General features: G+C 33.0%; 3 protein-coding genes and 1 long non-coding RNA gene across 7 annotated transcripts; 2 read left to right on the forward strand and 2 right to left on the reverse strand.

Moving 5' to 3' along the window:
* Positions 1 to 2,844: 2,844 nt before the first annotated feature.
* On the reverse strand, positions 2,845 to 6,542 carry LOC129316534 (receptor-like protein EIX2). Its single transcript, XM_054960953.1, has 2 exons — positions 6,158 to 6,542; positions 2,845 to 3,692 (listed from the first exon to the last, which is right to left on the reverse strand). The coding sequence occupies exons 1-2, from the start codon at positions 6,540 to 6,542 to the stop codon at positions 2,845 to 2,847; spliced, it is 1,233 nt and encodes a 410-aa protein (XP_054816928.1).
* Positions 6,543 to 9,503: 2,961 nt separating this feature from the next.
* LOC129315694 (uncharacterized) lies at positions 9,504 to 31,857 on the forward strand. 4 transcript variants are annotated; one of them, XR_008594562.1, is made up of 4 exons: positions 9,504 to 10,079; positions 10,971 to 11,031; positions 25,802 to 26,002; positions 28,899 to 31,768. XR_008594562.1 is itself a non-coding variant. In XM_054959627.1 (3 exons), exons 1-3 carry the CDS (start codon positions 25,566 to 25,568, stop codon positions 31,503 to 31,505), a joined length of 396 nt encoding a protein of 131 aa, XP_054815602.1. In that variant the 5' UTR covers positions 25,548 to 25,565; the 3' UTR covers positions 31,506 to 31,857. The 4 variants fall into 4 exon arrangements, 1 of the variants encoding a protein (XP_054815602.1); XR_008594561.1 differs by lacking the exon at positions 10,971 to 11,031 and having other exon boundaries at positions 28,899 to 31,767; XR_008594560.1 differs by lacking the exons at positions 9,504 to 10,079; positions 10,971 to 11,031 and adding an exon at positions 18,871 to 23,106 and having other exon boundaries at positions 28,899 to 31,767.
* A 7,792-nt stretch (positions 31,858 to 39,649) lies between these two features.
* On the reverse strand, positions 39,650 to 42,237 carry LOC129315046 (uncharacterized). The gene is made up of 2 exons (XR_008594366.1): positions 41,983 to 42,237; positions 39,650 to 39,994 (listed from the first exon to the last, which is right to left on the reverse strand). It is a non-coding gene; the product is annotated as an uncharacterized LOC129315046 (long non-coding RNA).
* A 14,208-nt stretch (positions 42,238 to 56,445) lies between these two features.
* On the forward strand, positions 56,446 to 57,906 carry LOC129316535 (probable pectinesterase 15). The gene is given in 6 exon segments (XM_054960954.1): positions 56,446 to 56,563; positions 56,566 to 56,650; positions 56,757 to 56,928; positions 57,018 to 57,224; positions 57,337 to 57,569; positions 57,653 to 57,906. Coding segments are annotated over 6 exon segments (972 nt in total). The 3' UTR covers positions 57,810 to 57,906.
* Positions 57,907 to 72,089: the final 14,183 nt, after the last annotated feature.

A 72,089-nucleotide genomic window follows, 5' to 3' on the forward strand; every position in this document is an offset into this window, starting at 1 on the left:
AATGGAATGATACTGCCCATTCTACACGAGGGACTTCTAAAAGTTACTCTGTTGGAGTATTTGCTTCTAAATTTCTTGCTTACAACATTAGTTTTAGAGTAAGTAATAACTAAATAAGTTAATTTTTTGGTTTAATTTTTATTTCACAACATCAATCTTTTTAAAGTCTTCACCTCATATAAGTCTTCTTTTCTATTTGTGATTATCATGTGACCATATACCAACATCAATTTTGTTTAGAAAATCATTTTATTTTTCTTCAGTTTTGTTAAAATTACAAAAACCAATAGGTTAAAGCATTTTTAATCCTTTAATTTTACACAATATTTTATATTAGTTACTTAATTTTATGAAATGTCTTTTCAATCATTTGATCCTAATATCATTTGCTTCATCAACAACAACAAAAATTCTGTTAAACTTTTTAATATTGACAAAATATTCTCAAGTGTTGAAATATTAAGTTTAATTTTCTTTAAATAACAATGATTGGCGCACAAAAATAATCATTTAGAACTAATAGTGTTAAAGTTAGAATAAAATTAGAGGACTGAAAATATATTTTATAAAATTAAAAGACTAAACGGAAACCTTGTATAACTTAGAGGACCAAAAGTACAATTTAACCTAGAAAAATTTAATGAAAATATTTTGGAATAAGGAGAAGATTTAAATGAATATAATAAAATCAATATTTTTGCATAACCATTTTTTTTAATGATAGACTCATTGTTATTTCATAGGAAAACAATTGAGTGAATTATCACGATGTTTTCTGTGGTCCTTCAATCTTCCCCAACGTCTTTGTTGGATTCAATGGGTTTCTCTCTGGCATGTTGGAATTTATCAGATTTTCTTCAAGACAAATTATTAAAATTCTCATAAATATATAGCACTAGCTAGGACTCTCAAGAATTGACAAGTCATATCATACGTAATAGATTGCTAGATTCCACCTTTAGCTAGACTATCAGCAACACTGTTTTGCTCGCGAGAGACATGCATGTTGACTTTGCAATTCCATTGACGCTTTTGGCTTGAAGAAGCACCAGGCTTCAGCTCTGCACATTCCTATCCTTGTTCAAGTTTTCAACTAACATTTTTTTAATTGTTTACATATGCCCTTCTATTTGAAGTAATCCTGTTTAAATATAGTTAAATACTAAATATAGATACTTCTTCTATTAAGAATTTGAACATTTGTTCGCTACATTGTAAGAGACAAGCCATTTCTGTTAGATTCAACGGCCACGTTGGTCTACTAACATCTTAAAATTGGATTCCAAAAAATATGATCTTACTGAAGCCCATGTTCCATGCAATTCTTTAGCCCTTCAAGGCAGCCCATTTTTCTGCTTCATATTCACTATCAAATCACCCTTTAGAAATGTTTTATTTGATGAAAAGTATTTTCCATTTCTGAGAAGCCCATTGACTCTCAGCCTAACTTTTATGATGCAGGCCGTTTTACCTCTTCTTTTGCTATATGGACCTCCGTCCCTTACTTCTGTTGGGGCCAATTGAATAACTCTTATCGCCACTTCTCCCTCCTTTGACGAAAAAAGATTAAACGAAAAATAAAACATTACACATATTGTTATAAATAATAGAGTTTGAGAAAAGAAGAGAAGAGAGAAACCTAGAAGGAGAGAAAAAGAGAACGATAGAATAAAGAGCTTTCTTTTGTTGTTGTTGAGATGCAGCAAAGTTATATATACAACTCAAATCCTAAAAAGAATATATAAATTGATGATAATAGGAGATATAATGAAATAATAGAGACATCCATACAATATTTTAATATTTATAACACATGAAAAATTAAGATCTGGATGTGATGGCATAGATTATTTTGATAAAATATAAGTTGAGAAATTATTTGAAAGTTTTCAATAAAATTAAAAGATAAAAAAAAGGAAAAGTTTTTAAAGTAATCAGAAAAGCAACTATAAAAATGAAATATATATATATATATATATAAACCCATAAAAAAATTTAAATTAATTAATTAATTTGAATTTTTAAGTAAAATTTGTTGATCCAAATGAGATAACGAAAAAAGACTCCACAATAATGAAAAAAGTCAACTCCATGAAAACAGGGGGAAAAAAATTAAATATACTCCTGTGATGTGCCAGGATTTATGGTTGGCACACCTCATTTCATTTGGGGTTCAACCCACCTGAGGAATGTTGAGTTATAAAATGGGGCGTTAGTTCGAAAGGTCATATATTTGGGGGTTTTTGTTTTTTTAAATCATATATACTTCGTTACTTTGGTATTGTGGGATTGACTGATTATGTTTTTGTTTTAAATGAAAGGTGAAATTCAGTTTCTCTTACATTTTCTTGCATAAGTCCTTCTTTTTTCCCTGTTTTGTTCAAAATACAAAAAGAATAAGGTGAAAGTTAATGGATTGACCATCTATGTCCAACGTTAAATTTCTGGGACATCAAATATCAGCATAAAGAAGGCTATAAGTGATGAGAAAATTATTAGGAACTATACTAATCAACATTCCTTATTTCGGTTTCTTTTATTTATTTATTTATTTTTCTTCTGGGCAAACGTTATGATTCTCAATTCTGCCAAGTAGCTACAAATTGGAGACATTTCATTCAGTATTCCAATACATTGGCAAAGATAGTCCATGTACTGCCCAAAAGCTCAGGAATGATTCAACAGTAAACACAAGCAACGACATACAAAATGCTTATAAAGCATATTAACTACAAACATAAAAAGTAATATTTTTCTTAACACCAACAATATCGAAGTTTGTACCACATGCATTCTAGGAACTGAAAATAAGTATACCTCCATGATCTACTATAGAGCAAAGGATCAATTATTGCCCAAAATCCTGAAACAAATTCCAATGACATGCTCACAAAAAAACCAATTGATCTCATTTCTTTTAGCTTCTTTGTCATTTTTGTCATGGTTCAGGGGACTGTACAAATCAGTGCAATTGTTTGGTAGTGGAGGCCCACAGAGATCATTGCCCACAAAACAAGACGCTTCAAAGCTCTGCAATTGAGTTCCCATTGGAATTTTCCCCCTCAAATTGTTGAAAGACAAGTTCAACTTGCTTAAGAAATTCAAATTGGACATGCTTAACGGGATTTCACCATAAAGTTGATTTTTGGATAAGTCCATTGACTCCAAGGATCCCATGTTGCCAATACTTTGAGGAATTTCACCACTCAAAAGATTGTTGGACAAGTTTAAAAAATGCAACCCCTTAAGAGTTGTAATCTCTCTCGGTATCTCGCCAAATAATTTGTTATTAGAAAGGTCTATGCTTGTGATGAGGCCCAGCGTCCAATATACATCATCTCTTCCTTTCAACTCAAGAAGCGCATTGGTTATGGGAACAATGGCTCCATTTCCTTCGCCATACATGTTAGATTCTAAAGTGGTATTCTTTACTACCATAAAACTCAAGTGATTGATGCATTTTGGTAATGGTCCTGTCAAGTTGTTTTGTGCAAGATCCAAGATATGGAGAGAACTCAAAGAATACATTTGACATGGAATCTTACCACTGAATTTGTTTGATGTAAGGAGAAACACCTTCAAATTTAAAAGAGTGTCTCCAACCCACGGTGGAATGATTCTTGAAAATTGATTCTCTCTAAAATCCAAGAATACCAATTTATTACTATTCTTCAAGCAAAGAGGAAAATCTCCTGAAAATGTGTTATTGCGAAGTTGTAATGAAATCAACCAATGTAAGGATCCCATGGATGTGGGCAAATTTCCCCTGAAATGATTGTTATCAAACTTGATAACCATTAGATTTGAATACATCTTCCAAAAATCTGGTATTTCACCAGATAAATTATTTGATGCTAAATTTAGATATATTAATTGCATTGGCTCTTCTATTTTTTGGAATAACAAGGAGCCTATGGATCCAGAAAACAAATTATTTGAGAGGTCTATGTGATTCACATAAGGTGATATGCATGGTAAAGCACCACTTAAGTGATTTGAGCTTAGATCAATCTCAAAGACATTGATGGGATACTTAATTGTATCAGAAAGCTCTCCATGGATATCATTGTGAGAGAAATCAAAAGACAAAGCATTGGGAAATGCATACCGAACCCATGTGGGGATGTAATCAGAGATGTTGTTGTTAGATATGGACAAACTAGCAAGATACTTCAATGATTGTATCCATGATGGAAAGTGGGGGCCTAAATGTTAGAGCTGGGAATACGGGCGGGCCCGGCCCTTAAGGGCCTTAGCCCTAAAGCCCGGTTTCCCATTTTGACCCTCATTTTTCAAGCCCAGCCCTTATACTCAGGGCTCAAGGTCAGGCCCGTAAGCCTTTTTTAAAAAATAAAAAAATTAAAATAAAATTAAACATTATAAATAAATTAAAATATTTTAAAATTAAAAAAAATTAAAATCATCATAATTTTTTAGAAATTAAATAATATATATTAGAAGTCTAGTAATAAAATTTAAATCTTCATTTAAAAAATAGTTCATTTTTTTTATAAATATACAAACATAATAATTATAGAAAAATAAAAAATATCATAAATTTTATACTATACACTGATATTTATTAAATTATATTAAATTAATTTTAAAATAAATTAAAATTAATAATAATATAATATATGTAGGATCAGGTGAGTAGGTCATTGATTTCAAATACGTGTTTTACTAATAAAAATAATATAACAGGGCTTGAAGGGCAGCCCGGGCCCGAGCCTTATTTTACAGGGCTTATCAGGGCTAAGTCCTCAAGCCCGATTACTTTAAAAAAAATTATTTTTAAAACCCGAACCCTTATTTAAACAGGGCTTTCAGGCCCGGCCCTCCAGGCCCGGCTCTTATTCCCGGCTCTACTAAATGCCATGACCTCATGGACAAGCTTTCCAACTGTTAGAAAGAAGGCTTCCAATTGGAACCCACTTTTAAGATGAGGTTTTTTTCTGATGCATCTAATGACATTAGTTTAGTGAAATTAGCAAGGTGATATTCATTTACAACTCCATGAAAAAGATTATCACTTACATCAACTCTTGTTAATTCAGAAAGCAATTGCATAGCATCAAAAGGATTACCATCAAATTGATTTCTAGAAAGACCAAGACAATTCAAAGAGGTAAGATTTTGTAAAGATATAGGAATTGAACCATGAATAGAATTGTGAGAAAGATCAAGTTCAACAAGATTTTTGAAAATCCCAATTTGGGGTGTCAAATGACCGCAAATTTGTGAACTAGTCAAAGACAAGGTCTCTAGTGTGTTTGAAGCACATCTCAAAAATATTTCCAATATTTCAAAAACTTGTTGATTGCAATTTTTGTTAGAGAAAGAAACACTTCTTAGGTTACAAAGATTGCTTATAGAGCTTGGAATTGCCCTTCCAACTGATTATTTGACAAATCAAGAGTAACCATAGAAGTCAAGTTTCCAATCCCCAGAGAAATTGATCCATGCAAATTATTCCAAGAGAGACTAAGAGTCTTGAGATTGTTCAAACTATATAACCAATCAGGGATAGAAGAATTAAATAAATTATAAGATAAATCAAGATCTTTAATGAGAGTGAGGTTTTGAATACCATCTGGTATGGAGCCTTGAAAATAATTACCATTTAATTGAAGAGAAACCAAGTTTTTTAGTTGAAAAATCCACTTTGGAATGGAAGGAGCTATGGACTCAAAAGAATAGGAAAGATCAAGTATTGCAAGAGATGAAAAGTTAATGGTAATGGTTTGATGAAAATGATGAGAAAGAGTACAACTTGGCAAGTGTAACTCTGTCAATGAGGGAAGGGATCGCAAAATAAGCAACCAATCAAATGCATTTGACATATTAACTGATCTCAACTGGAGATATTGTAGTGAAGAAAGAGGTGACATCCATTTAAGATTTTTTGCATATAATGATATCCCATCCATCTCAAATTGATAATCACCAGAAGAGAGACCAAGATAGACTAATTTTGATAGATTCCCAATTTGATGGGGAATGTTTCCAGTAAAAAAATTACCTCCAAGGTCAAGAGAGAGTAAATTGGAGAGATTTCCTATTTGGTAAGGAATTTTTCCATTGAATCCCACATTAGAGAGGTTGAGATATGTCAAGCTCTTCATTGAGAAAAGAAAACATGGAATTTTATACATACCTTCAAAATAGTTGCCACTCAAATCCAAGTAACTTAGACTTTTCAAATCAAGTATTGAAAGATGTATTTCACCACCCAACCTTGATCTGTCATAAGAATCATATTCTGAGTTCCAATTTGAGGAGGGGATTGAAGTTTTGAGATCAAGCCTGAGAATATGACCTGTTACATGATCGCAAACAATTGATGTCCAATTGCAACAATTTGTGTTACTAGACCAGGAGGCAAGCCTGTTTGAAGGATCAAGAAGATGTTGCTTGAAAGTAAGAAGGGCTTGTCGCTCATTAGGAATGCAAAGAACTTGATCAAATGCTTTGCAAGGATTTAGCAGTAAGGTGAGTAAGAAAATCAAAATGAACACTGCAGCATTGTCGCAAAAAGCCATGATAAGTTTCTTCAATTTAGTAGGCTAATGTTGGGAATATATGCTTCCCTTCACAAAATAATTGGTATTTATAATGTTAGAAGGGCTTTAAGTAAAATTTTCACATAACAGTATATAAAATCATCCCCACTCAAGTTTTGGCTGGACCCACCAAAGTACTTGGTCTCTAGGCGTGTTGACTAACAGACAACAACAGTCATGTGAAAACTTAATAATTAACTATATAAAAGGGACACATAATTATATATTATTTTTCATCTCTATTTCAAATCTTACCTCGTCCTTCATCTACGTTTAAAATTTTTTATACTATTTAAACAAAGAATTTTAAATACACATATTTTAAATGTGAAAATTTAAATCTAAAATAAGAATTAAAATATATCAATCTAAACTCTACCAAAGATTTTTGTTGAATATCCATAGATTTCTCCATACGTGTGTTGGACTTTATAGGATTTTCGATAGACAAATTATTGAAATTCTCATAAATAAATTTACTTAATAAGTACAATACATTTTGGAGAGGAGAGTATCTATTTAAGTTTAATTATTATTTTATGAGAAAGTTTTGCAACAATCATTAATTTTTTAACGAAACCAAGTAAATATTTATTCAACTTTCAATACAAGCAACCTTTACCTTTAAGAGAAATTCCTCATTACTCTTCCAAGACAATGAAAGAATATTCAAGAGCAATCATTTTATTGTAAGACTTGCTAATTGATGATTTATATGACATACTATAAATATAATCATTTATTGTCTAATGACATGTAAGCTCCCATGTAAGTATGAGGCTACAGACTCAACCCTGCTTGTAACCTCAAGTCATTAGTACCTGCCTCTTTAATGTAATCAGACCTAGCCAATATCATTAATAGCTGCAAGACGGTTAAAAATTAACAAATTGATTCCAATTTGACTTTGGTTGGCTTAGAAGATTGGTTGAATTTAAAAGGAAAAATGACATTCAAGACCATCTCAAGGGAATTTATTACAATAAAGGTACATCAATTTTACATTGAATATTGTCTTGTAAAAGCACGAGTATGTTGCTATTAAAAGATGAACCTTAACTTGTTAAATTTATAAGGAACCCCTAAAAAAAAATACAAGTTAAGGTTAAACTTATAACAACTTATATGTGTTTTCACAAGACAATATCAAATACAAAATTGATGGGCTTTTATTGTGATAAATTCTCTTGGTACAGCCTTAAATTTCATTTTCCCAATTTATAGTGATCCAAATAAATTTATCAAAGAAAGGTGCCGAATAACTGATACGGTTTTGATTTTTTTCACATAAAAAAATTGAACATTTAACGTGGATTTTCTAAAGAATACTTATGTAAATTCTCATAAATAAATTTCCTTGAAAATATTTATAAACATCTAACATTATCAAATATAAATACTTATTAAGTAAATTAATTTGAGAATTTCAATTGTAAATTCCTACACATGTATGGAGAAATCTTTGTTTTTTTTTTTTGGCCAAAGGAAAGAACTATTCCATAAATCAGAAACCAGCAACAATACAAAAGTCAAAAACCAAAGAAGCAAAACAGCAGCAACCAGAGGTAACCAAAAAAAAAAAAAAAAAGAACAAAATGCAACAAACGCAAGTCAAAAAAGAAAACAGAAAGCAGTAGAAGAAACAAAAAACACACAGCAACAGCAACTGAGAAAGAGCTAGCCAACTCCATTTCGATCATGGTCAGCTACACCTTGGGCAGAATCCAGAACAGAAGTCTTGACATCCTCAGCTAGTGAGAGAGACAAAGGAGGTGGTGGTGTTTTCACCCATCCAATCGGACCCACTTCCTTAACAGCAACAGCAGCCAAGAAATCAGCCGCACTATTACCCTTGCGTGATACAAAGGAGAGAGAGAACCCAGCTATTGGTGCCATGAGCGTTATAATGTCATCCACAATGCTAATGCACTGCCAATCTCCAAAATCTGTTTGGCCTTTAGTAATGCAATTAGCAAGCGTGAGGCAATCACTTTCAAATATTACCTTATCATAGCTCAAGTCCCTAGCCAATAAAAGTGCCCTTTTTAATGCTAATGCCTCAGTCATAAAAGCAGAGATGGACTTGACTTTATCAGAAAAAGCCCAAACAAAGGAACCAGAATCATTTTGACATATCAAAGCAATAGTGGCAGTATTCTTAGTTCGATTGTAGGCACCGTCACAGTTAATTTTCAAAAAACTGTCGGGAGGAATATACCAATGATGCACACGTAAACTGTTTGTGGCTACTGGTTTGTTATGCTGTGAACAAGTAGTCATCTCCCAAAATTCTAAAATAGCACGTGTAGCATCAGCAATAACATTACATGTGTTTGGGTCATTAAAGTTAAAGACTTTATCATTACAGGATTTCCATAGCAACCACAACATCCAGCAAAGTTTTACTAAGATCAAATTCAGATAGGCCACTAGTCGGAGAGGAAATAGAAGACCACCACTGACTGAAAATAATATTGTTGAAAGTGTCACTAGCAAAAGGCAGATTACTACCAAACCAGACAAAACGAGTCCATGGGCATTGGAAAAAAAGATGCTTGAGAGTTTCAATCTCACCTTCGTAGACTAGGCACATATTAGAAAGATGTAATGACTATAAATTTTAAATTAAATAAATTTCTCTTCTAATTGATATTTTATTTAATTGTTCTAATTTAACAAGTAGATGGTGGTTATTTATTGGAACTTAAGCTGGCAACTTACTGGAAGATTCAAAGTTCAAATTCTCTTAAGTAATAGGCTAATTTTATTTTATCATGGTTATGAAAAAATTTCCAAAAAAAAAAAGGCCTTGCCTCTTATGTTATAATATTAAAAAAAATTAGGTTCATTTTTGTAATTTTCTCAATCCTCCCTTTTTAAGTCAAATTTTTCTTCATCCTTTGTCATTTTAACGATAGAACCTATGAGAGAGAGGGAGAGAATTCTAGAAACTTTCATCTCTGTCCTTCTCCATTCCAGCAAGTCCACCGACTTGGGTATGCGATCACCATGATCGATTGATGCTAAGGGTCCATGCATCGTCTTCTCTGTCTTGTTTCACAGCATTCACTATTGGTAATCTTTGCCTAACTCGTTCGTCCGTTCTTCATCCGTATCGTCGACTGTTCTTTTTCTTCCTTGCTCTTCTCTGTTTATGCGACGGCTTCCCTTCTTCTTGCTTCAAGTTGTTGCTACATTCGTGGGTGTGGCTATGGCTGTGGGGGCATCGAAATTCTTCCTTCCATGCTTCACGTCACCACTGTCACCTTCCCCTATTTAGCCATCAGGTTCCACTCTTTCTTTACTGAGTTAGAGTAGCACGCAAGTGGGTTGTCGTTCTGGTGTGACTGAGTGTGTGTCAGACTCCTTTCTCCCTTACTGTACCATCGACCTTCTCCCTCCTTCTTCTCCAGCATTACATGACAGCATCTCCATCTCTACCCTGTTTTTTTTTGAAATCACGGATCTGGTGTGCTGGAGCTTCAAGCTCTTCTCTTCATTTCTTCGATTGATTTGGTGAGTTGAATCCACTTTTCTCCCTCTATTTCTCGACCATGTATGTGTGTTGTATGTGTGTTGTTCTGTGTTGTCTAAAGTGACTTTGATTTCTTCCCTTGTTGAAGTCCTAATCAAGCTTTGAGTATTTGTTTAAGCACTTGGTTAATGTAAGACGATAGGAGTTTAGCTGATATTTTTAATTTAAAATTTTATTGGACGCAATTAGAATGAATTTAAGGAGAAACTGGATTCGAATTATAGATGGAGGATTAATGCTTACGAGGTGTTCAATGAAATGCCTGTAAAGAAAAGTTGGCATATGATAACAATATATATGTGATGGTTATATTGTTAGTTAAGTAAACTGTCTTTAGATCATTCCTCTCTTTTATAGAAGTTAGAAGTTTGATTAGTTCAAATATGGATATAGGACAACTTTTGGAAAGGGAATTGTAAAGAAAAAAAGAACTTAGTCATACGGCCTAAACATTGTGCAAAATAAATGGTGTTTGACAAAATATTTTGTAATTGTTATGTCATTATTGACTAAATAATTATGGAAGATGTTTGTTCTTTGCAATAATAGTTAAAGTAGAATTTAGAGCCTTTTAGAATATATATTTGAGTTAGTAATTTAAGAATCAAATTGTTATTTATGAATTCATTCATTCTTAGGATGTACCTAAGGTATTCCATAAAGTGAATAATTGAAGAGTTGTAGACTGACAGAGTATTTGCTGGTGGAGTGACACATACTCTTGATTAGTAATTAGTCATGGGGAAACTTTGAGAAATAAATGATGATGTTGGAAATTCTAAATTACTTGGATTGAATATTGGTTGTGTTAGTGTTGGGAAATGATTTATTGAACTTACTGAAAGGTTATTTAGACTCTATTATTTTTGTAGGGTGTTTGGAACAAGAAAAAATTTGGTTGAAGTTGTAAGAATTGAATTTTAGATACTACAGGTAAGTGGATAGCGTCACAACTAATTTATCAATTAATTTTTCTTATTAAAATTTATTTTGTTACATTGATTATTTTAATAATAATTATGTTGATTAGTGGATACTTTGTTAATTAAATTTCTTCATTTTTAAGTTTTAAGATGGTGGTGAAAAACGATTCATCATAGCATATGAATGTTTTACCCCTTATGAGATATCCTTTCAGGATTAATAAAATTTCTTTTCATTAGCATTGGAAATTTTTGATTATTTAATAAATGCAAGTATGAGCATTGGATATGAAATTTTATTTTGGCAAGTTTTAATGCTTAAAAGTATTCATGCGAGTTTGATTTTGAGAATGAGAACTATATCTTGAAAGTGATGATTTTCTCGCATGTTTGAAAATGGTTTTAAAAAGGGACTTTATACAGAACACTAGTTGCTAATGACAGTTCTGTTAGCCCTTGCCGCACCATGATACACCTAGCTAACAGGGTGTTTATAGGAGGTGGTAGCCCCGTGCGATGGCCAATGCACGTGGAACAGAGGGATAGTTATTCATGAGCATCATACTCACGTTTGTTTCGTGGCTTCAAGCTGCATTTGGTCAGCATTACCCTCATGGATTGTGTGTCCATGTTTGTTTCGTAGCTTTGGCTGCATTTGGTTACTTACCTTCGTGGATTGTGTGTCCACGTTTGTCTTCATGGCATAAGCCGCGTTTGGTTATTTATTCTCATAGAATGTGTGTCCACGTTTGTTATTTGTTCTGATAAGTCCCTATAATTATGAGTTTTTAATTATTTGATAGACTTATTTTTCATTGATTTTGATTAATGACATATTTATAATTATTTAATGCAATTATTTGCTTTATTGAAAGTACATGATAATGACATTTGATATGATACTTTAATGAATCAGGAATTTATTTAAAGTTACACAAAGTCCTTTTATGACGAAGTTTATTATATATTTGTTTGCAAAAAAATTTATTTCTAACACATGTAATTATGTTAAACTTTCTTTTTATACATATTTAATTATTTATTATTGAGATGCTCTTCACTAGAAATTTATTTGGTCTTAGATTCGTTAACTGGCGCTGATCCTACTGCTGACATTTAAAGGGAAAAAAATTGTTTTAGGTGGTGACATTTCACTTAGCATTATCTCCTTTTTGACATAAACATTTGAACTGATGTATTTTATTTTGAAAGTAAGCTTAGTTAGCTCCACATAGCCTATAGCTAGATTTCTATTGTGGTATATGTTGTTTGGTGGCTGGAAGGAGTTGAGCTCCTGATTGATATTATATTTTGTGTAAAATATTGACAGATTAAAAATTTTTAGGAGATCCTATTTACTAGGAAGATTCTACTAAAATTTCTATAAAAATATTAAAATTTTCAATATAATAATTTTATTAAACATGTTATAATTTTCAGTACAGATTCAACTATGTTTTAAAATGGAAAAAAAATTTCTCAATTTAGGGCTTAAGGGATGTGTGATATGGTCTACATTCCGTATCGGTCACCCTCTGTTTTTGGGTTGTGACAAAAGACCTCGATGATGTCTTACTAAAGCATCATTTATAGCAAGAGCATTAGAGAGACAACGCCATATGAAATTGGTGATGCGAGGAATTGTCTTCACTTTCCATATATTCTTCCAAGTACTATAAAAAATGGGGATAGAAGAGCTAGCAGCCGTTAACGCCTTAGTTTTGCCTTTCATTGCCATTACATAGCCCAATTTGACATTATAAAGTCCATTGTTCGTCACTTCCCAGTACATTTGATCGTTCCTATTAGACACAAATAGAGGCATAGTAAGGATAGCATTAGAGGCTTTCTCACTAATGAGATGAGAGATGCCTTGGAGATTCCATTAGCCATTTTCAATAAGAGTGGCCACAATGATAGAAGATTTCATGAGTTCTGGATCTTCTGTATGTAGCCTGCAGCTTGGTAAGGAAGGAATCTACCTATCTTTCCATATGCGAACAGATGTACCATTACCTATATGCCAGCGTAGATTGTCACTAAGGAAATTCCGGCCCTCTAGAATACTTGTCCAGCACCATGAGGCTTTGTGACCTTTTTTGGCCTATAAAAATCAGAATTAGGAAAATAAATGCCTTTAAGCAGTCTAGTCCAAAGATCATCACTATTATTCACTAGACTCCAGGCTGTTTTAACAAGTAGTGCATCATTAAAAGTAAAAAAATCTTTGAATCCCATTCCTCCTTCCTCTTTTGGTTTCTTGAGCTTCTGCCATGAAATCTAGCAAAGCTTGTGATTGACCGAACTACCATCCCACCAAAAATTTGAAATCAGGCTATCAAACTCTTTGCATGTTTTGATTGGAAATTTGAAGCAAAGCATGAGGAAAGTCAGGATTGCATTTATGATTGCTTTAATCATCACTTCTCTACCAGCTTGGGACAAAAACTTTCTGCTCCAACCTTGAAACTTCTTACACATTTTTTCTCGAACATAAGCTAAAGCTTGATATTTTGTTTTTCCCCCACACACTTGGAATTCCTAAGTATTTACCAGGATCCAAAGATTCTTCAACATCCAAAATACTACAAACTGAGGCTTTGACACTAGGTGGTGTATTGGTAAAAAAAAACAGAGAGCAAATTTCTCTAAATTAGAGTTTGACTTGAGGCCACACAATAGTCCTTCAAGATCTTAGCAAGCAAAGTACAATTCCTAAGGTCTGTATTCATGAACAAAAGAGCATCATTTGCAAAGAAATTATGAGTAACCTTCAGGCAGTGTAAACTCATTTTAATACCTTTAAGTTGTTTTCGTTCCTACTGCTTAGAAATCATACTTGAGAGAACCTCAAAAACTAAAATGAATAGTTACAGAGATAGAAGATCTCCTTGACGGAGTCCTCAGCCAAGGGTGATAGATGCTACCTTGTTACCTGAGAGACATAGATTTAGACTGACTGATTCCACACAATTCATGATAAGATTAACCTATCTGGAACAAAAGCCAAAATTCAACAAGACATGCTTTAAGAAGTCCCATTCAACCCTATCATAAGCTTTACTCATCCATATTAAGGGCAAACTTATATTTTTTTAGTAGGGCACTTTCTTCTCAAATAATTATAAACTTCATGAGTAATAATGATATTATCATGGATTACTCTACCAAGGATAAAAGCACCTTGATTGGAGGAGACACATCTATGAAGGAAAGGTTTCATTTGATTGGCTATAACTTTAGAAATAACTTTGTAGGAGAAATTGCATAACCCAATTGGTCAAAATTGAGAGACATAATCAGGCTTATCCACTTTAGAAATCAAAGTGATATTGCTATCATTCAATCTATTAGCACAAACTTCCCTATAAAAAAATTCTTAACCATAAGAAAAATGCTATCATCTACTTTAGCCTAAGACGATTGGTAGAATTTACCTGAGAAATTGACAAGACCCAGAGCTTTTGAAGGACGAAGACTAAATATAGCCACTCATACCTCCTCTTTTGTAATAGGAAGCATAAGTGTAGCATTAGTGGTATCATCAATTCTACAGTCTAGATAACTAAGTACCTCATCAAAGGAACGAGGTTGAGAAGCAGTGAAGAGATTATCATAAAAGTTGTGAAGCAACATGAAATCTCTCCAATTCCCCTGATCATCTTTAATCTTCAGGATAGTATTTCATTATCTCCTCATGATGGTTATTATATGAAAAAATTTAGACTTTTTGTCTCCAACTTGTAACCAAGACACCCTGGCCTGTTGTCTCTAATACAATTATTCCCTATCAATGAGGCGTTCTATATCTACAATAAGGTCATTAGCCATTTTAATAGTTTCTTTATTAACATTGCCTTGTTCACATTCAGCTAGGCGCAATCACAATTGGCCAATTAGTCTTTTGCTATTCAATAAAGCTTTGGTGCTCCATTTAGAAAGAGATCTTTTGCAAATATATAATCTAGACAAAGAATCCTCCATAAAACTGTTACCATAAGGGTCCTGAAGTCTCCACCTATCTTGAACAATCTATATATAATCTGGGTGAGAAAGCCATATTACTTCAAATTTAAAAGTACAGAGGGTTTTATCTGATTGAAAATTCAGATCCACAAGAAGCAAATAATGATCCGATCCTATAGGATCCATATGAAAAACTTGAGTTTTTTGGGAATTCTTCACAGAACATATCATTACCTAAAGCTCAATCAATTCTTTCCCGGATTGTATCCAAATCCTGCCTTTCATTGCACTAGGTGAATTTGGAGCCATTAAACTTAAGATCAGATAGAGCTATCAATTATGAATTTCTAAAAATTCAACATTTTCCTCATTGCTCTAAGTTCCCCCCTCCTCCTATTGTGACACAATGTCATTAAAGTCTCCAATACACAACCAAGAGCTACGTATGCTTTAGGCAACATCTGTAACTCATTTCCACACTTTAAGCCTGTCATGCTCTTTTAGAGGGCCATAAATAAAGGAGATATATTAAGGTGTATCAAAGATGGAGGACACAATACTCATGTGTATCACATTCAAAAAAGAGGATAAAATATTTACTATAACCTCCTTACACCACCAGAGAGCTAAACCACCACTGCGCCCATTAGATTCTATTATCCACTCTTCATCAAACCCACAGTGCCTTTTGATTTTGCTTAGATACCTCTTTTTTTGCTTAGTTTCCATAATAAAAACAATCTAGGGTTTTTGCTTTCTACATTCTTCCTTTAAATTTTTTACTATCAGGGGAACCCCCAACCTTGATAGTTCCATGATAAGAGTTTCATTATGAACTGTGGAGGGTTCATCCCTTCCACTGACGTTTAAAACAGAGTCACCATCAAAATTTTATGAAATCTTCCTTTTAGGGCCAAAATGGAATAGGGAAAGATTTGCTTGTACTTGATCATTTCCTTGAGCACTACTCAAAATTCTCCTTACAAATGTACCCCTACATCCCTTGCGGTCCCTTATTTAGTTCTTAATTGTACGAAAGGAGTTTTGTTTATTCAATAAACTTGACGAGTGAGGGCTTAACTACTGTATAGTCTTACTGCATTATCAAACACAATTTCCTCCTCTTGGTCTAAGTAGGGCTTGAAATTTCTTCAATAGGATGTTTAAGCATAATCCTATTTAGCCCAAAAGTAATTCCAGATAGAGGAGATAGCCCTTTAATCAGGATCAGGGCCCTTGAGAGGTCTTCCTTTTCATCAGGAAATTCCACTGTGTACCGTGGAGGGCTTTTTAGAATTGTGGGCTTCATATGTTCACTTTGGGCATTATGTTGGACATTTTTAGCTTCAGACAGTTTAGGCACAATTTGGTTCTCTTCATGTGTAGAACCATTTTCCTCATGTGCATGCATAGGTCCTTGATTTTGAATCTCCTCATGAATTGATAAATTTACACTTGTCTTATCTCTCCCTTAATTGACTTCCTTTTCTCTCCTCCAATTATTATGACACCTATTATTATTCTTTATACCATTATTATTAGATATCCCATGATTTACTCATAACTCAAGTTTGACGCCTTCATCTCCTTACTTTCCAAAGTTATAAGGCTTCACATGATCACTTCGCTAGAATTTTAGTTCTTCCGATCACCTAAGTTTCAACCCAATCCCCCTTATGCACTACTACAGCTTCTTCAAGAGTTCTAACATGTGAGACTCCAAGCCAGCTTCTGTACTTTTCCTCATCTACTTCTTCCTCTATTTCTACTTCAATTATTTCACACAGCTTCCTGTCATGACCAAGCCATCCGCATTTGTAATAGAAAATATGCAACCTCTTGTATTAGACAGTGACCCACACCAATTTTCATGTAGGGTTAGGAATCCAAAAACCAGTTACTAAAGGCTCCCTTATATCAACAAGTACCCTTACTCAAATTAACATTCTGGTCATCCTGCTATCAATCATTGGGTTTTCAAATAACACCACCTCTCCCACTATATTACCTAACTGAATAGCATTTCTCTGGTCAAAAGCACCATGTAGGAAACCATGGAGTTGCACCCAAAAAGGGCTCTTAGAGAAGTCAACCTCACTATAGATCATAAAGTCATCCCAGCATTGTAATTCAAGAAACCTTATATAGTCCAGGGCCTCCTCTTGAGAATTCGATTGTAATCTTCTTCTTTAGTAAACCTAAACACAAAGGCATTTTTATCCATATCATGCACCTGAACCTTCTCCTTATATAACCCCCAACCCTTCCTAATCATCAAAATGACTAGCCTTTTTTTGAGATTCTTATCGGTTTCCAACCTTCCCACCAATGATCCTCCACCCTTAACCTACTTGTTGGAAAGATCTAACACCACTTCTTTTTTGTCATTTGCTTTACCCTACTACTCTCTCCTACCTCCATACTCATCTAGAAAAAAGAAAAGGACATACACACCCCGAAACACCAAGCGTGCTCTCTTAAAACACTCACACTTGCCTCATGAGAAAAGAAGGCACATGATTGCCTTCAAAAGATGGCCTTTAGCAACACAAAGTATGTTACCTATAGCCAATTTCACTCTAACAGGAATGAAATAACACACAACTCTCACTGAGGAGAGGAAACTCTCACCGAGGAGAGGAATAATCAGGTATTATATGGAGAAATCTTTAAATCCAATGAAAACGTTAGGGATTAGGGAAGATTGTGAAAGGAATAGCCGTTATCATTGAGGGGATAATGCAAAACTTCATGCGATATAATTGATTCATATTTTATGAGATTTGAAAATGAGTTTATTATAAGAAACGATATGTAAATATAAATTTTATAACTAGGATCAATAGAATATTCATTTAAATATTTCCATTAGATTAAAATTAAAATATTTCTATTAAGTGAACAAATGTTGAATTCTTTATATTACTTAAACATATAGAATCCTAAAAAAATATGTATTTCTTTATTTCTCTTCTAATATCTTTTCACCTCAGTGATCAACAGAAGCCAGAAGGTATAAAAACCTAACATTCTCAATATATGTATTATGATTAATTTAAGTATAGAGTTCAAACTTAATAATTAGTATAATTAATTTACTTGTGAAAATATGTATAACTGAAGCATAATTTTAATTTAAATCATGACATCATTTTAAATTTTTTCTATTTATTGAGGATGTATAACTGAAACATAATGGGTGTTGCAATACAAGAAATTTTTCTCTCCCCTGTGAGAGTTCCCTCTCCTCTATGAGTATTCTCTCTCCACTATGAGAGTTGCTTTCTTTTTTCTGAGTGTTTGGTGACTAACATTATTGCTACTGCACTCTCGTTAAGTCATTTCAAAGGTTTCATTTCCTTTGGTTTCATTTCTGTAAGGTGTGTGAGTGTGAGATTGAGGGTGTGTGTTTGCATCTTTCGTGTGTGTGAGTCTGGTATTTGGTAGTTATGGAGGTGAGTGAGAGCAGTAGAATGAAGGAAACTTCAAAAAAAGAGGTGGTCTTGGATCTCGAAAGGAAGAAGGACTTGAATAGTAGATCTCTGGTCAGACATTTGGAAACAGATAAAAATCTTAATAAAGGGATTGTTATCTCGATGATCAAAAAAGGATGGGGTGTAGATAAAGAAGTTGAGGTGCATGATATGGATAAGAATAAGATCGCTTTTGTGTTCTGATTTACAAAGGTCAAAGATTATAATAGAGTTATCAAGGGTCAACCATGGTCTATTCAAGGATTCTTGTTTAACCTTCAATGCTGGGATGATTTTATGGTCTATAGTGACATTAATTTTGATCAATGCCCATTCTGGATACAATTTCATAGTCTTCCCATAGAGCTTTTGATAGGGATAATGCTATACAATTGGCTAACACTATAAGGGAAGTAGTCATGTTTAAATCTCCTATGGTCGAGGGTAAAATGACTCGATCATTTATCAAAGTAAGAGTTCTAGTTGATTGGACTAATCCTCTTGTGTCGAGATTTTGGATCCCTCACCCACAATGCAAACCTGTAAGGATTTCAGTGAAGTATGAAAGGCTCCAAAAATTTTGTTACAAGTGTGGCCGCATTAAACATAATAGTAAGCATTGTCAATTTACCAGTGAAGAAATAGAAGAAGAAATAGAGAAGGAAGAGTTTGGTAGTTGGATGGGTATATCAAATGTTAAGAATTTAAAGGATGCTATTAAAGTGTATAGGTCTGATTAGGTTGAGGCTTCAATGGTCGGTGTTGGTAAAACTCCAACCACTAGCACATGACAGAGGAAGGATGACTTGGGCCGACCATTGTTACAAGGAAAGAATAGATATTTGGGCATTAAAATTAGATTTAGAGAGAAGATCAGGATGCAAAAAGATAAAAGGTAATCCCTCTATTACTAGTAATGATGATAGAAGAGAGAAACCTTTACATCATATTGATCATGCGAAGGTGGTTTCGGAGCTATTTACAAGTAAGGATCTAGCAATTAATAAGGATTGCAATTTTGTGAGCTCTAATGTCACTAATAGTGAAACTCTACATAATGGGCCTAACTCTAAGGAGGCCTACATCAATTGGAGTATAGTTGAGGTAGAAGGGTCTGTTAATATTCCTAAAAGCCCAAAAGCATATATTATTGAATTCCCTAAGGAAGACTTAAGCAGTATTGGGGCCTTAGTTCCTTTTATTGGGCTATCACCTATGTCTAAAATTACAAATGGGCTGTGACAAGTTGTGTTTAAACGACAAACAGAGGAGCCTAATAGTCTAATAGCTTTTAAATGTAGGAAATTGTTTATGAAAGAGGCAGAGATTAGCAATTCAATTCAAGGGCAAGGGTCAGTGGATTCACAAATTATCAAAGTTTCCTATAGAAGTATTAAAAACCAGATTTGCTCTCGAAGAGGGAGGGGAGTAGGTAGAAGAAGGATATTGTCTCAGCTTGTTAGTAAAGATTACCAGGTATGAGTTAATTTTTCATCAGATAGATTTATTTTTGGTGAAGATTTGTCTGCCATAAAGGAAGATGTTGATAGCTTTGACGTCGGTGGTAAGGACGAACACACTACCAGTTCACCATGAAAATATTATCTTGGAATTGCTAAGGTTTGGGGGTTCCCTTCGTAATCAAAAATATCAGAGATGAATGCAAAAAGAATAATTCCCAAATAGTGTTTCTTATGGAGACCAAGAAGAAAATAAGCTATATGTTGAAGATTAGAAGAAAGTGCAGGTTTGATGAAGAATGGACTGTAGACCCTTAAGGGCTCAGTGGAGGGCTTGTTGTTTGGTGGCGCAAAGAAGTGGTAATTAATATTCTATCTTCCTCTTTGAATATTATTTATACCAGTATTTTTCCTTCTACTTTGGATTTTTTGCAATATATATCCTTTATATACGGCCCACCATGTGAAAAAGATAGGCTTTAGGTTTAGCAAGTTCTGATTAGACAAGCACAGGGTATACATAGACTATGGATTTGTTTGGGTGACTTTAATGATATTGTGTCCCCAAGAGAAAAGGAAGGTGGTAATTTAAGGGCAATTCGGAAGATGATTAATTTCTAACTATTTATTACAGACTGCTCATTAATGGATCTTAGGTATACTGGGTCATGGTTCACTTAGTATGAGACATGATGCTGACACTATTAAAGAAAGAATTGATTGTGTATTGGACAATGTTGATCCTTATGAAGCATTTCCAAAACTCTAGGTTTTCAATATTGATCCAATAGGCTCTGATCATCACTTGTTATTAGTAGACTTATGCATTATTGTTGGTAAATCTCCTAGAAATTGGGTTTTCTATCTAGATGACAAAAGGGTTAGTATTTTGGATGTGTTTATGTATAGACTTAATTATTGCAGGAATTCATTAGTTCGATGGAGCTCTGAAATGATTCCTAATAGTAAGAAATGAATTAATGAGCTACAGAATGAGTTAGTAGACTGTAGACAAGGAGAAATTACATATGAGAATCCCAAATTAGCAGAAACCATTATGGCTGAAATTGAATGTTTGATGGATAAGGAAGAGGTGTATTGGAGGCAGAGATCGAGGATTTCTTGGCTTTAATCTAGTGATAAAAATTCAAAGTTTTTCTATTTATCTACTATTTCAAGGCACTAGAGAAATAACATCTTAAGAATCAGAGATGATCACGGTATCTGGGTGAATGAATTATCAAATGTCTAATCTATTTTCAAGATTTTATGAGTAATTGTTCCAAGTATCACTACCATGACCATTTGATGAAGCTCTTAGTTATATTGATCGTCGAATTGATGATCATATCAATGAATGCTTGTTACTACCTGTGACAAAAGAGGAAGTTCGCATGATTGTCTTTAGTCTGGGTGCATCAAAGGCTCCAGGCCTTGATGGCTTCTTTGATAAATTTTATCAATTAGCATGTGTAGAGGTTAGTGATAGTATTTTTATGATGGTTAAGGATTTCTTTGATGGGATGATTGTGTTGGCTGATATCAACGATACTAATATCACTTTAATTCCTAAAGTTGATAGACCAGGGCATGTATCTTACTTTAGACTGATTGGGTTGTGTAACTTTTCTTACAAAGTCATTTCTAAGATACTTGCTACTCATATGAAGCCATATCTTCACAAGTACATTTCATTAAGCCAAGGTGCCTTCATACCTGGGTGTTGTATTCATGATAATATGATAATAGCACATAAAGTTTACTATTATTTAAGGATGAAGAGGAGTTCCCTTAAGATAAACATGAGTAAAGCTTATGATAGAATTGAATAGGACTTTCTTCATCTTGTCTTACAGAAGTTGGGTTTTAGTACTAGATGGGTTAATATGATTATGCTTTATGTGGAATTTGTGAACTTGAACCTCTATTTCTTAGGAAACAGAGTTACTTCTTTCAAACCTGGGAGGGGCTTGAGATAAGAGGACCTACTCTCTCCTTACTTGTTCATTTGAGTTTTTGAGGTATTATCTAGTATGATTGAAAAATTTCATGCTTTGGATAAATTGAAAGGGGTTAAAATGAGTACTCAATGTCTTACTGTTACCCATAATTTCTTTATAGATGATGCACTCTTCTTCATGAATGTAAACTAGTCTAATTGCAGAAGTCTAGCTAAGATTCTAAAGATTTACTATGATGCATCGAGCCAAGTGGCAAATTTAGACAAGTCCTTCATCTTCTTCTCTGAGAATACTCCTATTTCTATTAGAAACTCTGTCTGCACAATTTTAGGAATTAATGAGGCTGATGATCCTGGGCGGTACCTTGGAATTCTGAGTATATGGGGCAAAACCAAGTATCAAGCAGTTTCTTATGTTAGGGACAGAGTTAGTACAAAAGTGAATGGGTGGACTAGGAAATACTTATCATATGCTAGTTGAGAAGTCTTAATTAAGGTAGTGGTTAATGCTATTCCAACCTACCTTATGATGTGCTTCAAGTTCCCTATGAAAACTTGCAAGGAACTCGATAGCCTGATTTTTAACTTTTGGTGGGATAGTAGCTCAACTAGAAGCAAAATCCATTAGATAGCTTGGCATAATATGACTAAGCCCAAAATGAGGGAGGTATGGGTTTTAAGGACCTTGTTAATTATAATCTTGCATTTTTGGCCAAAACTACATGGCGAGCATTTTAAAATCCTGATGATTTATGGGTTAGAATCATAAAAGGTATTTATTTCCCTAATAAGCACTTTCTTGATGTTAAAAAAGGTTCTCATGCCTCTTGGTACTGGTTAAACAGTAGAGATTTTCTAAAGCTAAATCTATGTTGGCAAATTGGTGATGGACTAACTGCTTTGATTTAGAAGGATAACTGGATTCCTTCTCTACCTAATCATCATTTGGATACTAAGGATAGAGAGCTTGCTAAATCTGATGTTGTGGTGGCTACTCTTATAAATAATCGCCAATGGAGGTTGGCAGGTGTGTCTCGCTTAATAGATGATACAACCTTTCATGCCATACAACCTTTCATGTATCAAATGATAAGCTTTTTTGGAGTCCTGCAAATTCTGGCATTTATTCTGTAAAGCATGGCTATGCCAAGGTGATGAAGGATAAAAGCGATGGAAAATCTATAGCAAGCACATCAACTACTATCACTCAAGCCACCTGGAAAAAGGTATGCATGCTTAAAGTTACTCCTCATGTCACTCACTTTTTATGGCGAAGTTTATCTAACATGCTAGCCATAAATGAAGCTTTAACTTTTCGCCATAGAGGTTTCTCATACCTTTGCCCTGTTTGTGTGCATGGTATTGAAACAATTGAATACTTGTTCTTTGAATGCCCCCGGATTCACTGTATATGGTTTGGGTATGGGCTTTCTTTGAAATTTGAACCAAATAGTATAGAGAAATTTGGTAATTGGTGGGTTGATGTTATTTCTAGCAAAGCATGTTTCACTAAATATGATATTGCCCTTATCTGTTGGATTCCATGCTTTATTTGGAAGGCTCGCAATGATAAACTTTTTAAAAGTAGAGCCCAATCCAAGTTAGGTTATTGAATCTTCTTAAAGGGCTGTTAAGGAATATTGGTAGAGCTGTGTCTTGGTTTATGATGACGTTCCTAAGACAGGGAGAACCACATTGCCTCAGCATTAGATATCACCACCCAAGGGCTCTATTAAAGTTAATTGTGATAGAGCATTTGTGGCAGAATGAAATGAGGCAGCTATTAGTATAGTCAGCAGGGATGAATTAGGTACATTTATATAGGGCTTTGCTAACAAAATCAAGTCAATTTCTGCATTTATGACAGAAGCTCTTGCTTTAAAAAGAGCACTTCTCCTTGTTCTTGACTTGAGCTGTGATAATGTCATCTTTGAATTTGATTGTCTAGGCCTCATCTCTTGTATCCTGAAACATTAACCTACTCTGGGTGATTGGAGATGTAGCGAGATATTAGAAGATATTATAGACCTCTTAGCAAGCAAAGCTGGGTTTTCTCTTGCCTTTACTCCACATGAAGGCAATGCTACAGCTAATTTCATTGTAGCTCTTGCTCTCAAGGAGGTGATTCCAATTGGATAAGTGTCCTCACCATCACCTTCTTTGTCTCTCCTCTCTCCACTAAGGCCCACTTGTAACCACCGGTTGTTAGTATATACCTCTATGATGTAATTAACCTATCTACTATCATTAATAGCTACTAGATGGTTAAAAATTAAAAAAATGATGATTCCAATTTGATTTTTGTTGAAGTTAAAATTACCTAAATAAATTTATCAATAAAAGGAGCCAAATAATTGAAATGGTTTTGATTTTTTTTTTTTTGCACTTTGGAAAAATTTGAACATTTAACGTGGATTTTCTAAAGAATAGTTATTAAATGTTCACAAATAAATTTACCTAAAAATATTTATATTTGATGATGTTAAATGATTATAAATTTTGGAATGTAGAAATATTAGTTTGTAAACTTTTTCCACATATGACAGATTCATGGAACAAAACAGGACAAGTGACATTATCACTTCCCAAAAAAAAGAAAAAAAAAAACAAAGTGAACTATGCAAAAATTTGATCAAGGTTTATTAGTTCATCCTCTCTTAACTTTCAAATACCTTTTCAAGAAAAGTTTTTCACATTAGAAAAATAAAAAAATTAATCATCTCACAATATTTTCTCCACCAATAAAATTAAAACATATGTATAACTTTTTCCTTTAAAACTAAAATATTTTAAAAAATAATAATAACAATAATTTAAATTAAGAGTATTTTTAAATATCATCAGCAAAAAATATTTTTTACATATTTAATCTCTTGTTTTTCCTTTTTCTTTTTGCCAAATATAATATCTTGTAAATGCTTCATTTTGTTATATAAGAGATAACTGTTATAACTCAAAACAAAATAATATTCCATATATAGGACAATTTTTAATCTCAAACAAATTAAATAGAAATTTTCTTTTCCAATCATTGTATGGTAGTACTAATTGATCAAGACACCACAAGATGAATCACAAAATTTTCTACTCTATCCCTCTCTTCACTATTACAAAATATGTATTTCAGAACGGGTCTTTAGGAGCACTTAATAAAAAAACGCTCTTGAAAGATAGATGTAGAACATACTAGAGCGCTTTACTGAAAAAGCGTTCCTATAGGGTTGCCCTTTAGGAAACCTTATTAAATGAGTGCTCCTAAATAACTAAAAAAAATATAAAAAATAATGGAATATTTTGGAGCTTAATTCTTAAGCACTCCAAAAGCATTAAGCTTTCAAGAGCACTCATAATGGAGCATTGCTAAACATTAGCCTTTTAGAGTGTTTAGATTTTGAGCGCTCCAGAAGCATAACCTTTAGGAGCGCTCTATTTGAGCACTCCAAAAGTTTGTAACCGTTCCGGAGTGCTTGATTTTTAGCTTTCTAGAAGTGGTAGATTTAGGAGCGCTCTTAATTGAGCGCTCCTGAAAGCGCTCTTAATTGAGCGCTCCTGGAAGCCAAACCTTCTGAAGTGCTTTGTAAGATAGTGCTCTAAAAGGTAATGTTTTTTTAATAGCCCATTCCCTTCACTCTGTTTGTTTTTTTCAGTAGTTTCTTTTTCTTATTCTCCTCGGTGTGTCTCTTTTATGCGTCTCTTCACTTGCCTGCCTAACCCATCCGTGCACCACCTAACATTCTGTGAGTCTCTTCACTACTCGCCCAACATCCGTGCATGTCTCTTCATTGTGTCGTTAGAGCTTGGGTTTTCCATATGTCTCTTTACTAGATCTGTGCATCTCTTCATCGTCTCATTCTGTTCGACATTTTCTATCTGTAGTCAACACTTATCTTCGTCAATCTTTGTTTTGTGCTTGGAGCTCAGGTTCTGCATATTTTCTTCTCGATCTGTGCATCTCTTCATCATCTCATTCTGCTTGGCATTTTTCATCGATCATTATCTGTGATCTTCGTTCTGTGCATCGCATCGCCATTGATCTTCATTCTGTGCATCGCATCGCTATTGGAGTCAGAAGTTTCCGCATCACAATTGTCCGCGAGCACCACTGTTCAGCCACCATCGGAGGTATTTTTTTAATATTTAAAATTATAATTTTTTAAATATTTAATATTATAATAAATTTTTATGTAAATTTTAAAATAATTTAGATATAATATATAGATAACATATGATTTAAATTATTTATATTGACATTTGAGGCTGTTAATTTCATGATTGAAATTCCTTTATTTTAAGTTAAGTTTAAAGTTTAGTTTAGTTTAAAGTTTAATGTAGCAAAATTAATTAATTAGAATAGAAGGTTTCTTTTTTAAGGGAGATTATTGTTTGAATTTAGATGTGTTGTGCTACTAAATTTTAATTTGGATGAATTGATATGTTTAGTGTAAATGTATTGTGTTGTATGATCTGATTATTTGATTATTTGGGAGGTTTTTCCTTTAGGAAAAAATCTAAGTATTTTTTTCTTGAATTTCTATGACTATATTAGTGATATGGATTGCAAATGGATGTCGGCTAATCAATTGTTTAGAGAATATTGGGATGGTGTAGATGAATTCATTGAGTTTGCAATTTGTCGTAATTAAGACCCTCATCGAGTTATATGTCCTTGTTTAAAATGTTGTTATGGAAAAGGAGTAAGGCTAATAGAATTGAAAGATCATGTCACACTCCAAAAACTAGGTGGGATTGGCATGGGAAAAACTCATATCCCTCAAGTTGTGGCCAAAGAAACTCTGAAATTAATACATTAAACATATTAATAGGGTAATTAAAAAATGATTGCATAATTAAATTAGATATTAAATTTTAAAAGAAATGTGAGGATTCTACCTGTAGTCTATGTAGAGCACCTAAGGCCAGGTTCCAACGTAAGTATAAAGTCAAATTTTTGTCAAACTAGGATTTGACTAACATAATTTTTTTTCGCTTCCATCTAGCAATAAAACTCCTCAATGGATGCCTCGAGTTACAAGTTTCGCTATACCATCTGAGACCCAAATATCTTTTTTCAATGAATAACATCCCAACTACAAATAATTGGATATGAATAAAAGAAAAGTTTGAAACAATCATGCAATTTAAAGAGGCAACGATCTTCATAAAAATTTAATAAATTTCAAAAGTAAAAGGATTCTATAAAGTTTTAAATAAAATCTTTAGCTATTAAAATATCATATGAAATATTATCGTCACTTGATTGCAAAGAAGAAAATAAATAATTATAAACAATTTACTACTTAAAGCCAATGGCATGTGAAATCATCAAATTCATATTACGGGGACTTATCAGAACAATTAACAAACGTGGACACAGTCCATGAGGGTAAATAACCAAGCGCGGCTCTTGCCACGAAGACAAACGTGGACACACAGTCCACAAGAGTCAGTAACCAAACACAGCCAAAGCCACAAAACAAACGTGGACACATAGTCCATGAGGGTAAGTAACCAAACGCGGCCGAAGCCACGAAACAAATGTGAGTACGATGCTCACGAATAACCATCCCTCCGTTCCACGTGCGTTGGCCGTCGCACGGGGCTAGCACCTCCTATAAACACCCTGCTAGCTAGGTGTACCATGGCGCGCCAAGGACTAACGAAATTGTCGTTAGCAACCAGTGTTCTGTATAAGGTCCCTTTTTAAAATCACTTTCAAACATGCGAGAAAATCATCACTTTCAAGATACAGTTCTCATTCTCAAAATCAAACTCGCATGAATATATTTAAGCATTAAAACTTGCCAGAATCAAGTTTCATATTCAATGCCCATGTTTGCATTTATTGAATAATAAAAAAAATTTTCAACGTTGAACTCACATGAATCATTTTCTATATTAATCCAATATTTGATAAAATAAAAATCTCATAATCAAAGTTCAAACTTGACTTAATTGATCAAATAACATTTCAAATTTGGTAAAGCTAATTTCTCAAAATAAAAAAATATTAATCAATAAATATTCAATAATCGCATTAATGCTATTAAAATGATTTCCAGAAAAACGTAGTATTTTAGTAAAGGAAATTTTGATTGAAAAAAAAATCAGTTGGGATGCTATCCACTTACCTGACATATTCTCAAACGTAAAACTTGCTCCTACTTGGCACCCTTGCGTCAATGCTTGATCTTGAAGTTCCTAATATCCAATTAATATCATTATCATTTTCTTGTACATTCCTCATCATTCAAAATGTTTAGTCCAAAAATGATTAAAAATAAAAGATAAAACCTTCAACTTTAAACTTTCTCAGACATCACACCAAACACTTCACAATATTCCCAAAGATGAATATATATATATATATATATATAAATAATTTGGTCTTGAATTACCAACAAAGTCCCTTTTCCTAAAATATCTAATTTTAAATCTTCCATTGTAGAAAATAAGTGTCTTCCATATTTATAACTTTTTATCGAAACACCAAATGTACATAAATTCCAAATCCCTCCATAAGGCTTTTCAACATTCAAATGTTTTTGTCTGACAATTTCTTAACAATCATATCTACATTATATTTATGAGCAAATTTCTATAGAATACCAAACTCAATTTACAAGTCAATAGCATCCAACCCACTTAGGTCTCTCAAGGAATTCAATGAAATTTTATAAAATACACAATCAAGCAAATCCATCTCACTAGCATTTTATCAAGCACCTTATGGGCACCATTCTACAAGCTTCAAGTCTAAGTTCTTTTATCCAAATATCATCTTAACCAATTCTTCAATATCAACCAATCCAAACAAACTAATTAACTCAAAAATTCTAACCTATACTTATCATAGTCTTGCTCTCAGTACATAAGTTTCAGCTTAAACTCTTCTCTCTCTCTCTCTCTTCTTTTTTTTTCAACAGTCACGAATAGCAGCAGCTGAAATTCAAGAGAAAATTGGCAACTTCAATTCTATCACACCTTACACTTACACGCACAAATTTTTCAATGAAAATAGGAAATCATGGTTCCTCACCTCAATAGAAACAATAGGACAGAGAAGCAAAAAGGAGAGGAATGTTTGAATCCATGCTAAAACACAATAGAAAAGAGAGATGACGCATCAGAATTGGAAGGAGACGAGGAAAAACCTGGAGCTCAACCTGTCACAGCAGCTCGAACAGAGGGAGGAGAGGAGAGGAGAGGAGTTCACCATAAAAAAAAATAGGGGAGGAAGAAGCCCGACGAAAACGCGCGCCACAGCACTGTCAAAGGAAGGAGATTTCAGTGTTTTCCTTTAGTCACCAGCAGCGGACGGCGAGAAGGGAGAAGAGTCTTAAATGCTAATAGAGGAAGAGCTTCAACAGAGCTTCCGTAGTCTTCAGCAGCGACGAACGATAAGGAAAATGAAAGGGAAGAGAGACCTGAACATTCACATCATCACTCACATACAGAAAGGAGAAGGACGTTGATGATCTGACAAGCAGTGACAGATGAAGCTCTGGCACACTCTCACACTGACGACGCCGAAGATGGAAGAAGATGGAGAAGGAAAGAAAATCGAAGAACTCCCTATCTCTGTGATTTCTGGAGCATTCCCCCGACAGAAAGAAGAAGAAAAAAGGAGAAAAATAAAAAAGGAAGAAGCAACATGTGTCTTGGCCTTTGTTTTTTTTGGCTGAAGGGCATTTTGGTAATTATATGAAGGCAGAAGAATTTTTCTTCATCCAATATCAATATATAATAATAATTGTGTTTAAATTGAGAAGTAAAACTACATTTTAGGTAAAATATTATAGCAATTAATGTTTAAAGCAATGGTCAAAACTTGTAATTACAATAGCAACATAAGAGAATTATTGTCCAAGAGCACTTGGTACAGGTAGAAAAATGTTGCCTATTCTTACTAGCAAGAGGCAAAAACCGTTGCCTTTTTTAATCAATAGTCACATGATAACACCTTAATTCAACATGCTAAAACCGTTGCCAATTATAATAGCATACACCAACAAGGAAAACCATTAATGCCTATTATACCAACATGTTAACAGGTAAGAACTGTTGCCTATTCATACCAACAGGTAAAAAATGTTGCATATGATAATACCTTAAACCCGTTGCCTATAGTGAGACTATAGGCAATGGTTTTATGGTCTGTGGCCTAAAATATTAAAAAACTAATGCCTTAGACAATAAGTAACAGGGGCAAATTCCACACCTAAAAACCGTTACCTATTCCTATAGGCAACGGTTTTCCACCTTATGGCAACAGTTTCAGACCATTGCCACAGAACAAAAATGTTGTAGTGTAAGAAGCCATAAGGGAATCAACCCTACATTGTAGAACATGGCAGAGTTTGTGACCTCATCGTGGCAGGTAAGTGGGATCTTTCCCTTATTCATGATCTTCTCTCATAGAATATATTGGATGCAATCTTGCAAATTTTGTTATCAAATTATGGTGTGGCTGATAATTTGGTATGGACAAAAGCAATAGATGGGGTTTACCAAGTCAAACTTGGATATAAGGTGGCAAAAAAGCAAGCTGGGATGCCCTTAACTAAGGCTGGCCCCTCTTGGAGTGTATCATTAGGAACTTGGAGAGGTATCTAGAAAATCAAATGTGCGCCAAGGGTCCAACATTTCATTTAGAGAGTGGTGTCAAAGGTAGTAGTCACAAATGCTTCCCTGTATGCTCGAAAGAGATTTCAAAACAAGGTATGTATGGTTTGTGGATTAGAATTGAAAACCATTGAACATCTCTTTTTTCTATGTAATTGGGTCAGACCTGTTTGGTTTGGATGCATTTTAGGAATCAGGTTTGATCATTATAATGTGACCAGTTTTGAAGCTTAGTGGGAGGGGCTTATGAATATTAAAAGTGGACTTACTGAAGTTGATATTGCATTTACTTGTTGGCTTCTCTGGCATATATGGAGAAGTAGAAATGTGAAAGTATTTGATAATGTAGAGCCTACTCCTGTACGAGTTCTTGATCTAGCCAAATATTCACATTTCGAGTTCTGGTTAGCATGTGATTCCCCTACTAATAGAGTCTCCACTGTTATTCATCCTAATGTGAAACATTGATGCCGCCTCTTATTGGGTCTTATAAGATAAATATTGGTGCTACCTTTGCTGAAGAATCACCACATTCTGCTTTTGGAGTAATATGCCGGGATGCTAATGGCTTATTTTAGTAGGGTTTTATGGATTAAGTGAAATCACTCTTTACGTTTATGTCTGAAGCCTTGGCTCTTAAAAGGGCCCTCACGCTTGCCATAAACATGGGTCATGATAAAGTCATATTTGAGACTGACTATTTACTCTTGGTCAAAAGTATTTCTCTTAATCAGCTTGATTTGCATGACTGGAGATGTAGAAGTATTATCCATGGGTGTATTACAGCTCTTTCGTCCAAGGTTGTGTTTCTTTGTGCTATACTCCTCGTCAGAGTAATCAAGCAGCTGACTTTCTTGCAGCTGTTGCTTCTAAGGATGTGTACCCATTAGGGTGGGTGTCTGAGCCAACACTTCCTTTGTCTACCATTCTAACCTCGGATGCCATTGGAGTTTGTTACTCTGCTCGTGCTTCCTCTTTTGCAAATTGTGCTGATTATTATTGATTTTTTTGCTGTATTTGGTTTTTGTTTTTCGATTCAGTTCTTTGAACTCTTCGTTGCTATACTCTTTATCTGTTGAATGCATGGGACTTTTCTTATTAAAAAAAAATCTACAGTTAAATGAATCATACATACCGTACATGAGTATGAGAATGGTAAGGAGAAGATGTTGGAAGTGATAAAATATTTTGAAGCTTCTATATGTTTTGGTAATAAATAAATTTAACATGTCCTCACCATTTAACAAAATTATTTTATTATAAGGAGAAAGATTTAAGTGAATATTTTTGCATAACCTATTTTATGATAGACTCGTTGTCATTTCATGGGAAAAAATTGTGAATTGCACAAAGTTTTCTATTGTCTTTCAATTTTTCTAATGTCTTTGTTGGATTCAAAGAGTTCCTCTAAAGCATGTAGGAATTTATAAGATTTTCTTCGTAGAAATTATTTAAATTCTCATAATATGCTTCAAAAGAAAAATATTTTTCAAAATATACGGGACTTTTTTAATGGATCTTACACAAATTAAACGGTAAATTTCTCTCTAATCACTGTATGATTGAATCATAGATCAAGGCACAACAAGACTTACAGACGCATGGTCATTTCATGAAAATACTAAGGTGATTACAATTAGCTTGTTAGCTTAGCTTATGTGGTAGCTATCTTCTTCTATCCCTCCAAATGTCTTTTTAAATTATTACCAAATTTTCCACATAATAAAAGTAAAAGATTCTTTATCATAATTTTTACTTCGAATAAAATAACTTTTTAGCACTACCATGGTAATTCCTCGTCCCTTTCATCCATTTCAAAGTCGTCACTTTTTTCAAGTCTTATTTTTTAGTTGTCAAGTGACATGTAACTTATTTTTTCGTTTGTATGTGAGTGAATGAGGGTTCCAAATATTCTCTTCATCTCTCTTTTAGTTTCCTTCATAATTAATTAACAGACCATTACAAAGTTTTTGTTTTAATTTGTACATGAACATTTTTGCTAGTACTTATTCATATTTAACAGACTTTTATCTTTAGCTTATTTTTAATACACTTACTTCCTTTTTTATTGATCTCTAGATATGTTAATCTCATGTGACTAAACGATCTTGGATCTTATTTAAATTTTAAAAGCACCTAATAATAAAAATGAAATTAAAGAAGAAAAGCTAAAGTGAGCCAAATTTTATAGACTGCTTCTGCTAGCACTTCAATCATAAGTTTCATCTTGGCCAAGCCCAACAAACGCGGAAAATAATCACTTCTTTGTTAATAATAATAATAATAAAAAGTCCCCAACCAATTAAAAACTCTTCTAAGTTTCCACTTGACGCTGTGTATATTGGAGCCTAGCCCAAAACATTGTGTTTTATTGGAGCATTCTACTAAATAATCACATTGAGTTATTATTATTTTTTATTACTGACATGTATCTCTCTATTAAAAGCAATCATATTTAAGATATAATTAAATATTAAATATAAATTTTTCTCCTAATAACGTCAGAGCTAGGTATAATTAAGGTGGCAGGTAAAGGCACCCCCTCAAAATTTTGAAACCTAGATGTTATATGGGTACTGATCTTCATCTCATGCTCCCACCCCTCCTTTAATTTACACCCCATACTAGCAGGGACGAATCCATAAATCATTGTGTTGGGGGGGGGGGGGGGGGGGCGTAACTGAAATTTTATCTAAAAGTGGGGATTAAAATTAATTTTAACATTTTTCTCAAACACAATTTTCTGTTGTTATACAATATCTGTATTTATAATATAAGAGAAAATTATTATTAAATAAGTAACAATATTCACCTAAAACTTTTATATAAAATCTTTTTTACCTAATGTATCAAATATTCAATCATAATAAATTGCGATGATGAATATAAGATATTTACTATAAAGCCTTTTAAGTTATAAGCCATATATATTTGTAAAATATAAGTAATTTATTTTTTAAAAATATATCAGACTTTCTGATCTCATATCCTAGCTGCGCTAGTAGGAATTCAAATCACATTGAATTAAGAGAGTTTCTGTTTAAAAGTTCAATAATTCTTAGCCCAATTTGGACAATGCAGTCATTTTGCCTCTTTCTTTGCTATGAGGGCCTTAGTCCCATACTTTTGATTGGCCCAATTTTGATATTTCTTCAATTCCATTGATACTTCCCCAAGAACCCTTTGACTCATATGAGAATTTAAATGATATTTTACTAATATAATATCTTGTAGGTAATGATAGTTTACTAATATATATATATATATATCATCACAAATATCTTTAATCTAAAAATATTTCAAAAAAATTTTAATGCTTCAAAATTAATTTGTTTCAGAAAAATTTGTGTAAATTTTGAAAATAAAAAGAGAAGATATTATAATTTGTTTAGAAAGCATATTAAAAAGGAATATTTGCATGTCCGGTGATAACGGGATGAACTAACCTAAATGACTTTTTATGTTGATTAGATGGCCTTGCGCTCGGCGGGGTCAAGGCAAGTTAAAGTTGCTTTGATAAAAAAAATAAAATAAAATTGCATATTAAAAATGTTAAAATTAATATAAAATATTAGACATAAAAAATTAATCCCTTTTATGCGATGCAATACAAATTCATTTATTATTTTGATAAAATATAAGTAGAAACATTTTTACTAAAAAGATTTATATTTTAAATTTTTTATCATTTCTCATTGCTTTGGTATCGTGGGATTTATTGATTATGTTTTTATGTTAAATAAAAAGTGAAATGTAGATCATATATATTAGAAAGGTTATTTCAAACATTTACATTTAATCATTGACTGCATATTTAAAATTTATATATTTTATTGCAGTTAATGACTAAATATAATTGTTTCAAATTTCAATATTTCTCATGATTAATTCTAAATATATACATTTTAACAATAAAAGTAACAAAAGTATGAGTTTTTTTTTTTTATGAATAAAAGTAGATGACATTATACATGAGTTTATCATAAAAGAACAAAAGATTTGTCTAAATATTACATTTTAAACGATAAATAATTCTTCATTCTTGCAATTGCCTCTCCTCTAAATTCATGGAAATTTGTCTTGTGGGTTCTTAAATAAACTAAGTTTTCACTAGTATAGCTAGTGGCAAGCTAGGTCGATTCCTCAATAGGTTGGACTTGAAAGAAGTTAAATTGAACTTTAAGTTGTGATAAACAACAACAATAGGTTTGATTTGAATTATCAAAGAGGATAATAAAATGAAACTATTCTAATATTTGTGAATTTTCCCATTTTATGAGTGAAATGTAAATGGATTGGTGTTTGTAATCAATGTGTGTGGAATATATAGGACTGAAAGTTGAAGCTTATCCTAGCCAAATTAAATTTCTAAGTCACCTCAATTCATTGGTAAAATGAGCTTAAGCACTCACTTAAACTTGATTTAAAAGCTTTCCAAAAGTTCCCTATCATCCTAGGTGATTAATGGAAGTTCAAGTTAACCATTTAGCATCACCAATATGTAATGAATACAATGATCAAGTATGGCCAATGAACAGCACAAAGTTTACTTGGAAAAATGAGTTCTAATTAGATAAATTAAGTTCCAAGCATCCCAAATTGATACCAACACAATACTAATGCAATCACAACCAATATAGTGCTAACAATGACAATGTAACATGAAGTTTAGGCTACGTCGTCCAACGACCAAACAAAAATTACAGCAAGCAAACACCATTCTCAATGTATCATTATAAAATAACAGCTAAGCAGTTCATCAAACACATAGCCTACACTAGTTACAAGGTCCAAATTCTAATTGAGAAATAGAAATTGCAACTAGAGTCAAGATAGTAATAACTTAGTCCCTTTCAATGCTTGGCTCAAGTGCTTCTCTTCTTCTTCCAAGGATCACAGGCTTCTAGCCATACATCATAGCTTTCATTCCAGGTCCAAAATCATGAAAACACTCGGCCGTGAAGATTGAGGATGATGAACACGATTTGCTTGGATGGAAGAATTTGACCGAAAGAGAAGTGAGGTTTTTGTACGGACCAGAAGAGGATTTGTTTGATCAGTTTAGAATATAGAATTGAAAAGTAGCGTGGAAAAATCTTGGAGGGAGGGATGGAGGAGAAGACGAGCTGGAGAGAGACGAAAATGAATAAAGACTAAGATGGAATCAATGAGTGATCCTGAATCTGATGGAAAAATAGTCAATCGATGGAGAAGATAGTTGTGAAACATGAATGAGCAAAGGGAGGGGATGGCTTGTGCTGTTGAAAGCAAACTAAAGAGCCGGTGGTCTAATATGCATCAAGCTGCTGAACGTGAGGTGATTACTGTGAAGAAAGTCGGAGATGAATCAACCAAAATAATAATGGAAGGCACGTGAGCTTTCTATTTTCTCCTTTTGGAAGGGAAATTAATTATTTTCAGATCAGGAATATTGGCTAAATGGAGATATCCCAAAATTAATGGAATGGAAAATAAAATGCCATGTGAAAAAAATAAGAGTGGAACGTATAGGAAGTGAAAATAGGCGGAAATTGGGCTAGAATTGTAAGGGGATGAAATGGGAAGCAAGAAAGGAAAAGGAAAATTCTAAAAGTAAATGCAGAAGGAAATAAGAAAGAAATTTTCCAGTTTATTCTCTTGCTTCTCATCTTTTCCATGTGTGCCGATCTTGTCATACGATTTTTAGTTCACAAACATCTGAATCTAGCTAGGATGTCATGCCCAGGCAATCACCATAGAACACTTAGTATGAAGTAAAAGAGAAAGACAACTCTTAGTGCCTTTTATAAATTAAAACCCTTTTAAAAATCACTTCAATTAAAGAAAGTTCTTCAAGTTATATAGTCGAAAGTCTTTATTTTCACCAAAAAAATGATCAATCCAAAAAAGTGATATTCATTCATTTCATTGATTTTCTTTAAAAAAAAACAAATAGAAGGTATTTGTGGAATGAATTCTGAATGATATGTTTTAAAAAAGAAAACTCATAATAAATGCTTCTTTAACATCTGATGAAACCTTTTATATTAAGTGTGGAATTTTTTTTTAAAAAAAAGGTTAGTATTTTATTAACATTAAAATCCACTTGTCTTGGAGTCTAACATTTTGAGCCCAACAAGTGTCTCGATGAGCCTAAACCACCCAAGGAAGCACCTGAACGCAGTATCCAGATACCCGACCCGATCACCACCAAAGAATTCTATATCAATGCTAATCCTTCTTGTAATTGCTGAATCAGAGCCTTCCTTAACAGATTTCATTGGAGGGAACCACTACACACAGACACAGTCCACAGTCTACTATCAAATGTCAATACTTAATTACTCCACATGATCACTGCTATATTAATATTATGATCCAGAGAATAAGATAAAGAATAAAAGTACGTACCTTCTCATCAAGATAACTAGCCCAGAAACAAGCAATGGCACGATCATATGGATCAGAGGGAAGAATGGAAGGAGCAGAAGACCAGACCTCAATCGTCTATGTACTCAACAATAATCAGCGACTCGCACACACGCTTATCTCTGCATGCGAATCAGAACTGGGATTCTCTTGTGAACAGGATTGGAGTGAATTAGCAGAAGAGGGAAGAAGAGGAAGGATGAGGAAAGGGTCGCAGAGAAAGTCGATGAAGATGAGGGTGGCAGAGAAAAGAAACACAAAACGCGAGTTTGGTTTCTGTCTCTCGGGTTTTTTTTTTTTTTATTTGAAGGGGAAAAATGGAAATTTAATTGGGCTGACGCAAAAATAAAGGGAAATTATAACTTTGAATTCTCATACTTTGCTCGTATTTTAGTTTAAGTCCCTATTATAGGTCACTACACTTTTATTTTCCAGTGTTCTAAGTCAGGGACTTAAGACAAATACGAACAAAATATAAGGATGTAAAGTTATATTTTTTCAAAAATAAAGCTTCTCTCTTCTAGGATATGAGTCAAACCAAGAAACTGAAAGTACACACTATGAGAATTTTCACTAGACCACCTCCCCTTTTGATAAATTTACTCCAAAATGTATAAAATATAATCAAGTAAATATCTTATCAATGATTTTAATTTTTTTATTAACATTTTTCTCGGTCATTACAAATTAATTATCAATTGCATAAAAATATTTCCTTAATTCCCAGGCCATTACATTCCTCATCTCTTAAAAAATTCAATCCTTTGAATTTATATATATAGATGATATGCCTATATATCACAATTATGATCATTATCCGAACTACACATTATATATGAGCATGAGAGTGATAAGTTTAGACTTAATTATCTCAAATCCTGGAAGCACATCCAATAAATACTCACCAGTTTCACATAATACCCAATGAATTTAATTTTATAAGTTTTCTAAATCGAAGAGACCATTTGAAGAGTTAAGAGACCATTTGAAGAGTTGTTCACCACTTCACAAGTAGTATCTAGAGAGTTGAGAAATATGTAATATACTTTGAAAAATTATATAGCCATTAATTAGGGTTGGGCCAGCCCTTTTAAGTCCCCAAAAATCTAAGGCTGGGCCGTTATTTTAGAGTATAAAATAATAATTTGGGCTTAAAAGGGCTGGAAAGGGCCAGCCCTAAGCCCTTTTGTAATTTTTTTAAATTTTAAGATTAAAAAAATTAAATACTACACTAATTTTAAAACCCTAGCCTCATTTCATGACAATGAAGAAAGAATATATGAAAAGCTTAATATATTTGCTACTATTGATGCTCCACAAAGAGAAGGATGAAATTATATTGATGTGGATGATAATGAAAATCATTAAGATTTAGCTTATGATGGTAACAAAATCTAATTGTTATCGGTGTTGATTTTGGGATGATGCTTTTTATTAGACTAAAATTTATTTTTATAGATTTAATGTTATGTGTAATAACTTTTTTTTGGATTTTAAATATTTTTTTAGAATTTTTAAATTAAAAATATATATATATATATATAGAGAGAGAGAGAGAGAGAGAGAGAGAGAGAGAGAACCTTGAGAGCTAGGGTTGCACTGATGGCTAGCCTGTTTAGGCCCTGATCCTTCAAAGGCCGGCTCTAATTGACACCTCTAGAAAATTAGACGCCCACTTAGTTTAGACCGAATTTCAATCCAAAATTTAGTTCTCAATGTAGCAATTAAAATTTAGCATAAACCTCTAGATACAAGTAGAACATAAATAAAATTAGTTACGTTCTTGTTATAGTCTTTAAATACAAGGCACTCCACACAAAATCTTAAACAACCAATCCTTTTAACCAAAACAAATTATAAATATGTGTAATAGCCTGACATGCAAATCTCTCCTGCAACATAATTTTGCATGCCTTACATATTTTTTTTAGCCTAATAAAAAAGTGCATAAGTGCAAACTTTGTCTTAACACAAAATCAAGATAAGTATTGGCAACATATTTATTTCCAGTTCAAACAAAAATCAAGTTCTTACCATTACACATCAATACAAAATTTGTAAGAAATACATATCCTTTTGACTTTGTTCCTCAAGTTGGAATGATAAAATACATGTTTTGTCATCAAGTAAAGAATTTATCTGTAATAAGTCATGCTCACTAAGTAAATTTCATTTTAAATTACAAAAATCACATGGAAGCAAGTTTCCCGCATAGCTATCATAAACTAAAACCCATTGCAACAACAGCTATCTCAAAATTTTTAAGAAGAGCACATGGCTAACGATTACCTTTCAAGCGTAAGGCCAATATATATATATATATATATATATGCACACACAGAATATCAAAAATCAAGTTCTACAATATAAGAAAATCAACTTCTTTCCAATGAAAAATCTTGACCACCAAAGGTCACTATTGATTTCAAAAGGAATCCAAAAATGTAAATTTCATTTGGCCGAATTAGAAAAATAAAACTCTTCACTTTTACAATATGAGGAATCGAACAAAGAACCTAAGAGTAAACACTAGTAGGGTTTCAACTGGACAACCAAGGCCACTATTTTTGAATTCAAAACATCAAAGTACAAATATAATAATAAGATTCTGTTTGCTTTCTTGTCATACCTCAATGCTAATGGTGTGACCGACACGAAATATGAGATAAACTCATATTCTATAAGGCTCAATTATCCAAATATTAAACTATAACAATGATAGATATTTATACTGATCAATAAATCATATAATATATATATATATATAATTATAAAGTTCATAAAGTCTTAAATATTCAGTAGAAATTTCAGCAGAATCTTCCCTGTAATTAGAACATTCCAAAATTTCTATAATCAATAAACCTATAAGCAAATCTAGAAGAGTAACTTAACTCCACACCAACAGATTACATGACAACAAAAATAGGACTAAAACCTAACTACGATATACATAGAGCACTAACTACCATTGTATAATATAATAACTATTTACATTAAAACAAATGATTGAAGTATGCTTCCACTGTCCAAAAAACAAAAGAGCCCCTTAATGATTAGCAGGAGGTGCAGGGTCAATTACATTATCTGAGACCAAAAAAATTTTCTGGTGAGTAGCGTCTCAATAAAAATCATAGATAAAACATGTACAAGTAATAATTAAAAAAATTTAGTTTATAACAAATCAATGAAATATTAAAACCCGTATTTTACTAACAATAAATGACAAAGTTGCTCAATAATATAATCATGAAATAAACCAATAATTTTGAAGTTTTATAGGTTATCAAGAATTGTACAACTCATAGAAATATAAAAGGAATTCAAATAATGATATAATAAAAAAATGTTTATGAATAACTAAAATAAAACAATAATTTTTTTTAAACCAATCTAGAAGGGAATTTACCATGCAAAATCATATACGGTCAAACAGCAGTTTGTTTAATAGAATAAATTTAAAAATAATAAATTTTTAAAAATTCACTTTTAATGGGACTTTGTCAGAACGATTAACAAGTATGGACACACAGTCTACATGAGTAAATAACCAACAAGTGCAGCTTAAGGGCACGAAATAATCAAGCGTGGCTAGAAACCACGAAACTAGCATAAGCACGAAGCCCATGAAACAAGCGTGAGTACCATGCTCACGAATATCCATCCCTCCATTCTACGTGTGTTGGCTTACGCACGAGGCTAGCACCTCTTACAAACACCCTGCCTACGCACATGGCGCACCAAGGGCTAACGGAACTGCCGTTAGCTTCCAGCATCCTAACTTAGTCCCCCTGATTAAAATCAAGCGTGCATGAGGTTGAAAAATTCATTGAAAACTATTCTTTTCAAAATATAATATTCAACTATCAAATTTTCTCACCAATTTCCTCCATGCATGAATCACCATCTTTAATAACAGTAGTTTAACTTATAAAAATTTAAACAACAAAAATGTTTAGAATAAATGTTCTGTTAATAATGTATTGGATTCAAATATTCTTTCACAATAGCATAATTCTTAATGAATATAAAGCAGATTTCATAATAACAGTTCATACAAAAGTTAGGTAAATAAAAAAAATTGTATGAAAATTAAAATTGACAAGATTATTTATACAACTTATAAAGGAATAATGTAAAAAATTAAATAAAGAAATTTTATAAATATTTTGTAAGAAATTATTTGGCACACTACCTACTCACCTGAGAAATTTTCCAAGAGTTCTAAAGCTTAGTTTACTTCAACTTCTCACTCTAATTCCAACAATGCCATTAACTCCCAAACAAATAAATCACAATCCTAAAATCATTTTTGTCACTCTTTTCTTAATATAAGTAAGTAAGTATTTAACTATCAATTTCCAACAACTAACAAAATTATCTTTACTGTATTAATCTCTCACTACATCCTTCAACTTTACTTGTCAAGTAATTTCCCAAACAATTGGTGGATATTCAACTAATATTTAAAATAGCACCATAATCATTTAAATTTTAAATATACTTGAATCAATTAAACTATATAACAAATTATAGTCTATCCCTACAACTCCACTTAACATAACATTAAACTTCTCATTGTTATAATTTCTCTTTTAGGCATTTTAACAGACACCTTATCGGCACTCAAGATGATATATAAATAAACATCTTCTTAACCCTCTATCAATAATCCTTTTCAAACACTTTCAAACTTGTCAAAAATAAATTACATCAAATTCAACTTGGCATCAAAATAAAATAACATCCAATCGTTACACCAACACACCTCAGTTCAAATTCAACAATTATATATTTCAAAATGCCAACACAACCTATTAGAGTTTTCTCAAATCTCTCTCTGTTTTTTTTAACTGATTTCGTAAGATATAACAGCCATCAAACCTTTCCAAACTCTCACTTAGTTCCCATCTTCCTTCCTTCTCCAACAATTCCATTGCAATTAAAATGAGTTTCTTTGTTCTCTCTCTCCTTTTGTGTGTGTGTGTGTGTGTGTGTGTGTGTGTGTGTTAGCAGCATAAATCAAAGAAGAGACAGCACCTATCGGTCATAGGAGGAAGAGAAATTGAGGTTACCTCACGCCCAGAACTGAGGAGGAAGAGAAGTTCAAGATGACGCACCACGCATCACTGTCGGCCACGAAGCAGAGAAGAGGAAAAGAACGGCCGAACAAGGGAGCGAATCCAGTGATCTCCCACTCCCAGCTGCGAAATAGCGACGCGAACAGAGGAAGCCGATGGCAAAGATCTAGGAAGCAAGTCGATGGTGAAGAGCAGAAACGCAAATCGACAGTAAAGAATCAGGGGAGCCCATGTCGGTGAAGAAAAGAAAAAAATTGAGGTAAAACGCAATGCTCTGTTTCGCTAGGGAGAATGTAAGTTCCGTCCAAAAAGGAAATTTGGGAAAACTACAAGGTATGACGCAAGGAAAAATTACAAGAAGGAGCCCAAAATTTTTTATAATTTAAAACGAAATAAAATCAAACTTTTGCTCAATGAAAATCCAACTTTAGACCTTCAAAAAGTTACTAAAATTAATTCCACTAAAATACCACTCCTGATTTTCTATAAACTAATTTAAATGAAAATATCAATTAAAAATGTTTAATTTAAAATTTTGGATCATTACATTTTTAGAAAGGAATGAAATGAAATGAATTAAAACAATAAAGGTAAAAATAAGATTATCAAAGTAGATCAGTGAGCACATTTATAAGGAAGAGAGATAATTTAGTTAATGGAGTTAGAAATAATGATTCATAAGATTTTTTTTAGAGGGTAAAATGATTTTCACATTTATAATATATATTAATAAATTTTATCATACTTACCATGGGAGAAAGGTGATTTAGTTTATTTTTGTCTTAATTTTTTTAACTCATTTTATTCCATTCCTTTATAATAATCAAACAGGACCTCAATCTTCATTCATAACCATGTAGTTTACTAAATAACATGAAATAAAATCCATGAGACTATGACTACAAGAACATTGCTCTCTTTTAAACTCAACGGATCAAGCAAAATATCAACTTTGTGAGGCTCAGAACAAATTATCAAAGTGATATCTCAAGAAACTTTTGATTCAAAAGGAATCCAAAAATGGAAATTTCATTTGGCAGGTGAAAAATTAAACTCCCCGCTTTTGTAGTATGAGGAATCGCACAAAGAACTAGGGAGCAGACTCCAGGAAAGTTTCCACAGGATCACCCTCCCTTTTGGTGCATTTGCTCCAACATTTATAAAATATAATGAAGTAGCTTATCATTGATTTTAATTTTTTGTCAATATTTTTCTAGGTCATTACAAATTAATTATTAATTGCATAAAAATATTTCCTAAATTTCAAAGCCTCATAGTTTATAGACCAATTTGCTCTTTTACCTAATAAAATATACTCAAAATACTTTATCATTAATTTTAATTTTTCTTAAATTTCTATGTTATTACACATCTTCTCCAAATCTTATAAAAAACACTTAAAAGTGCTGATAATATATTTTATTTATTTTTTCCTAAAATTCTTGGGATATTACTTTATATACCAGACAAAAAGTGAAAAGTAAGAAAGGGTCTAGTAGAATGCTAATGCATTCACCAACAAGATTTGTTCAACTAATAAGGATTTGACCCACAACTAATAAGGTCATGGAATTAAATCCCGTTGCTAATGTGAAGACTTTGTTCGTGGGTGATATGATAATTATTCATTAAGCCTAAAAGCATGCCCTAACCCCGATGAGTCATTGGAACTCAATTCACCTAAACTTTTATTTATAAAAAAATGAGTGGTACTGCAGAATGTGAATGGAGTTAATAGTTAGATGAATGAGGACAACAATGGGGCATGGCATGAGTCATGCTTGGCTACTTCATTAAAGGCAGAGTCTAAAACTGGAAGAGGATCGACGGCTTTTATGGTTGAGTGGGAAGCACCTTGGCCTCAATTTCAATATGTAATGTTTAATTGTTACTATTAATTGTATTGCATAATTTCGTACAGGGCTATTTCACTATTCTAATATGGACTTTGTCACACCCTAATACTTAAGGGTATGATCGGCATGGAATATAAGGTGAGCTCATATTCCATAAGCCTTGATTAATGAGAATTTAGCTAAAATCTCAGTATATGTAAGTTATATTCATTAATAATAAAGTTAGCAAAGTCTAAACGTTTTGTGAAAATTTTGGCAGATTCTCCCCTATAATTTGACCCTCTCGAAATTTTCACAACAACAACAAAACCTGTCAACCCAACCAACAAGGAGACTATTTCCATTTTAGCAATTTACATCATAACAAGAGATTAATGCCTAATCATAAGGTACGTGGAGCGCTAACTTATAATTTACAAAATGCAAAATGAAATTTCACCAAAAGGATAGTCACTATGTGCTTCCTTTTTCCCCAAAAACAAGAAGGCCTTCAATGGTCAGCTGGAGGCGTAGGGTCAGCTATACTATCTAAGATTAAAAATTTACCGGTAAGTAGTGTTCCAATCAAAATTGTAGTAAAGAAAATATGAAGATAATAAATAATAAATTTAACTTCAAATGCCTTGATAAAATAATGAATTGCCCTTAACTAGAAATAGATAACAATCTTAATTTTTTTTATAAGATGATCGTGAAATTAGTCAATGCTAGTAAAGTCACACATATATGTTTAAAATAAAAATCCCACTACCCAAAATATAAAAATATTTAATAATGGTGCAATTTGATAAAAAGGCTTTTAGAGAATAAATAGAAAACTAAAAATGTTAACAAAAATTTAGGAGGGCTCTATTAGAATGAATAACAAGCGTGGACACACAGTCTACGAGGGTAAATAACCCATCAAGCGCAACTAAAAGCCACGTAAGAAGCGTGGCAAGAGCCACATAAGAAGCATGGCAAGATCCACGAATCAAGCGCAGGCATAAAGCCCACAAAAACAAGTGTGAGTATGATAGTCACGAATAACTATCCCTCCGTTCCACATGCGTTGGCCTACGCACGGGGCTAGCACCTCCCAGAAGCACCCTGCTAGCTAGGTGTACCATGATGCACCAAGGGCTAATAGAACTGGCATTAGCATCCAGCGTTTTGAACTCAGTCCCCTTCAGTAAACTATAACATGTATGAAGCAAGAGAGAATTTCAAAATTTTCTTTTCTCTTCTTCTTCTTTTTCCACTTTCAAATACCGATCAATTATTATTATTATTACTTCATCAATATTTGTCAATTATATAAACTACCCATAAAATCAACACCTTCTCTTTAATAAAACAATTATTAGGAAAATAGGATAAATGAGAATAATTGTACAATTTATAAAAGATAATTGCTAAAATTCTAAATAGGGAGATTTTTGTAAACACTTTCCTAAGAATTTACTTAGAAATCTACCCACTCACCTGAGAGTTTCTTAAATTTTAAAGCTCGTTCTTTCCGACCTCTCACCTTAATTCCAATGACGCCATTAGATTCCTAGCAAGTAAATCAAAAACCCTAAAATCAATCATTTATTATTTCCTTATCAAATTGGCAACTTGACCTTAATCCAACCAGATAAATTTCAATTTGCTTTCTAAACACATTTCTTCATTGGAAATAGATTAGAGTTCAAAAAAAAAAACAATTCCTAAATCTATAGTATTGGTCTTTAGGCCTTGAATATACTTAATTACTCCCCTTTGACTCTTCTACTTATTTTCTCAACACAGTAAATGCATTAACATTCAAATCACACCCTCCATTGTTTATATATTACTCAAGACTAACAAAGAAAATTGTCCAGCAGCACTAATGTAGAGAAAGGTTCAGTGCATCTAACATATAGAAGGCCAAAAAATTAATCCTAGGTTGAACTTTTGATCCTAATGCAACAATTTAGTCTTAATGACAATTAGAGTATCAAGAATAAAGAACAGGGATCACATCAATCAGTTGGAAGAAGGAGGGAATGATTCAGCGGTACCACATAGTGTAACGAGGAGAGAAAGAAAACAATATCTCACCTCAACAAAGCTTAGTAGCAGCAAGTCTAATTCAGCCACAGAACAACGTTGAAGCAGAAAAAGCTAGGGGTTCAAATCTGTCAACACACAAGGAGGAAGAAGCTATGATTCCAGCCAACAATAAAAGAAACAGCAACCACCTACTCCCACATTGAACTTTGACAACAAGGAAGGAAGAAAAGAGGAAAGAAAAATTGACCACCGTGCGTACCCAAATTCGGCGCAAAACAGAGCAAGAGAATAAGGGATATACCTTTTTACTATGACTGACAAATGAAGACCGAGAAGAAAAGGAAGGTGGTAGCTAAGACAACAAACTGCTAATAGACTCTCGTGGACACAGAACAGCACGATATAGTGGGAGAAAATCAGCAACCTAGTTTAAACATGACTAACAGACGAGGACGAGAAGGTGAGGTGATATGAAGCAATGACAACCACAAAATGGTCAGTTAACAACGAGTTAAGTGTGTTGATAAGGATTAAAGAAATGGACCAACTTAAATGATCTAGAAGAGTGTAGGAAGATGGTGAGAAAATGAATCAAAGTGTAAATTTACAAAAAAAGGAGCATGAGGAAATTACAATAAAAGGAACAAGAAAATTATGGTAAGGAACACAAAATTTTTCTATAATTTAAAAGCAAGGTTTTTCTTTGAAAAGTTTAATCCTTGCACAAATTCTAACAGATTTTTTTTCCTATAAATGCCCCCTTTTTATTTCTATGGAACTTATTTAAATAAAAATATTTTAAGAAAATTTTGTTCGACTTAAAATTTAGGGTCATCACATTCTTCCCCCTTAAGAAATTCGGTCCCCTAAATTTGAAAAGAGTTTACTTACCTTAGTTTTAGAATAAATGTGGATACTTGTCTCCCATTTCACTCTCAATTTCCCAAGTGGCTCCTTCGATCTTAGTTTTTTATTTGCTTATCAAGAATGGCTACTAGAACTTCCTCATAGGTTAGGTCTTCATTTATTTGGACTTTCTGAGTTACAACCACATGAGAAGGATCATACAAATATTTTTGTAGCATTAATACATGAAACACGGGATGAATGCCAACTAACTCTGGAGGCAATGCAAGACAATAAGCAACAGCACCTACTCTTTTCAGTATTTCAAATGGACTAATGTACCTCAGGCTAAGTTTACCTTTCTTTCCAAACCTCATAATACCTTTCATTGGTGATATTTTCAAGAAAACTTTGTTTCCCACCATAAATTCTAACTCTCTATGACGACGATCTGCATAAGACTTTTGTCTACTTTGAGATGTTAACAATCTTTGTTTGATAACTTACACCTTTTCTTTAGCATCTTGCACAAAATCCGGTCCTAAAATTTTAGCATCCCCAACTTCAAACCAACCAATTGGAGATCTACACTTCCTACCATATAAGGCCTCAAATGGTGCCATTTGTATGCTTGCTTGATAACTATTGTTATATGCAAACTCCAATAATGCCAAATGCTCATCTCAACTTCCTCCAAAGTCTAAGACACAAGATCTCAACATATCTTCAAGGATTTGAACTGTCTTCTCGGATTGACCATTTGTTTGCGGATGAAATGCAGTGCTAAGATCTAGTATAGTTCCCAATGCTTCTTGAAATGATTGCCAAAACCGTGATGTAAATTGTGGTCCTTTATCAAAAATTATAGATACTGGAACTCCATGTAAACGTACAACTTAATTGACATAAATTCGAGCATAATCGCTGGTAGAATATGTCATCTTGACTGGAATGAAATGTGCAAATTTGGTCAATCTATCGACAATGACCCAGATAGAATCATACTTCTTAGTGGTTTGAGGTAAACCTATAACAAAGTCCATTGTAACATTTTCCCATTTCCATTATGGAATTTCCAGTAATTAAAGTAGCCCTATTGGCTTCTGATGTTCTGCCTTAACTTGTTGACATATAAGACATTGTAAAACAAAATCTGCTATATCACCTTTCATTCCATCCTACTAATACAATTGCCTTAAATCTTAATACATCTTTGTTGACCTTGGGTGGATTGTATATGCAGAATGATGAGCTTCTTCCAAAATAAATTTTGCTCAATTCTTCAACTTATGGAACACAAATCCTATTGTCACGCCTTAAAATTCCCTCCTAGTCAATAATGAACTCAATGTTTTCCCCTTTGTCAACTAGTTCTATTAATTTACTAAATTTTGAATCCGAATTCTAAGCAGCTTTAATTTGATCAATTAAAGAAGAACGGGCTTGCATGTGTGCCAAAAATACCCCCTTTTTAGTAATTTCCAATTCCACTCCATCTTGCTCAAGTGTATGAATTTCCTGTATTAAAGGTCTCCTTACAGCAATTACATGTGCCAAGCTACCCATAGACTTTTTGCTTAGGGCATCAACTATAACATTTGCCTTACCAGGATGATATCAAATAATGCAGTCATAGTCTTTAAATAATTCCATCCATCTTCTTTGTCTAAGATTGAGATCTTTTTGCTCAAAGATATATTTAAGACTCTTATGATCAGAAAAAATTTCATACGTTTCTCCATACAAATAATGTCGCTAAATCTTTAAAGCAAAAACAACTACTGCCATTTCTAAATCGTGAGTCAGGTAATTTTGTTCATGTTTCTTAAGTTTTCTAGATGCATATGCAATTACTCTTTCATTTTGCATCAAAACACAATCAAGGTCAACTCGAGAAGCATCACAATAAACTGCATATCCACCTGTCCCTGATGGCAAGCTTAACACCAGTGCAGACGTTAAACAGTGTTTTACCTTCTGGAAGCTTTCCTCACATTCATCACTCCATATAAACTTCATATTTTTCTGAGTCAATCTAGTCAATGGTGAAACTACTCTAGAAAAGTCTTTAATAAAACAACAATAATAACCAGCCAGACCTAAGAAGCTCTAAATCTCAGTAACTGAAGTAGGCCGTGGCCAATTTTGAATTGCTTCAACCTTGCTTGGATCTACCTGTATACCATCTTCAGACACAACATAGCCTAAAAAGGTAACTTGATCAAGCTAAAATTCACATTTAGAAAATTTTGCATAAAGTTGATGCTCCCTCAATGTCTGCAATACTAATCGCAAGTGTTCTTTATATTCTTCTGTACTCCTTAAATAGACCAAAATATCATCAATGAAAAAAATTACAAACTTATCCAAAAACGATCTAAATACTCGATTCATCAAATCCATGAATGCAGCCGATGCATTTATCAGCCCAAAAGACATTACCAAAAACTCATAATGACTATATCGAGTTCTAAATGCTATTTTGGGAATGTCCTCTTTCTTAATTTTCAACTGGTGGTACCCTGAACGTAAGTCAATCTTTGAGAAACACTGAGTTCTTGCCAATTGGTCAAAGAGATCATCAATATGAGGCAACGGATATTTATTCTTTATAGTTACCTTATTAAGCTGCCGATAATCAATACAAAGTCTTAATGACCTATCCTTCTTTTTCACAAAGAGGACCAGCGCTCCCCAAGGAGAAGTACTAGGGCAATTGAATCCCTTGTCTAATAACTCTTGCAGTTGACCTTTCAATTCTTTTAGCTCAGATGGTGCCATTCTATAAGGGGGGATTGAAATTGGTTGAGTACTCGAAATCACATCAATAAAGAATTCGATTTCCCTATCCAGGGGTAATCCAGGTAACTCATCTGGAAAAACATCAGGAAATTCTCTAACTATTAGAATTTGTGTTATACTAGGAATTGGTTTCTCAACATCCCTTATCAAGGCTAAGTATCCTTGGCAACCCTTCATTAACAGCCGTTGGGCTTTCAAGGCTGAAATTAAACCAGTCGGTCTATCAATTTAATTCCCTTACAAAACAAAAGGAGTTTCTCCAGGAATTTCGAATCTTACCACTTTTAAGTAGCAATCAACAATAGCATGATAAGAAGCTAACCAATCCATGCCCAAAATTACGTCAAAATCAATCATATCTAATATCATTAAGTCAACTAGGGTTTCTCTACCCTCAAGAGATACTTCACATGATTTGTATCCTTACTTAACAAAAAGAGGTTCTCCTATTGGAGTAGAAACCATAAAAGGGTCATCAAGTTTGATGGATTATTTACCTAATTTCTTTGCAAAATACACAGAAACATATGAATGGGTTGAACCAGGATCAATCAATGCATATGCACTTTTAGAATATACAGAAATAATACCTGTTACCACATCATTTGAAGCTCGAGCGTCTTGTCGGGTTATAGCATAAACATTTGCTTGTCCTTGTCCTAAAGATTGTCCTCGTTTCCTAAATGCTTTTCCGGACATACCCTTCCAGCGATAGTAGAAGGTACTCCCACAGAAGTAGTCGAGCGTGGAGGTGGTCGAACAAATCCTTGGCTAGACGGCAATTGAATAAGAGGACAATTTCTTCTTAAATGACCAATCTGTCCGCACTCATAACAAGCACCAGATGCCTTGCGATAAGGTTCAGAATGAAAATTCCCATAAGTGGCACAAGGAGTTCTAACATAGCTTGGTTGAATTGAAGCTGGTTGAGATTGTGGTTTAGGACTCCTAATATTATGTCTGGAAACTGGAATGCTCATAGAAAGGGCATAAGATCTATACATCTGCTGCTTTTCACGAGAATAGAATTGCCCCTGAAATTTATCACTCTTGGAAGAAGAACCTTAGAATCTCAATTCATTTTCTCTTTCACATTTTTTAAAAACTACCTTATTTTCTTGATGCTTCAACTCAATCCTAAGAGCAGCATCCACAGCCTATGAATAGCTGGTAAAGAGCTCCATCATCATAGAAACTGGATCATGTATCTCCTGAGGTAAACCATGAATAAATCTGCGGATCCTCTCTTTCTTTGAAGGTACTATGTGAGGAGCAAAAGAAGAAAGCTCTACAAATTTTCAATCATACTCCGATATAGACCCAATACATTTCAAATTTAAAAATTCTTCAATCTTGACATCTCTCTTACTTTGTGGAAGATAACATTGAAGGAATACATTCTTGAATTCTTCCCATGATAAAGATGGTACTCTTTTATCCTTGACACCTGGAATAGTTTTAATCCATTCCTCGGCCACCCCACTGAGTTGAAAAATAGCAAATTCCACATATTGCACATCTGGACACCTTAAGGTTCGACATCTCTTTTCAACCCCTTCAAGAAACGCCACTGGATTTTTTGCTTCATTAGTTCTAAAGAAGGTAGGAGGATTCAATTTAATAAAATCAGTCAATTTTGCTACGGCAACCTCCTCTTTAGTGTCTCTTTCAGTGCCTATTGTAGATGATGAAGCACCCTCATGAGATTGAGGATTCGAAGGTTTGACCTCAGATACAATCTCTTGAATATGCCTATAGGGTCGACCACCCCTAATCTTGACTCTCCTAAGACCCTGTCTTCGACCATGAAAAGGCGGTTCATTTTGTGAAGCAAAGGGCCTGTCAAATGTCCTACTGCTAGTAAAACTTCTACCAGAGGGGCGACGCCTAGGTGGCATTTTCACTATACAGGAAACATAACAAAAATGTTTAGTTTAAGACATAATGATTATATAGGAAGCATAATAAATAAGGAAGAGAGTGACTCTTTTTGAGACATCCTAATTGAACCTTCAATGAAGTCTCACTTATTATTATGCCCGGGTTCATAATAATAATTGAAACTTCAAAGAATCCTTACTCCATGTAACCAAATAAACCTAAGCTCTGATACCATCTATCACACCTCAATACTTAAGGGTATGATCGGCATGGAATATAAGGTAAGCTCATATTCCATAAGCCTTGATTAATGAGAATTTAGCTAAAATCTCAATATATGTAAGTTATATTCATTAATAATAAAGTTAGCAAAGTCTAAACGTTTTGTGAAAATTTCGACAGAATCTCCCCTATAATTTGACCCTCCTGAAATTTTCACAACAACAACAAAACCAGTTAGCCTAACCAACAAGGAGACTATTTCCATTTTAGTAATTTACATCACAACAAAAGAGATTAATGCCTAATCATAAGGTACGTGGCACGCTAACTTATAATTTACAAAATGCAAAATGAAATTTCACCAAAAGGATAGTCACCATGTGCTTCCCTTTTCCCCAAAAACAAGAAGGCCTTCAATGGTCAGCCAGAGGCGTAGGGTCAGCTATATTATCTAAGTTCAAAAATTTACTGATTAGTAGCGTTATAATCAAAATCGTAGTAAAGAAAATATAAAGATCATAAATAATAAATTTAACTTCAAATGCCTTAATGAAATAATGAATTGCCCTTAACTAGAAATAGATAACAATCTTAATTTTTTTTTATAAGATGATTGTGAAATTAGTCAATGCTAGTGAAGTCACACATATATGTTTAAAATAAAAATCCCACTACTCATAAAATATAAAAATATTTAATAATAGTGCAATTTGATAAAAAGGCTTTTAGAGAATAAATAGAAAACTGAAAATGTTAACAAAAATTTAGGAAGGCTCTATCAGAACAAATAACAAGCGTGGATACATAGTCTACGAGGATAAATAACCCATCAAGCGTGACTGGAAGCCACATAACAAGCACGGCAAGAGCCACGAATCAAGCGCAAGCATAAAGCCCACGAAAACAAGCATGAGTACGATGCTCACGAATAACTATCCCTCCGTTCCACTTGCGTTGGCCTACATACAGGACTGGCACCTCCCAGAAGCAGCCTACTAGCTAGGTGTACCATGATGCGCCAAGGGCTAACGGAACTAGTGTTAGCATCTAGCGTTTTGAACTCAGTTCCCCTTAGTAAACTATAACATGTATGAAGTAAGAGAAAATTTCAAAATTTTCTTTTCTCTTCTTCTTTTTCCACTTTCAAATACCGATCAATTATTATTATTATTACTTCATCAATACTTGTCAACTATATAAACTACCCATAAAATCAACACCTTCTCTTTAATAAAACAATTATTAGGAAAATAGGATAGATGAGAATAATAGTACAATTTATAAACTAAATAGGGAGATTTTTGTAAACACTTTCCTAAGAATTTACTTAGAACGCTACCCACTCACTTGAGAGTTTCTTAAATTTTAAAGCTCGTTCTTTCCGACCTCTCACCTTAATTCCAATGATGCCATTAGATTCCTAGCAAGTAAATCAAAAATCCTAAAATCAATTATTTATTATTTCCTTATCAAATTGGCAACTTGACCCTAATCCAACCATATAAACAATTTCAATATGCTTTCTAAACACATTTCTTCATTGGAAATAGATTAAAGTTCAAAAAAAAAAAAAAACAATTCCTAAGTCTATAGTATTGGTCTTTAGGCCTTGAATATGCTTAATTACTCCCCTTTGACTCTTTTACTTATTTTCTCAACATAGTAAATGCATTAACATTCAAATCACACCCTCCATTGTTTATATATTACTCAAGACTAAGAAAGAAAATCGTCCAACAGCACTAATGTAGAGAAAGGTTCACTATATCCAACATATAAAAGGCAGAAAAATTAATCCTAGGCTGAACTTTCGATCCAAATGCAACAATTTAGTCTTAATGACAATTAGAGTATCAATAATAAAGAACAGGGATCATGTCAATCAGCTGGAAGAAGGAGGGAATGATTCAGCGGTACCGCATAATGTAATGAGGAGAGAAAGAGAACAATATCTCACCTCAACAAAGCTTAGTGGCAGTAAGTTTGATTCAGCCACAGAACAGCATTGAAGCAGAAAAAGCTAGGGGTTTAAATCTGTCAACACATGAGGAGGAAGAAGCTATGATTCCAACCAATAATAAAAGAAGCAGCAACTACCTACACCCACACTGAACTTTGATGACAGGGAAGGAAGAAAAAAGGAAAGAAAAATTGACCACCGTGCGCACCCAAATTCGGCACAAAACAAAGCAAGAGAACGAGGGATATACCTTTCCACTGTGACTGATGAATGAAGATCAAGAAGAAGAGGAAGGTGGTAGCTAAGATAGCAAACTGCTGACAGACTCTTGTGGACACAGAATAGCATGATATATGGGAGAAAATTAGCAACTTGGTTTAAACGCGACTAACAGATGAGGACAAGAAGGTGAGGTGATATGAAGTAACGACAGCCACAAAATGGTCAGTTAACAGTGAGTTAAGTGTGTTGATAAGGATTAAAGAAATGGACCGACTTAAATGATCTAGAAGAGTGTAGGAAGGCGGTGAGAAAATGAATCAAAGTGCTCTGTTTTTCCTCACACAAAAGAACCAAAATCAAAACATAAAGAGCATGGGAAAATTTACAAAAAAAGGAGCATGAAGAAATTACAATAAAAGGCACAAGATAATTACAATAAGAAACACAAAATTTTTCTATAATTTAAAAGTAAGGTTTTTCTTTGAAAAGTTTAATCCTTGCATAAATTCTAACAGATTTTTTCCCCTATAAATCCCACCTTTTTATTTCTATGAAACTTATTTAAATAAAAATATTTTTAAAAAAATTTTGTTTGACTTAAAATTTAGGGTAATCACAGACTTCGATACTTTTTTTCATATACTTTTACACACACACACAAGGACGCGGATAGTATTTGATTGCATTAATCAATGGCGTGAGGGCTACGTAATGCCACTCTTTTTGCAATACCCGATAAAAAATGGTTAATATTTGGAATTTATTTTGTTGGAAAAGGTTAATATTTTATTATCATTTAAATTTTTTCCAGTTTCCGTCATCTCTATATATACACATGCACAATCATCCACCATTGTCATCTTCGTACGTTCCCTCTCATTATCATCTTCGTCCCTCTATCAGCACTCAATTCCAAAACCTCACAAATATTTCAGTATGTCTTATCTTCTCATTGCCTTGGTCGTCTTCTTGGTTCTCTTATGTATGCATATATTCAATTATATCTCTCTTACTTTAATTATATCTTAGTCTAATCTTCATTTTTTATATTAATTCTCTATATTATATATATATATAATGTTATCATGTACATTTTTTCATGCAAGAACAAACTCTTGCATTATCATCGAGGCAGCAGATTTTGACTTTCAATTAGGGTGAGGTTTAATTTCTCATTTCTAAATAATTTATTTAGCTTTTACAAAATTTTTTGAATAACAATCAGTCTCGGTAATGTTTGAAGCGAAAGTTTATTAGATTTTTCAAAAACGTGCAGTAATTTATTAAACACATAACCAGTGATTTATTTCATAAATAAATAAAAATTATTACGTACTGATATTCCATAACCACCACTTTTAGTCGGCCAAAGAAAGGCGGCGATCAGCCACGACTTTTACTCTGTATTCTATAAGCCTATAATCATCTCTATGTTTATATATATACACACATATATACATACACAATATTCTATAACCATCTCTTATAAATTTTTTGACTTTTTTAATTTAAAATTAAATTATTCTGATTTAATTGAAAAAGATATATTTTTTAAATCACCATGAACATAATTTTTTTTCTTCATAACAAATACTAATTTTTTATAATAAATTATGTAGATATAAATTTTTAAATTTTATGAAACTTAATTGAAAAAGATGCCATTGAATATTAAAATTGACAAGAGGATAGGATAAATATTTAATTTTTTATGAAACTTAAATCAATATATAAATAAGATATAGATTTTAAAAATGTTTGGCATAGATAGAGTAATCTTAAAATTGATGTGTACTTCCGAATGATGTAACTTAAAAATGAAAAATTAGACTAACATGTACATATAAATTACTATGTATCATTCTTTTTTTTTAAATAAAATACGAGGCAGAGTCTAGAACATTGTTGTTGCATGAGGAAGTCATTGCATACTCAACACAATACAAAACTCCCTTTACTTAATGCTAAACTTGGACAATTAACCAATTAGCAATATTATATTAGTATATATTTCAACATATGATGAACTAGATCAGGAATAAAAAAACATATGTACTAGATTAGCAATACTAGATTTGTACACAAGTGCATGTCTAATTTCGTATTATAAACCCAGGCGTTTAGGGATTTGTGAATATATATAGAGAGGGTCTTTTTGTTCGCACCAAAAAACAGAAAGTTTAAATATATATGCAATTTGTAACAACCATGATATAATACCATTAAAAATTGTATTGAGTGTTAACATATACTATTAAATAATACAATCAATCTTGAGTATTAATGACGAAAATATTTTAACATACTAATAAATGATATATTTTGTATAACATATTGCATATATAATATATAATAAGTATATTATATGTGATAGCTAGGTATATTTTATGATAAGTACAAGACGAACAACATAATATTTAAGCATATGGTACATCACCAATGTGGAATTTATAATAAATTTTATAATACAAAAAGATGATATATTACGTATATATTTCACTTGAAATTAACTTCTCTACACACGACACTTTTTTAATTATCCTAAAAAAAAATCTACGTGCTTACAGATCCATGTGTAATTTCAAACAGCTTGTTATCTTAATAAGTAGGTTGCAGATCTATGTGCTTAAGACTAATCTGTGTGTCTAAATGACAAGAGTTGAGAAGATTCCCAAGGAAAAATGCGACAAGATTATATGGGATTCTGATATCATTTTGAACTACAACGTGAGCCTTATTTTGACGGTTAGCTTAAAAGGATGTGGGAACTCACTAGTATACAGAAAGCTGCGGAGGCTGCTCCTGAATCGAGGCCCAATAAAACCCTCATCATTATTGATTCTGGGATTTACAGGTTATAGTTCGTTATGTATTCTTTAGCTAATTAACATAATTATTTTTTAATTGTTAGTTAAGTCACATTTTCGTAATAATTATATGATTATTTTGGGAAATGATAGAGAGAAGGTAACGGTGCATGCGAGCAAAACAAATTTGATATTGCAAGGTCAAGGATATCTAAACACCGTCATAGAATGGAATAATACTGCCCATTCTACAGGAGGGACTTCTAAAAGTTACTCTGTTGGAGTCTTTGCTTCTAAATTTCTAGCTTATAACATTAGTTTTAGAGTAAGAAATAATTAAATAAGTTAATTTGTTGGTTTATTTTTTTATTTTACAACTAATTATGTTGAAAATATTGACATGTCAAAATTGAGAACACGGCCCCACCACCATCACCAGGAGAGGAAGGAGCACAGGCTGCGGCTTTAAGAGTGATGGGTGATGAACTAGCATTCTACGGATGTGGAATGTATGGTTTTCAAGCCACCCTCTATGATCACAGTGGAAGACATTACTTCAAAGAATGTTTCATACAAGGTTCCGTTGATTTCATATTTGGAAATGCTAGATCTCTTTATGAGGTAAATGTCTCATTTGTCTTTGCTTCAAATAAACTAATTCTTCTAAGGGCAATTCTGTGACTTGGTTTATTTAATAACTGAATTATGATTATATTGGAAATTACGATGTTAGGATTGCACAATAAATTCTGTAGAAAAAGGAGGGTCTATTACAGCTCATGGGAGAGAGTCAAAGAAAGAAGAAAGTGGGTTTTCGTTTGTCAATTGTAAGATTGATGGAAGTGGCAAGGTATTGTTGGGAAGAGCATGGCGGGCTTATGCCACCGTCGTCTTCTCAACAACATATATGTCTAGTGTTGTAGCCCCTGAAGGATGGAGTAATTGGGGTAATTCTGACAGAAACAAGTATGTAATTATCATTCCTTCAAGTTTTTCTATGATGTAGTCCAACATATGTGATGACTGTACATGTGTTGTTCTTTTCACAGGACTGTCTTTTTTGGAGAATATCACTGTTTTGGAGATGGAGCCAACTATTCGCCTAGAGTCTCATATGGAAAGCAACTTAAAGACTATGAAGCAGCTCATTTCACGAATATTTCGCATATCAATGGAAGTGATTGGCTTCCAAACCATAAAAAGTAGATGTTTTTCCTTTTTTTTTTTTTCTCAACTAGTTGATTTTTGAACGTTGTTACTCCTGTCAGTATGTGGGGACAATGTAAATTTTATGTATATTTAATTCGTTGATTTTTGTGACAGATTTTTATAATTAAAATTTCTTATGAACCAAGTATAAATGGTAACAAATAATCAATCAGATTCATCTTTAAATCACTTAACATGCCAACTAGCCGGACTACCTCTGCCATTGCACCTCCTAAGGCTTTGTGTTGTGCTTTTGCTGAAGAACTTGGTATGGTGGCTTGCTTATTTGATTCCAGGATACCAATCATTCACCAAGTTTCATTAAAAACCCTGTCACATAATGCCCAATTAAAACCACAGTAATATCCCAAGTTCATGTCTCTTGTGGAAAGTAGAAAGATCCCTCAACCCAGGTCTCCCTTCAAATATTATATGATTTTGACTGTTGCTTTCATATAAGATTTTCTTGGATTGCTCATAAATTGGCTTAAAACATGTACTTCATAACAAATGTCAGGTATAGTAACAGTTAAATATGATAATCTCCCAATTAATCTCCTATACACACACTACTGGAAAAATAGCTTTTTAAATAAACCGGTTTTTGCCATACAGTTTAATAAATGGAGGTGGTGGCAGTTTCATACTTAACTAGCATGTCATTTAGACTTTCTATATGGATGAACTAGTCTTAAAATTATTTTCTAGACCAGTTGGAAACGTAACCGGTCTAGAATATTTGTTTTTTCAATTAAAAATTGTAATTTTTTGTACTTTCTAAATTGGGCAACCTTGTAACTGACTTGGAAATTTTTTTTAGAATTTTTTTTCTATATATCTTGTCCAGTTAAGCTCACATATAGTTTAGAAAAGGTTTAACTTTTTCTGAAAATTAAATTTTTAAATGACTTTCTAAACTGGTTGTTCGGGCAACCAATCTACAAAGCGTTAAAAATTAAAAAAAAACATATATTTTTAATTACTTTCTAGACCAATTTTTGAAAGATCAATAAACCTTTCAAATTATTTCGCACATTACTTCGTCAACGCTCCCTTGTTTGCTCTCATTCAAAATTTCTCATCTCCAACGGCATTCACTTTCGAGCTTCTCTTCCCTAGTTTTAGAGCTTGAATCTATCATCCATGAGCTTGTGTTTGCGTTCCTCAAGCTTCTCTTCTATTGGGTCTGTGTTAGAGCTTTGGAAGCTGGTTATGGCGACTTCATTCCTTGAGTTCTGGATTCTGGGTTCATCTAACACTTGCCCTGAGTGTGTTATCCAAAAGCACATTACAACCAAATAAATTAAGCATGATTAAGAAGTTGATCTTAAAATCAATTTAAGAAACAAACTATTTAAATCACTAAACAAATTACATAATAGAAAAACCCATATTTAAAACCTCTTAGAAAAGTTTAAAGGATTAATATATAGTGCATAGAAGCAAACTAGGAAAATAAGGGCAACTAATAGCTATCATGATAGCTTTAATTTGCTATCATGACAACCTTCCTGGGAAAAATTTTGAGAGGCATCATTTCGCCATTTGGCCTCCAATTGAAATGATTTCAAAGCGCGCATGTTACTTTTAATGAATACTAATATTATACCAAATTTCAAAAAGATTCAACAGTTAGATTAAAATTTGGACATGTTACTAGATCAGATAGTGCTGCTGTCATGACAACACCTTCGAACCAATTTTCAGAGTACACCATTTCTTCGTCCAATGTCCAATCAAGGTGATTTCAAAATGCACATGAAGCTTATAAAACTTTTTACTTGTGATCTAAATTTTAGAAAAATTTGATGGTCAGATTGAGATTTGAACACTCAGATGCAAAAATGCAGCCTTTTGATAAAAGTCATTTTCAAAATTGTCCAAATCTCAACCTAATGGTCACAAACCTATGGAAACACTTGTGCATGTCAAATAGGATTAGGAGTACCTAATAGAACATTTAAGTGATGAAAATACCCTTTAAATAAAAATTTGATCACTCGGGTGCCATTTCTTAAAATGGACCCTAAACCTCCAAAATTCACAAATCACACAAGAGTGACCAAAAACCATTCCAGACACCATATGCTCATATAAACACACATGCTTTACATTTTCACTTAGCTCAAAATTCCTCATGGGGCCCACGCACCTACTCTCCAAAGTGTATGTTTTCCTGTAGCACACAATCCAGAATCACACATATTCATACATATATACACCAAAATAAACATTTGTTGTAGTAAAAACTTAGTCTACCAAATGAATCCATCAAAACCACACACCATAACTAAGTTTTCTAGTCACAAGTCTACACGCAAACAAATCTCATACATAGGCACACAATCCACATATAGTCACACACACACACGCACAGACAAAATTACATCCTACTAGCACCCTAGTCTAAATGCATTACAATGCACTTACTTAAAAGAAAGGGGATGCTATTCTTTACAATCCACAAGAAAACCCCTAGTTCGGTTCATTTCCTTGTTCACTACTAGATCCTTCACTTAGACCTGAAAATATTGAGACAACCATAGTTTTAGTAACAGAGAAATCTATATTCTTTATTACAAGAAAAGCTATAATCAAGTAAATAAATAACAGATTTAAAATAACATATAATTAAACCAATTAAAATGCTTGAATGCATGAGATAGGTCGTTATGGCCTTTCCTAACTAACAAAATGCCCCCTAGAACTCTCTAGCTTGTAGGTAAAACGTGTACCCACTTGTACCTCTAGAGGCATAAAATATAAAATAATGCATGATCTGATCCACTAAACCACCTATGCCCCTTCGACGTAAATCCTGAAAAGTCAAAACTAACTCCCACTTAGAGTCGGCCTGATTTACTCTCCATGTGAGGGCTATCTTAGTTTAGGCACTTAACCACACACTTCTCATATTGGGTCCCCTCCCCAACTGAGAGGTGTCAAACACTCAATCCACTAATCCTTTAGTGAATTGAGCCCACAAATAAGTAAGGTCACACTGAATACTGCCAGTGAGCCTTGGAATATCATAAGACCACATTTCCTCATTAGTGAACTCCCATCGAGATCATGCCTCCTACCGTTTTCTACTTTTCTCGAGTATTAACCACTTTAATACTCTAAGGTAGTATAACGGTTATGATTCCTTCTCTAAGTGGTTCCTTAGCCTATCTAAGGTACCTAACCTAATTGCACTTTCTTAAGTGCAACTTCTCGTCTCTATGATCACAATGCATGCTAATAATCTCATTTTCATAGACATCATTGTTAAAAATATAGTAAACATAGATGCATTATTGTCAAAGTAATACCCTATAAACCCTCCTAAAACATATTTGTTTGCATTCAATTTTTTAAAATATGTAATGCATGCTAGATAATATTATCTACTCAAAAATAGCTAAACAAAGTAATAAGAAATATGAATTTTCCTGTTACCTCAATCCTTTTGTACCAAAAAGGTTTCCCATTATACAAAAATAAGACTTGGCTTGTTCCTTAACTTCCCAAGAAGTTCCACGAATAATACCCTATAACATATAAGTGATCCACATCACTTGACATGGCAAATAGTATAAAAGAAGACTATAACTTATACCACACAACTTGGGTCAATAAGCCATAATCCATCCCAATGGTCCAAATATTAAACTAACCATTCACATAATACCACTTAACTACTAAAACCATTTATTAGCCACCATTATGCCAATCTTCTTGATTAATGTGCAACTGGTACAAAATAAGCCTTTTACAGCAAACTTATTGCATCGGTTGGAAGGCAAATGATATAGATAGCCTAGGTAGAAGTATTTTTGTAATATTTGTCATTGATTGTTGGGCTTTCTACATTAGGTACCCTAGCAAACAATGTAGAAAGTACTTTCTACATTGAGTGCGAATTAACCCGATGTAGAAGTTAATTTCAATTTTGATTTACTTAAAAAAAATTCAATTTTGAAAAGATAGAAATTACATTTTCTACATTTGTTGAGCTCCATAATTGATGTAAAAGGGACTTGTTATTGTTTTAAAAAAAATTGATGTATTTTCTACATCGGTTTTAGACCTGATATAAAAAATAGACCTTCCACATCAATTCTACAACTAACATAGATAGTCTGACTTTCTACAACCCCAAAACAACATCACTTGTTGAGCCAATGTAAAAAGTAATTTTTAACCACTATAAAAGCCTTTTTTTGTTACAGTGTCACCTAGTGACCTACTTTGCAATTTTGATGTTGTACAACAATTTACATTGGAAAAATGCTGACAATCCTTCATGTGAAATAATCCATTTCTTTGATACCCATTCCCTACACTATGAATTCATATCAATTCATGTTAAGAGAATTCATCCATTTCTTTGATACCCATTCCCTACACTATGAACTCATATCAATTCATGTTAAGAGAATTGATGGGTGCCATAAGATTTTTGTTAATATATTTCATCTATCAATATTCAAACAAGTCACTATATACCAAGACAATTTTTAAGTTATAACCAAAATCATTCTACATGTCCATGAACCCTTCTACATTTTCATACCATGTAATAATCCAAGAATTTTAGATAAAATTAAAATATATAATAATGTGTTTTAATTGTATTTATATTAATTTTGGAAAGAAAGAATCTTGGTTTGGGGGGATTGCATTGATAGTTCATACTTATCTGGTCACAAGTTTAATTCTTACTGATCTAAAAAGAAATATTTTTATTTTGGTTCCAGCTTTGTGGCTTTACCATTTTGACCACAAAAGCAATCAAATATTTTCTCTTCCTTGGACCATTTTTTTTCTTCTCTTCGTTTTCATTTGTACATCACAAATAGAGAATAAAGATGGGGGGAGCGAGTGAAATCCAGATTTGAGCCCTTCATTCTTCTCCTTGCTTGGCCTTCCTTCGTTGCTGGTGTGAGTAGTGTATCATCTTCCACCACTGCAAGGAGTTTCGATGAGGTTATAATTAGCCTTGTCCCCTATTGTGTCAACTAAGAACTCGCCATTGTTGAGGGTGGGTGTTTGATTCTTCTGCATCCTCAGTTCTTAGCGTTACCAATGTGGGTGGTAAGGATTCAACTTGCCACGATCTTCTTCTCCTTGCGCTTCATTAGTGTGGAATTGTTCAAGTTTTTATGCTGCCTCCTTCTGCTCTTCTTCTCTGACCGTAGTAACATTAAGGGGCAATTCATTGTGCAGAGCAAAGGACCTAGCAAATGTCCTATTGTTACCAGAACTTTTACCAACAGGACAATGCCTAAGTGACATTCTCACTATATGAATAAACAAAATAAATATTTAATTCAAGATGCAGTAATTATATAGGAAGCACGTTAGATGAGGAAAGAAATGCCTCTTTGGGACTCCTTAAAAGGCCTTCAATAAAGCCTCAATTATTACTATGCTGAGGTTCATAATAATAATTGGGATTCTAAAGAAGAATCCTTGCTCCACATGACCATAAAAATCCTTGCTCTAATACCATCTATCACACCCCCATACTGACGGTATGACCAGCTCGGAATATGAGATAGACTCACATTCCTTAAGCCTCCATTAATCAAAAAATTAAATTAAGATAATGAGAAATAATTTATGTTTAAATTTAGAAATTGTAAAATCTTAACCATTCTGTAGAAATCTAAGAGAGTCTCCATTGTAATTAGGACCTCCTAAAATTTCTACAATGAAAAAACCTGTTAGCCAACCCAAAAAGGTGCTTGGCTTCATACCAGGAGATTTCAAAATAATAAAATAAGACTTGGACCTAACTACGGTATACGTGGAGCACTAAGTTTCCATCAAATAATACAATATATATTTACATCAAAAAGAAATAACCAATACGTGATTCCACTATCCCAAATAGCACTAATGTTCCTTAATGTTTAATAGGAGGTATTGGGTCAATTACAATATCTAATCCTAAATAAATTTTTTGGAGAGTAACATCTCAATTTATAGTTGAAGGAAATAATAGAAAGCAAATCGATGAATCAATTACAAATTTACTAAAATAGTCAATTGAAAATATTAATGTAAACACACGCCTCATAAATATCAACCTCGATGACTAGGTAAATACATAAACTATGAACATATAAATCCAAATTAAAGTTATTAGAAGTTTAAATTTCCTTTCCTTTTCCTTTTCTTTTCTTCTCTTTTATTTTTTTATAAATTTCTACACAAACTTAAACTTCTTAGGATATAAATGTGTGTGCGCGCGCGCGTCATTCAATATAAAATTCATATATAGTAAAAATAGCAGTTTGCTTTTGGAGGTCAAATTTAAAGAAAACAAGTTTCAAAATTCCTTCTTTAGTTGGACTTAATTAGAACAATTAATAAGTGTGGATGTACAGTCTACGAGGATAAATAACCAACAAGCATAGAGACATAGTCCACGAGGGCAAGTCACTAACAAGTGCGGCTTAAAGCCACAAAATAATCAAGAGTGTCTAGAAACTATGAAACAAGCATGGGCACGAATCCCACAAAACAAGTGTGAGTGTGATACTCATGAATATCCATCCCTTTGTTCCACGTGTGTTGGCCTACGCATAGGGTTAGTACCTCCTATGAGCACTCTACTAGCTAGGTGTACCATAGTATGCCAAGGGCTAATGGAATTGCCGTTAACAACCAACATCTAAACTTAGTTCCCTTAATTAAAATCAAGCGTGCATAGATCTAAACATCCACTTTAAAATCATTCTTTTCAAAATGTAAGATTCAATTGTCAACTCCCCTTTTCAAAATCCTTTTTCGCGCATGAATAGCCATAAAAATAGATTTCAAATCAAATATAAAAGTTAAACAATAGGATTATTTTGAATAAATAATTGATTTATTACATATTAGATCCAATAGCATAAATTCTTGATAAAATAGAACAATTTTAATAATATGCCACTTGAATAAAAATAAAATAAATAGAGAGAACTATATAAATCATAGAGAAAATAATAGCAAAGAGTTAAACAAATTAGTTTTGCTAAAAAAAAGAGTTAAACAAAGTATTAAATAAAGATATTTTAAGAAAAATTTTAAGATAATTGGGATGCACTCATGCACCTAAAGAATTTCCAAGAATTTTTAAGCTAGCTTCTCTTAACTTTTCAGTTTGATTCTAATGATGCCCTTAATTTTCTAACAAATAAATCATAATCTTAAAATCATTTATCAAGAAATTTTTCCAAGCACTTTATGATATTTAAATTCAATCCAAATAATATTAAAGATAATATTCTAATCAATTATGTTCCTAGTACACTTGAGTTAGTTAAGTCATTTGACAAATCTCAATTTACCCTCATACTTTCTTATGGGCCATTCTCACTCATAAATCATAATAAACTATGCCAACCATCCTTATGCTTCTTTCAGACTTAATCAAATATAATATAAACATCTTATGCAATCCTTTCTCTCACTTTGATATTTTAAAATTTCAATTAGTGATTTGAGTCTAAAACTTACATATACTCCTCCAAGCTATAACATGTAAGCTTAATAACATTTAATTTACCAAATTCTCCTCTCACACATTTTTACAAATACCTTGAGGGCATGCATTTATCATTGACAAATTGATGAGATAACCACCCATGCAATTCAACAACTTTCAAATTGTTAATTCCATACCCAAATTTGATTCAGCATCGTAGCATAATAATATTTAGCATTAACCGACACATACACCTCAACTCTTGCTAGAATTGCATAACAGTAGCAACATGGAATAGGAACATCACCCATCAGCCAAAGGAGGGAAAAGAATGATACCATGCTGCTGTAGAAACCGTAAAGGAAGAAGAAAAACAGCAACTTACATCAATGAAACAAAGTGAAAGCAACTATAAATCAAGCGTGCCTGACAAAGAAGAGCTTCAACAAAGAAGAGCTTCAAGCTTCCACACGCACGAGAAGGAAGAAGACCAAAATTCAGCTAGCAAACAAAATAGTGGAGCTACCACACACACACACACACAAACTTTTCAACAGCTGAGGAAGAAGAAAAAGAAAGACTGAACATGCGTGCACACACTTTCGTCAGCCACAAAATCAGAGCAGAAACGGGGAAGAGGTTTCAGCCACTCCATACGACAGAGATGAACAAACAGCTGAGAGAACAGAATGAACGAACAGCTGATGGTGAGGAGGTAAGTCCACTAACAGTAAGGAGGGAGCTCGTGCGACGGAGAAGAGAAGAAGAAAGAAAGAAAAATAAAGAACACTCGCAAAGTCTCACTCTCATCTGCGTATCTGATCGACGAAGAGGAATGAAAAATGATATATAAGTCTTGTTGGGAAAATTACAAAACAAGACCAAAGCTAGTTGGAAAATTTTACAATGCAAGACCACATCAGATTATTATTATTATTTAATATTTTTATAACAAGAAGCAAGGGGCACTTTAGTAATTTCCCATATAAGGAAAATAAAACTAACATTTGGCTTAAGTAATCAACTCTAGACACTCATATAAATAACTGGTATAAATTCCACTAGGCATCTACTCTTCATTTGTCATAAAATTAAAATAAGAAAATTAAATATCAATTTAAAGAGAATTCCTTTAATTTAAAATTTAGGATCATTGCACAATTAACCCACTTAAATTCCCCAAACTTAAGTCTTTGTTCTTGAGTATGTAAAATAGGGATAAATAGAGTGTAATCACACAAGTGATTAACTACTATAAAAACTCTCTCAAAGAGTATATATGTAATCAGTGAAGTTTGCAATAAGTGAATAGAATAGAGAGTAGATGAAAAATTGAATGTCAAGCTTGTTAATCGTGAGTCTCTTTTTCCATCTTAAAAAATGAGTCTATTTATAATAGTTTGGCATGAACTATATATTAGACTCATAAATTTGCTCGTTGCGTCTTTCTCTTCATTGGTTTGTTTTATCCGATGTTAATCAATGCTAACAGTCTTCAGTTACGTATGAAAGATGGAGGAAAAGATGTTTTTCTAGCCGGGTTATGTGTTGGAGACAATATCAAAAGTTCAAGGGAAGTTTTGAAAATTCATATGTAAGAAAGAATATTCCTTCATTTTTGAAATATAGAGCTACTTTCGAAATAAATTAACTCATTGTGATTTAGGAAATAAAGGAATAAATAGTTAAAGCTCAGAAATCACGAGTATAAAAAGCCAAGGAACTTAACTCATGATAAGAGAAATAAAATCTGAGATTTTGCCATGAGTGTGCTCAGAAATAAATAAGATAGAATCCCAAAAGATTGATTACGAAGAGCATGAGTTAGGATTTTTTAAAAGTATCAGCAATTTCTTAATACAATGACAAGTGCAAACCATCAAGTTGAGCATACATAAGCAATATTTAATCTCATGCCATAATCATATATTCATGCTTTTTTTAATACCTAGCATTCACTTAAGCATATACCTATATCATAAAACTTAATCTTGAAACTCAACTCATCATTGTTCATATTTATTATAGTTACACAATTCTCAATCATCAATACCAACATGCTTGCATATTTATATAATCAAATTATAAATACCAACATGCAATCAAGGACTAACCACTTTTAAATGTAAACAACAATTTTCCACAAGAATTCAACTCCCAGTTACCTCGACCATCGGGTTACCACTCCCAAGAATAAAACTTGGATGCCAAGGGAGCCTTTTAACAAGCACGACAAACTCCAAAACAGTCAATCTACAATTAATAATTAGCAAACAACATTAATGACTAATCATCATTAGTTAACTTTAATCATAATTAAGGCCTTAAACCCTCATTAAGCTTGAATAAGCAAAATCAACCCAAAATTCAATTCCACTGACTTATTTAACCAGTATTAAGCTTAATAAACACTATTAGTTAATCTCATTACCTCAAACTTCATTAATTAGCATAAGGGTTAACTCAACCCTTCATTAACCTCCTAATCAATGCCATTAGCAATAACCAATGATTAGAAGCTTAACACAACACCCTTAGATTTCATTGAAGTCATTAGAGTGGTAGAAACATGGCTGCCATTTCAGAGAGTACTACCCAAACCCAAAAACCTCCATGAAAAGTGTAGAGAAGAGATGTGAAGGAAAAAGAACACTTACCCAAGTGTTTAACAATCCTAAATGGCCTACAAAACTCGAGCAAGGTGAACCCTAATAGAGCCTCCGTCATCTCCTCTTGCCCACTCTCTCTATTATGCTGTTTGAATCACAAACTGGGGATTTAAAATCCTGTCACATCCACCACGACGCATAGCAATATCTGTTGCGGCGAATTGCCCAAAACGTGAACCTCACTAAAGCTTAATATATAATTTGGGCTCAAGGCAGCTTAAAAGCTTCTCAAGCTCTATTATAAGCCTCCTAAATGGCCATCCAAATTTTGGGATGTTACACTTGAACTAGCCCTACAGCTACCACGTCAGGCTACCCACTCCCTCATGAACATCTGAGACACTGCCGCTCTCACCCCTTGGCATCGTCAACCACAATTCCAACCTGAAACGTTGACCAGTGAGGACTCCACATTCTTCGACGATGACACATTCTCCGATTAGGCAGCAACTGATATTAAATTGGCGGAGTTTATGCAATATAAGAACGACCGAAAATGGAAGGAGAAAACAAAGAGGAGAGAGGAGAAAATGGGTTTGTTGGAGTGAGAATTTCTGCCTTCATTTTCTTTTTCAGCATGGGCAATCTAGTAATTATACAACAAAAATTATTTACACCAAGATCCCCTGGGGCTTCCAAGCCATTTCTCTATTTCATGGGACTGTTAAATAATTAGAATCCTTCTATGAGACTCAATTGTAAGTTTTCCAAATTGTTTTTTGCACTAGTGAGGTGAAACCAGGAGAGAGAAGAAAATGAAGCCCGGAGTGAGGAAACAAGTGAGAAGAAAAGAAGGCCTTGAGAGTCGGTAGTGGAGATAAAAGAAACGTATCTCACACGCTTTGACAGGAAGTCAAAAATTAATAAATTATTAATTAGTGCTTTTTAAAATACGGAGGAAATCCGTCAATCTTGGAATTTAATTTTTTTAATATCAACTTCTTCGATGGTGTGATTGATCAATTGTGGGACTTGATTTCATCTATCCAACAATTATAGCAAGAAAAATATTTATGTTTTGTTTTTATTATTATTTTTAAAAAATTATTACTAAGAAATTAAATTATTATTCATTAAATATTTTCATTTATCTTTATGTAATACAGTTGTTAGTATACCGGGATTATTTTATGTACTTCTGTTTATCTTTTTTTTAGTTTATTTAACACTATTTTTAATAAATGAGTTATTATATACATATATATATATATATGCACATATATATATATATATAATATTTTTAATTATTGCATCATTAGTTCAATCGTGGATTTGATTGGATGGACAATAAAAACCATGACCTATTGGGATTTTTGATTCAATGTCCAATCCAATTTTTAAAGACTTGATTTTATGACTTGAATGGGATTGATTGTCAACAAACTTGCCAACAACTTGGTTTGAACTTGTAAACATTTTTCATGGTTGAGTCATGTTAGATTAGAGGTGAGCTACTATTAAGTTAGAAGCCAGAGTTGAATTGGAAACTGGAACAATTTTCAAAAATTTGTATGAATTTGAAGCTTATATAAATAAGGCTAAACAAATTTTAAAACCCAAAAAAAATCCAAAAATTAGACCCTTCTATAAGCCAATTCCATTTTAGGACCCTTCACAAGTATTAATTTCTAATAATTATTATTTGCATTTGAATGCCTCCCTCACGCGTTAGATGGCAACTTATTAGCAAGAATGGATAACAAGCTTGGTGAGAACGATTGATCTTATTCTTCATAGAGACATCAGACCATCAATCTAAAAAAAATCAAATTACCAAAGAAGCCTTAGGGGTGAGTTCAAAGTCAAAGGCAGCATCCTGACCAAAATACAAATTTAGGCGTTCTGACTTAGACCCTATCCTTGCAATATTACCACAAACACTAGCATTTGGGCAAAACAGAAACTTATAGTCATTAAATAACTCATATTTCTGAATCCTGAAGGAACCACTCAAAATCTCACCACTTGGATGGTCCCGAGCACTCCCAAGGCCCACAGATCAAAAATCTTCACCTTTCTCCTTAACAATGATCCACTTTGATGATTCGGCACACTTTATCTTCTTCGAAAATGAAATCTCCAAATCATCATTTATATAGATAATCCCCTTTTTTCCAAGTGTTGAAGATAGTCTTAATAGCTCACCCTTGTTTGCAAGGTCTTCGACAATACTAACTAGACAAGTCATATTAGAGATCTTGCCAGGTCCAAATTCACCTTCATCAGGACCTGGATATTTCACAAGCATGTAGTATTCGGCACCTGCCACAACAGCATGACCTTCAGTGTCAAGGATTGGTTCACCAACATTCGGTAATGCTACTTTTGTGAAGGCACACAGAAACAAGAGGCTGAGTGTAACAGAACTCATTTGTCTATTGTGTTCTGTTATGGTCATGAGAACTGTGAGGTGAGAAGCTTTGATTTATAGACGTGCCTGTAATTTAATATGCTTTGCATTAAGGCATTTAAAGTATATAAAACAGAATCCACAACCATTAATGTCTTGTCCCCTATTAATTATTTCCTTTAGTGCAAATATTCCCTCCGATCCCTATTATAAAACGTTTTAAATTATTTTACCAGAACTAAGAAATGACAATTAACTCATTAAATGTATCTTAAAATAAAAAAATTTCCAACTTTACCCCATATTAAAACTAGGAAGAGAGATATACGTACTATATGATAATCCATAAAATTAATACAATAGGAGTAAAATTGAAAAATGATAATAAATAACCATCAATGTTCCTTATTCTTCTTCCGTCTCAACTTATAAGATATTTTTAGACAAGATATTATATGTCAATAGTACTCATTAAATATACTTTACAACCTTTTTTTTTTCAAAACATAAATATAAACTTTTAAAAATGCTTTTCATTTAATACTTTATTTGTAAAAGAAAATATAATTATATATATATAGAGAGAGAGAGAGAATATAATGGGAAGGGTGATATTGAAAAAACATAATTAATTAAACCTTATTTTTGTTAAAATGTCTTATATTTTGAGAGACTGAATATCTCCTAAAAATGTCTTGTAAATTGGGAGGGAGAGAGTATTAATGACCATAGAATCTTTCAGTGTTCTATAATAAAATCGGAGGGAGTAAGTCATTTTTTAATGTGAGAATTAAAAAAAAAAAAAAGGAGTTGCTTCTATGTCATGTGAGACGTGAGTAACCTTATTAATTTATCGGTGTACGTATATTTTGCTTGGTGGCAAGGCATTTAAAATATGTTTCATCCTGAATTTTTTTTAAAATTTTTAAACAAACTGCTTTAATAAATTTATTAATACACCAAAAAAAATCTGAACATCACTAATATTTCAAACCATGATATGTTTTTAACATATACTCCTCCATCTCATGTTATAAAACACTTTTAGAAAAGATTCAGTGTCCCAAAATATACAACACTTTGATAAAAATAAGGTTTCATTAATTATATTTTTCTAATATTACTTTTTCCATATATTCTCTCTCTTCAATATTCTTCTATTAATGGAGTATTAAATGAAGGGCATTTCTAAAAGTTTATATTTTTGTTTTGAAAAAGTAAGGTTGTAAAGTGTATTTAATAAACTTTACTGGTATGTGAGATTTTGTCTAAAAATATCTTATAATTTGAGATGGAAAAAGTGTTTTGTATTGAAGTGAAAATAAAATAGAATCCACAACCATGAATTTCATGTCCATCTTAATTTCTCTCTTTGTTTCCAAATACAAATCTTCTTTTTAGTCTTAAGATCCAAAATGCATGTCCGTTTTTTTATCTCGTGAGATGAGAACTTGATTTATATAGAAATACTCCCCCATTCTTTTTTTTTTTTAATATACCAAACAACACAACCAGCTTAAGGCAAATTGAGATTATTAGAATCAACAAGCAGTAAGTCTAAAACATCAAAAGATGGAGTAAAACTCCTATGACACCTAGGCCAGCTACTCAATGCAAGCTTTATAAAGTGATCAGCCATTGTATTTCCTTCCCGATTTATATGCTGAATAGTGATATTCCAATTGCTCGACAAAGTTCGATGGATTTCTTCAATAAGCCCAGTATGCTAATGAAAAGGGCTACAGTTTTGGCTTCTTTCAGACCAAATAGAATAGCCCAAAGCTCAGTTTTCAAGC

This window comes from Prosopis cineraria, unplaced genomic scaffold (assembly GCF_029017545.1).
Source record: "Prosopis cineraria cultivar Desert tree isolate PC_DT_omini unplaced genomic scaffold, ASM2901754v1 PC7, whole genome shotgun sequence".
NCBI classification, from domain to species: domain Eukaryota; kingdom Viridiplantae; phylum Streptophyta; class Magnoliopsida; order Fabales; family Fabaceae; genus Prosopis; species Prosopis cineraria.

Excerpts from the sequence above, each read along its gene's own strand:
- LOC129315694 (XM_054959627.1), top strand. The coding sequence starts at position 25,566 with ATGCGTCTCTTCACTTGCCTGCCTAACCCATCCGTGCACCACCTAACA. Across the intron at positions 25,618-25,801 it reads CGTGCACCACCTAACATTCT|GTTCTGCATATTTTCTTCTC; the intron begins GTGAGTCTCTTC and ends CTTGGAGCTCAG. Across the intron at positions 26,003-31,362 it reads CTGTTCAGCCACCATCGGAG|CTGTTGCTTCTAAGGATGTG; the intron begins GTATTTTTTTAA and ends ACTTTCTTGCAG.
- LOC129316534 (XM_054960953.1), bottom strand. The coding sequence starts at position 6,542 with ATGGCTTTTTGCGACAATGCTGCAGTGTTCATTTTGATTTTCTTACTC. Across the intron at positions 3,693-6,157 it reads GAGTGGCAACTATTTTGAAG|GAGATTTTCCTCTTTGCTTG; the intron begins GTATGTATAAAA and ends ACACATTTTCAG.